We start from the raw sequence: 66,491 nt of genomic DNA, 5'->3' as shown, positions 1-66,491 counted from the left end.
TGAGTGGAAGATCTTTGTATCTTGGAGAAAATTTTGCTTCGTTTTGAAGCTTGAAGAATGCATTTTGGTTGGCTATGGAGAGCCACCCCTAGAGTGTGTTTGGATAGAGTATTTTAATGAAGTAATTCATTTTTTTGAAGAATTTAGATTTCTTTGTAATGAAATGCTTTGTTTGGATAGATAAATTAAAAAACATTTCAAATGCAAGCATTTTTTTGAAGGATTTCAATTAGCTAAATTAGTAGAAATTCAAATACCCTCAAAATAGGTGGAATTTGAAATTCTTCTCACTCAACCTCACATCTGGGTCTGCCCGTAGTTGGGTCTGCCCGACCCATCTGGGTTGTCGAGCATGTTTCCAAATTTATCATGAACTCAAAACATAATTAAGCGTAAAATAAATATTGTTAAAATTAAATTTTATCTGACAATAAATTCAATTTTTTTTCAAACAAGAAATTGAAATTTCAGGTATTTTAATTTCCTTATCCAAACAAGTTATTTAAAAAATGAATGAAATTTAATTACAAGCAATTCAAATACAAAGCATTTCAATTTCTAAGCATTGTTGAAATACTCCATCCAAACACAAGTCCAAGGTTTTATTGTTCTTGTGCTTCTAGGTGTTTCCTGGTATAATTCTAGGTCTGCAAGTGGGATATTGCAGTGTAGGGTTAAGATTATTGTGGGATTCAAGAATCTTGGTATTTTTGTTATATTCAAAAGTGTCATCTTTGAAGGATTTTCTAATTCTTTTGATATAATGTTGTATCATGCTCAAGTTGTCCTAATATACTAGATGTAGCTTAGATATTGAGTGAACCAGTATAAAAATTATTGTGTGATTCTCTCTCCCTTATCGTGTTCTTCTTTCAAATCTCAAGAAAACTCATTAAATAAATCTTTGTAAGGTTTACCTATGCTTTTATGTAACCTGGTGATATAACTAAATTTGTTATATCAATTAGAATCAATCTTGTATGGTAAAGCATGTTGTTTGAGTGAGTTTGGTGTTTTTCGTGTTTCTGCTGAATTTCCCATAATTTCAGCTGATTGTTTTATATTTAAATATGTTGAATCATATAGCATGAACAAATTAAACTATTTTTTTTTATGTTTTTCAATCGACTGAAATGTATGGTCCTGCATCAATAAACTTATGATTTGTTGGTCAATTGAATTCAAACAGAAAGAGTTTTTACAAGTTTTAATTGAGCATATTTTTAAGTACTCAACTAATTTATCCATCTTTTCTTGGTTAAGAAAGACATCTTAAACCTAAAGTAGCATGGAGGTGTGGAGGAGAGCGGAGGGAAGGGATGGAAAGGGAGTAGTGGTGTGATAGCAACGACGAAGATTTTGGTTTGGCAATTACCAGAACGAAAAAAGGGAAGGAAAGGGAAGAGAGTGGCGATAAAACGACAACACAGTATGGATGAGTGTGGAGGAAGGAGATAATATTGACAATAAAAAGGAAAGGAAGGGAGTGAGGGAGTGTCCAAAACGGTGTTCGCAGTGGCGCAACAAAGGAGTGAAAACAGTGGGACCTTCATAAAATTTTGCCTAAATTTACCCTAGGGAACCATTTAGGCTTCAATTATTTGTAAAATAAAGGCCTATATTCGAATAAGCTTTGATTATGCTAATAACCGAAGCCTAAAGGCTACTACTAAGATAAAAAAAATTTAAGTGACAATTTTGAAATTTTAACTTTTAGGTTTCGGTTCCCTAGTAGCCGAAGCATATAGACTATATAGGCTTTGGTTCCTCGATAACTAAAGCCTATATCTCTCGTTTAGATAAAACAATTGAATAATTTACTATAAGGATTATAATTAAAGATTAAAGTATCAATGTATATAACTTGACAATCAAATTAATTAAACATTCAAATTATTCAAATATTATTGATCAACATTCTAGCATTTAAAAATATGAAATTGTGAATATATATAATTAGTAGTAATAAATAAAATTATTAAAAAGCATTAAAAAAAATTGTAAAAAAATGTTGGTAGGTTAAGTTGGTCAACCCACCCTCAACCTAACTCAAACCCGTTTAACTTGGGGGTTAAGTGAGCCAAATTGAATTCAATCCACTTTTAAAAAATCTAAATTTTTCTCAACCCAACCGACTTGAACCCGTGGTGAGCCAGGTCAAGCCGGGTTAACTCATGGGTTGAAACTCATCTTAACATCTCTATTTTGCACGGAGATTAAATATCATAAACTATATTTAATTCGAATATATTTTTTTACCTTCCAAAATTTTAGCTCAAAATCTATCTATAATTTATTAAATATGTAATGTGATAATAAGAGAAACATAAGAAAACAACGAAGATTTAATATATTCGTATAGCCAAGATTATTATATTATAGCTATGAACCTATGTCTTCATCCTATCCTATGTAGAACTAGTAAATTATTGGAAAGGGGAATGCACTAATAATTATCATCATCTATATATATGTATATAAAAGGGAAAAATATATACACATTAAACATGTACAAAATTACCATTTGATCTGTTTCTTGGATTTTGTTTCGAAATAATGCGAAGGTTCGTGAGTGAAACTGTGATATTGTTCCATTGCTGTATCTCCATCCATCAAAAATTTCCTTTTAATGACTGACACGATAGCTAGAAGTACAGACAACATCACCTTCTTTTCTTTACACCACCACTCTTCCTTACCCTACTACCTTGCCTTCTCTTCTTTTTCATCTTCGCACGCAAAGGCTTTCATCACGCAAAGTGAAAACAACATAAATTTTGGAAGCCTTTCTTTTCTTCATCAACAAAAACCCTCACGTGCTCTTGTCTGACACCTCTCGTTTTTTTCCACCAACCTCAATCAGAAATTTCGAATGCCTTCAATTACTTGTCTCCTTCACTCCTTTTCTTTTAACCCCACCATGCACCCTCCTAATTAAACTCTCGCTGTTGTATTTGTTGAGGTTAGTGTTCATCTATATAATGTAAATAGAAGTGTTTTATCATACTTTGGTATCAATCAGGTTCTGTTATAGTGTTACAAAATACTTTGATGATAGAGGTAACTTCTGCTTTGCATGTGTTACGTACGTTTTAAAATTAATCTTCGTAGGAGTATGTTTATTTTACACAAATATATCTACAAAATCTTCAATCATTCAAGTATTTATATACATTGTATATAAATATCGCTTGTAAGTATTGCTTATCTAAATTGTACATAGCTTATAAGTTTTGCATATTTTGAGATTTGTTTGTAATTAACTTAATGTTATAAAGCTCGTTTAAAATGATATTTACTCGTGATTTATAATAAGTAAAAAATGTTTCACAACGTGCAACTTAATAAAAAGGTAAATTAATGTTTACCTGTGAGTTTTAAGCATAATTTAATGTTACAAAAGATAAATAAAATAAAGTTTGGATTCATTGATATTTTGTTAAGTTATCTTTATTTATAATCGATGTGAAATTTTCAACACATTATTTATACCAAGACACATATATCTTAGTGTAGAACTAAACATGAATAAATTATTCAATAACGATTCAATAATATGTGATATAATAAATTCAACAAATAATAAATATTGCTAAAATATACTTCATATAATTAAGATATTATTTGAAAAGGTAAATTATAAACTTAACTCAAATTTATAAAAATTAATTTGTAAAATAAAGTTTATACACACTTATGATAAATATATCTTATTTTAGTTGATATAGCATCTCTAATATTTCTATTAAGATATCATTTACATCTTACTTGTAGGCTATAATCTAACTATACATGAAATATTTCGAAAACAAAAAACTTCTCTTTCTATAAACTTTCTTCTATCAAAAAGTCTTGAAATTGTGTGCATCCCGTTGCTCTTTTTTGTTTGGGATCACTGTTTTCAAAGAAATGGAAAATGAAAATGATTGTATTTTATGTTTGATTTGGAAGATCGAGAAAAGAATGGATAAGATATGTCTGACGCGAAAGGCATGTTTTTCTACCTTACCACTTTCTTTTCCCTGACTTTCCTTTTCCGTCTTTCCCGTGGATTTTGAATTTCTAACCCCTAAATCTTTTCCTTCCCCCCTTTAACCCTCTTCTCTTCTTTCATCACGTTGAGACAAAAAGAGGTTTCTTGCATTTGGGATTTGGTCTTCGTCTATGGTTGCTGCTACTGTCCTTTTTCCCTTCTTGCAGATTTGCTAGGGATATGCAAATCAAACAACTTCTTTCTGCACCATGCTTTCCTTTCTTTTCTTCACTTTCCAATATACACATCTTATAATTAATATATATATATATATATAATACATAACCATAGCATAAACATTATTAGTTATTAATCCATTCTGTAAGATAAATTAAACATTAAGATTGTTGTTGGTCTTTTGTCACTGACTAATTACTAGTAAATCACCACTTTTTATTTAATTTCATATTTGACAAGTTTAACGTTTAGTGTCAAAAATATATTGAAAGCTATATCAACTAAGAATATCATTAAAATATAATATATAATAATACAAACCTAAATTATTTTACGATTAATGCATCAAAGTTGTAATAATGTCATCTTTAGATTGCATGAGGCAATATATTGTGTCCTATATTTAGAGGATCTTAATTAATATCTACGTATTTAACATATCCTCTTTGTCTCATCAAGAATTTAGTATTTTTTTTATGTATGCAATTTGCTATAATCTATATGACTATTTCAAATGCCACCAACTCCAATGAATATAACTTCTTTCCCATAATGTTCCGTGGCTATTTGAGAAAGATAACCATTTAATAAATATTTCGGATATGCATGGAAAATTAAAATATATTAGTTTTTAATAAAAATAATAATATTTTTACAGTATTTTATTCTTTAACTTTTTAGTTTATTTATTAACAGATATACTCTGCATGAATAGCTAAATTGACCAGGACAATTTCTCGCTCATTTTTTTTAAATAAAACATTCTAAAATTTAGCAATGTATTCTAACTATTTTGTTATTTCAAACATTGCTTTCTTATACTTTTATACGAGTAATTAAAAAACAAAAGAAATTGAACTGTAACTACACTGTATGAAACTATTAATCAGGTAGAATTGATCAAAATATCATGTGTTTTCGTTGACAACTTTTTTGAGGAGTTTATTTATATGATGAGTAGAAAATTGAATTGTATACTGATGTGGACAAGGCTTATATTCACATTGGAAGATGCTTTGTGGATAATCCATTTTGTCCCAGTTTATCACCAACACTAGAAAAATCAAATTGAATAATCAAACACAAGTCCATTCCAAAATGGAAAACATAACAAATAAAATTTAGTTCACACAGGAGAAGTTAGGTCACCTTTTTGTTTGCATTCATTTGTCTTGGGATATGACGAGGTCTAAAAATTCTCATTGCAGAGGATCCCAATGTACTTGAGGAATATATGCTAGGAAAACCCCCTAATCCTTTGTACGAAGCTCTAATAATGCAAATTAGAAACATTTTTAGAAGAATAGGGTATCCAGGTTTCTTCGATTCCCTCAACCGATTAAAAAATATACATAAAATAATCAAACGTTCTAATTAACCATTACTTACTATGCATGGCATTGACTTTTGTTGTATCATTCAAATTCAGTGCATTCCAACACCTTATTCGTATCTTTGAATCATGATAAACGAATCTAAGCTTGATTTTGAATTATATATACATTGCAACCATAATATAACTCAACTAAAAAACTTACCTTTTTTTCTCTTTTTCCATGGGTAAAGACAGAAATTCTTGTGCATTTTTTCTTTCTGTTATGAAATACGTTATCACACACTAAATGAGTACATTTTTCTTGGCAAAAAATTGTCATAATTCAAGACTAACTGTTGCACTGAACCTAACCTATTAATATGTGTTTAAATTATATGTTTAGAACATGTCAAAACTGTACAACGTTAGGAAAGTGAAACGAAGTTAAGGAATAAAGGAACATGATATCTTGAAGGGGATTCAAGAAAACTGGTTGGGAAAATTAATAAAGACAATTTCTTGAGGACGGTACGTTTTGATTCCCATTGACACTGCTGTCTCATGTCTAATGCGTATGGCATCTTGCAAGCGTTCTCAACTACCGAAGGAGTAAGAATTAATCTAAAAGCCAAACATAGCATAGATTTTAAAAGCAGTCCAATAATAAAGACACATCAACGTGTTTTCCTAACCCCAAAAACACTGATTCTAGAGAATAAAAAGATACCCTTCTTAATCTCTCCGTCTTATTTGAAAACAATAAACAAGAAAAATCTCGTATTATCACTTTGTCGGTCTTGTTTATATATATACACACCATGTCACAACGCAAAGTTTGTGAGCTGTTTCCCAGGTAAAGCCAACAAACACGGAGAACATAGCACAACACTTTGTAATACGTTCTAGATCTATTGATCATTCTTCTTTCACATACAGATAAATGGAAGATTCAGAGGAAGAAGAGCTTCTAAATCTCACTCTTTCGGTTGCTGCAGGTGGAGAGAGGAAAAAGAAAGGAAGGACAAAAGATGATACAAATTCTCTTGTTATTCCTATGAAGTCCAGTGAAGGGTATGAAGGGAAGATCTTTAGGCTGCTACAGATGAGGGAGCTGATGCTAAGAGAAGATCACAGAAGAAAAGGAGTGGTTGAAGATGGGAATAATAATGGTCTTCCTTTGATTCATTTGCTTCTTTCAACTGCCACTTCTATTGATGAGAGAAACTACTGTGCAACTCTAGAGAATCTGATTGAGTTATATCAAACAGTTTCCCTAATAGGTGATTCAGTTCAACGTGTGGTGGCCTATTTTGCTGATGGTTTGGCTGCAAGGCTTCTCACAAGAAAATCCCCTTTCTATGACATGGTCATGGAGGAACCAACAAGTGAGGAAGAGTTTCTTGCATTCACAGATCTCTATAGAGTCTCACCCTATTACCAATTTGCTCACTTCACAGCAAACCAGGCTATTTTGGAGGCCTATGAGGAGGAAGAAGAGAGGAACAACAAAGCACTTCATGTCATTGACTTTGATGTCTCCTATGGCTTCCAATGGCCTTCTCTCATTCAATCACTTTCTGAAAAAGCAACCAGTGGCAACAGAATATCTCTCAGGATAACAGGTTTCGGGAACAACCTTAAAGAACTGCAAGAAACTGAGGCCAGATTAGTTAGCTTCTCAAAGGGTTTCAGTAACCACCTAGTGTTTGAGTTCCAAGGGCTTCTAAGAGGCTCATCAAGGCTCATCAATCTGAGGAGGAAGAAAAATGAAACTTTGGCAGTGAACCTTGTTTCTTACTTGAACACTTTGAGTAGTTTCATGAAGGTGTCGGACACATTAGGACTTGTTCATTCTCTTAGCCCCTCCATTGTGGTGTTGGTGAAACAAGAAGGTAGCAGGAGTCTGAAGACCTTCTTGTCAAGGTTCACTGAGTCTTTGCACTATTTTGCTGCCATGTTTGATTCACTAGATGATTGCTTGCCACTTGAGAGCGCTGAGAGGTTGAGGATTGAGAAGAAGCTTTTGGGGAAAGAGATCAAAAGCATGCTGAACTATGACATGGATGGTGTGGATTGCCCAAAGTATGAGAGGATGGAAACATGGAAAACAAGAATGGAGCATCATGGTTTTGTGGGAAGAAAAATTAGCTCAAAGTGTGTGATCCAAGCGAAGCTGCTTCTGAAGATGAGAACCCATTATTATCCTCTACAGTTTGAGGAAGAGGGTGGAAGTGGGGGTTTCAGAGTTTCTGAAAGGGATGAAGGAAGAGTTATCTCTTTGGGATGGCAAAATAGGTTTCTTCTCACAGTCTCAGCATGGCAACCAATTTGACAGAATAGATACTCCTTCATTCCTAGGTTCTAACTTTCATCATTTTGGTAAAAATCTGCACTCAAGATGATGAATTTTAACTTATATTTTTCTATATATTTCTTCGGCTAAAATATGTTAACGTTGTTGACTAGAAATATATATATAAAGAGCCTTTAGTACTACTTGCTAGATTGTCTAAGTAATTATTAAAGTAAATAGATGAAATATGTCAAAGCAAGTTATGTTTCTCTGCTTCCCGAGATTGGTTCGATATGAAGAACCCTAATTTAATTTTCCTTTTTCTTTCTTCTTTTAGCTAAAAACAGAAAACCCTAGTTTGAGCCATCGACATATCTATTGCCCAGAAATATAAATGTATAAACATATATTTATTAAAGTTATATATAGCTTCTCTTGAGTACTGTAGTAGCCATAAAAAGCGCATGGCAAGTGCTCTTGCTGATGAAATAATTGTGTACCTATATAAGTAATAGAAAATGTTATTATGTTAAGATATCAGATTTGTAAAACAGAATGTACAACGTTTGGTAAGATTTCATATAAAAGTATTAGTATTATGAAACTTATTTGTTGAGATTCTTTAGTAGCATTAAAACATGCTTGTAAAGAGGTAAGTATAGTTCGCTCTCAGAGCATATAATTTATTGTTTACAAGGTAGGTGGTGGATAACGTGTATATTAAATAATGGAGGGGGAAATCTTCATTTTAGGAATACTTTATATAGTAATTACTCATTTTCGGAAATAATAAACTATTTTGTCACAAAAACGATACTAAATATAGTGATAATAGAATTTCGGATGTATATATAAAATTTGTGTAGTTCTTTTAGTAATTAGCATAACATTCATCGAAGTATCTTTTCTAAATCCAAAACAAAAGTATGAAAAAAATTATTTATATAACGAATTATGAACATAATAAATATTATTAGGAAAGGCCAGTGATATTAAAACCCAGATGACGTGTTGTTGTTGGGAAGATAACAAAACAAATAATAAAAAAAAAAACAAATTAATTCTTTCCTTATATAAATAATATGTAAAACACTATGATGCAAAAAACAAAGAGAAATCCATTAACAGAAAAAAACTTCAATAAGAAAGAAATTATTCATAGGACTTAGTCTAGTAAAAACTTTCACTAATAATAATTAATGTGTAAGCCACAAAGTTCTCATAGGACTTTCATGAATCAATTGATAACTAAACAACAAAAATAATCCAATATATGACATGTGGTATAATTCTTCTCTAAGCTAGGTTCTCTTCGTACCATTTCACATGATACATTGATTGTTCTTTTCTTTTTCATTCTTGTAACATCCCATTTAATAAATAAACTTACTTAAATGATACATCACACAATATAATATTACGAGCAAGGTTCGGAGCATAGAATCATTCCTTAAAGATGTCCAAACTTTATAAAAGGACAATTTTGAGGCACACCACGATGTCAATACAAGACAGGGTACAAAATCTAATAGTATTTAGAATTAAAGCCCAAAGACAAGAAATACGTGGGCTATAGCCCTAAAGAAAAGCCCAGCCAACATAATCCAGCTCAGACAAGCTATGCAGCGGAACCTCCATCACCCTGATGACCAAAGTGTTTCTCACATCTGCTCACATCAACAAGTTGATGATCATCGCAAAAGAGAAAAACCACACCAGACAAACATACAACAAACAAAAGGGTAAGCTAGAGTAGAAAATCATTCATCTCACAGTTGCAGGCAATTTAATAGTTCAAGATGCATATATCAACCAATCATGTTATGACTCCTCAAAAAATATACTAAGACTCAGACACGACTCATCCGGATACATATAATTAGTCAGATTCGGCAGATGCTTACACTTGTGGTGGATTTCCGCTCACCCCCGAGCTGCTCACCCTCGGGCTAAGTGTTACAATGTCTCAACCCCCACACACAAGGTTAGTCCTTAATGGGTTTCGGACCTCCTGCTACTCTCACCACAAGAGTTAGTCCGCTCTATGTGAGACTAACTGACTCCTTAGAGCGTCAGGATGCAACCTTACCTTGAATTCTTACTAAATTATATAGATGGGGCACCACCATGGACTCCCACTAACAGGGGTCATGGAATTACGTCAGAACCACTGAGGCACCACCATGAGGTCTCACCTAGAGGCTCATGGAATTACGTCCTGACCACATATCAATCACATTCAACCAACCAAGTAATACTTATCGTGCACATAAATCTCATGCCAACCATTTATAACCAATCATCATTCATATTCCATGTTGAATCCATACCAACTCATCCTTCCCAAACCATGAATATAGAATTGTATTTTGTACCAACACCATGCCACTTTAATAATCAACCATCCCATACATGCCACATGCCAAGGTCATGTTAAACTTATCAATCACAGACCATAAACCATTCTACTCATACCCATTTGATAATGTTTAATTTTTACCATTATCCAAGCTACATTTTCATAGCAAAATCATCTCTTCCAAAGCTTTTAACCTACTTAATCCTCAAATTTATCTTACTTTTGTAAATAAACACATTTTGGGTTACATTGATCTAAATATACCATTAATCCCCATTTTTTATGTCTATTTATAGATTGGAAGCTTTGTTCCAAGAGTCCAGACAAATGAGTAACCCGGAACAGCAAGGAGAAGTGCAAAAATGTCAACAGGAAGCACTTAGCGACACAAAGGCAGTGCCAGGCGACAGATACCGTCAGCGCCAGACGCCAGACTAGCGCCAACCAGGTGCCACTGTTGGTCACCGCCTAGCGGCACTTGGACGCCGACGAGCGATAGCGGGAAGATTTGACCCTTGTTTGATGGCTAGCGCCTGGCGGTGATAGGCTTCCACCAAGCGCCAGTTTTCGCTGATGTGTCAAGTGGCCCTTTTTCTTCTGTTTTCGCAATGGAAAACGGATCTTGGACATTTTGGAGCTCGAGCAACGCAATTTGGAGAGCTTGGAGGAGTGCTAGGGCTTGTGGGAACAACTCCATCTTCCTCTTTGTATCTTTTTCTCTTTCATTTCCATTGTGTAAGCTTGAGCTCTCCATGACAATGCAGAGCTAAACCTATTTTTGTTGGGGTTAGATGTAGCCACTGAACTTTCATGTATTTTTGAATGATTTGAATATATAAATGCTTCTTCCATTGATTGCTAGTATATTTGTTTATGTGCTTAAAGCTTGCTTTGTTTTGATTATTCATTGCATGATATTTGGGTCATTAGGTATTGGAAAATATCTCTTGAAACCTAGAATTGGAACAAGATACCTAATGGAACTTGTATCTAGGAATGGAACTTTACCCATTAGTTGTCTTAAACCCTAATTTGTAAAGTGAGTTTGTTTATTTAGGGATTCAAGGAATTGACTCTAAATAAGGAAACCTAGGCTCATTCAACTAAGGGATTAGAGTTTGAGTAGACTTGTGGGTTGACATTAGTAATTAATGGAGAAGAGTTTTATTGTTTAATATACATGAGAAGTGAAGTAGGTGAAGTCTAACTCCAACAATATCAATCCATTGCATTTCTAATCTTTACCATTTTCTAGAGTCTTCAAATATCCAAATTCAATTTTACTTGTTTATGAAATATTTACTTTCTTGCATACAAAAACCCAAATTATGGATTTATTCATTAGTTTAAATTAGTCATTAATTACGTAATTATTTAGTATACACAAGTCTCTTGGGAAACGATATCCCGGTCTTACCGGTTACTACTTGCGCGACTTGGTACACTTGCCAAAGTCTTAACACCATTCGCCCAATTCATGCTTTTAAAAGTAATCGAATCAATCCACAAGTTCAAGTTAAAGTAAGGAATTAAAATTCTGCAGCAATTCTCGCTTAAGCTAGACTGATATCGCTTAAGCTAGAAATTCTCGCTTAAGCTAGATTTATCTCGCTTAAGCTAGACTGATCTCGCTTAAGCTAGAAATTCTCGCTTAAGCTAGACTGATCTCGCTTAAGCTAAAATCTCTCGCTTAAGCTAAACTGACAGATTTTCACTAGTTTCAACATGTAAGAACACAAAATTCCAAACAACAAAAACTAAAGAAAGCACAAACACATTGCATAAAACGTTGGCATCATGCTTTAAAAGGGTAAAGAAATCAATCATGGGAGCATACAAGTATTTAAACAATTTTGCTGTCAATCTCGCTCAAGCTAAGGAGTTCTCGCTCAGGCGAAAGGGGTCTCTCGCTCAAGCGAAAAGCTTTCGCTTAAGCGAGTTTGAAAACAGAGAGCACTTTGAGTTCTCGCTCAAGCTAGCCCATCTCGCTCAAGCGAGAGGCCTTTGCTTAGGCGAGCACTTGAAACCAAATGTGGCGAGTTACTGCCATTCTCGCTTAGGCGAGAGCTCCTTGCTTAGGCGAGAGCTTCTCGTTTGGGGAAAAAACAGCTTTCTTAGGTGATTTGGTCTTTTACTTCAATTTCTTGAAACGGGTCGGTGATTCTTTCATTAAAATTGAAACTTTTAATATGAATGATTTGTTTTGTTGATGTGATTAATATAATCCTAATATCAATTTTTTTGACAAAAACAGGAATCAAAAGAGAAATTAAATCTAAATATTTTTATTCTTTATTATATATTAACATTAAATATTATGTTTTATAAAAGCAATAAAAAAAATACACAATTTAAGTTTCACCCATATCTAAAATATATTACCTATAATTTAATAAATTTAATAAAATTTTAATATTATATATATAATTAAAAAAATTTCAAAATTTTGGAGGGGTCATGGCCCCTCCCTGCCCCCATTAACATTCGCCCCTGAATGCAGAGAAAAGGATCAAGGATAGCATTCAAAGTGATAAGAAAAATCGGCCTTGTGACGTTCCATTTTCATCAACACCATATGCCAACATTCTTGTAGTGATTATAATAAAAATAATATTAAAAGTTGAAATTAAACATAAATTCAGAAATTTTTTAGCATTCAAAATATATGTAAAAATTGACATAAAAAATTGTATCATACTTAAATTAAAATCTTAATAATCAACAACAATAATTGAAATTTTAAATTTTTATGCGATTTTTTTTTTTCAAAATTTGTATAAAAATTTGCAACGAATGAGTTTTCTATAAAATTTAGTTCAAATGTAATTTATCCATGGATAATCAATCAAATAGAAATTTAAAATTCACAATAAATCACCTGCAAAAGAAATACATAGGAATTTTGCCTCGAACATTTTTGTCCCAAATGTAAGGCCCACTTATATTTTTGCCCTAATGTTTAAGGGATGCCCCAAATCAGTTGGTGGGTTGGCCTATAAGGAGCCAAAGACCCTAAACCAGCTAACACACTCTCATTCTCTGCACTTTCATAAACCAGTTTACCTCTCACTCTCTTAGAACAACAATTGTGCTCTGATAGGGTTTGAATCTCATTCATCGTCAAGCTAGCTCAGTCATGTTTTCTAAGTCACGTAAGTGGTTACTGTCCCTACTCTTCCTCTCTGGTTTGGTTCTTCGTGATTTTTGTTAGGGTTCCTTGTAATAATCTCGTGCTCCATCTGTATTAAGGTTTTTAGCTCTTAAATCTGCTCTAGGAGCTGTCGTGCTCATTCACTTAAGTATCAAAGTCATTTGGCTAGCTCTTTCCAAGTAAGGGAAGCTAGGGTCTCGCCTTTTTAAATAAATCTTTGCTTGTTTTTGGGTCTGTTTCGTATTTTTGAAGTGTGCATGGTATTTAAAATGATATGAACTTGAACTGTGCATTTGCTCTGGTTGAATCTTTGTGCTGGCCTGTGTGAACAGTGGAGGATCTGATATCCTCGCCCAAGCGAGTGGTGCTCGCCTAAGCGAGAGTATCAGAAACTCCTCCCAGGTACTGCACGAGCTGTCGCTCAAGCGATGAGCTTCTATTTGAGCGAGAGTTCATCTCACTCAAGCGAGGAGGTCTCGTCTAAGCGAGAGAGCGCGACAGCGCCACTGTTCCCTTTTCGAGCTCTCGCCTAGGCGAAAGGAGCTCGCCTGAGCGAGGGACCCCTCTCGCCTGAGCGAGACCCTTATGCCTGAGCGAGAAGTTGGGCGAGAATGCATTTAGTGTTGTTTTTCCCTCTATACTTGGATGTTTGCAGTATGTTTGAATTGATTGATCTGGTAAAGCACGAATTGGGTGAATGTGTATGAGTAAGATGATTTATGGTCTGTAATGGGTAAGTTTAACATGATCTTGGCATATGAAATGTATGGGAAGGTTGGTTATAAAAGTAGCATAGAATTGGCATGAGAAATGATCCTATATTGATTTGTGAAACATGATTTGTATATGGTTAGGGCGTAATTCCACGATAGTTTCGTGGTGGTGCCTCATTGGTTAGGGCGTAATTCCATGAGTCTCTAGGTGAGATCTCATGGTGGTGCCTCAGTTGGTCATGACGTAATTCTATGACCCCTGTTAGTGGGAGTTCATGGTGGTGCCTCATTTGTGTAATTTAGTAAGGATTCAAGGTAAGGATTACATCCTAACGCTATAAAGAGTTAGTTAGTCTCACATAGAGCATATTGGCTCAAGTGGTGAGAGTAGCAGGAGGCCTAGAACACTTTAAGGGCTAACCTTGTGCGTGGGGGATGAAACACTGGAACGATTAGCTCGGTAGAGCAGCTCGGTAGAGTAGTAATGGCCACCACAAGTGTAAGCATCCGCTGAATCCGACTAATTATACGTATCTGGATGAGTCGTGTCTTGTGTCTAGTGTATTGGTTGAAGGTCATAACATGATTGGATGATGTATGTATTTTGGACTGTGAAAGTGTATATAATTGTATGATAAATCCTTTCCGCTCTAGCTTACCTTTTCTGCTTGTTTATGTTATGTGTGTGGTTTTCTCTTTTTGCAATGATCATCAATTTATTGATGTGAGCAGATGCGAGAACTCCCCGTGGTCATCAGGGTGATGGAGGTTCCGCTGCATAACCATCTGGGCTAGATTCCGTTCATCGGAGTTTCTTTTAGAGCTATGGCCCATGTATCGTCTTGTCATTGGGCTTTGTTTTGAAATATTGTCGATCTATTATTATACTTTATTACTAACATCGTGGTGTGCCTTAGTTCATTTCTTGTTTTCTTTTGGACAACTGTAAGGAGTAGGGTTTATACTTCACGGCTTTGCTTCTCATATTATGTGTGACATTTTATTTAATTAAAGTCATTATTTAAATGGGGTGTTACACAAAACTTGTAATATCCTTTGTTGCGAATTATATTTGTTACGAATTTTAAATCAGAAAATAAGTTTCTTACAAATTTTAAACTCGTAAATTTTAAAACTAAATTGATGAATTATAGATAAGTTCATGTCAATTTAATTTGTAAAACAATTCGTAGAAAAATCATGTAAATTAATATTTTTAAAATAGACTTTTTTTCTTAAAAAATTAATGTGTAAATTAAAAATAAGAGTTTAAATAAATTTACGAGATAATTGTTACAAATTAGTTTAGAGTCTATTTAGACAAGTTTATTAAAAAAAAAAACACTTATAAAAGGAAAAAATATTAAACAAATATTTTTTCGTAAGTTATTTAACGTGTATACAAAGTTTATAATATAAATTTAGAGAAACTTTATATGAGAACTTATACAAATTAATTTATGCATAAATTAATTTTATTCTATGAAGAAACTTATTCACTTTTCCTTATTATTGCTCTCCTAAAAGTTACACTAGAGAAGTTTTTATAAACATTACCTTGTTCGAAAACTAATTTTAACTTATCACATATTTTTTTCTAGAAGATCTTAAAAAATCATTTCAAACATGATTTATTTTTATAAAATTAATTTTTCAAAGAGTTATCCCTTTATAAATATAATATTTTAATAAATCTCTCTAACACATGTTATTAGATATCTAGAAGTAGTTTGTTAAAAATCCTAATGGACATATAATATGCACTTGTGTTGCTCTTTAATATTTTTTCAAAGAACATTTGGTTGAATTACATATCGAGGACTCTCGAGTCATGATGGTATTTTCAAATATCAACGAATTATAATATTATTGGAAAATTTATCAACACATGATATGTATGATTATATATGCAATGCTCACGTGCTCCTTGCCTGACCGAAACAAATGTAAAAAATCAAAACTTGGAATTAGAACAAACAAATTTTTTGGCGAACCAAAAAATCACTTAAACTCTTCACTTCCCCAACCCCTCCAAAATACAAAATTCCAGACCACTTTTTCAAAAGAAAAAAAGTTATTTTGATACTATAATTCTCAAATAACTATCATTTGATATCAACTTTTTTAATAAAATATTATTATTTAAATAAAATATTAATTCATATGAATGTTAAATAGTAATATTGGTGTCAAACTACTACAGTCCTTTCTAAACTAATTAAATGTTTAGACTCTCTATTTGCCTTTTCTTTTTTTACCATTTTTACCAAACTTTTTAACCTTCGTTCACTTGCTCTTGATATAAGAAGTCGTGTTGACCTTTTTCTGCCTTTCCTTTCAAATTTGATCCATATCTTTGATTTCTGAACGCACATGAGCATTCGAGATTGAATGCTGCTTCTGGCTGCCTCTAAAATTTCTGTGACCTCTTTGATAGGATCCTGTATAACAAGAATTCATATAGTGTTTCACGTATAGCTTTTATACTAATAAACAAAAATATCCTACAAGCATGCATTATCTTTTAAATTAGCAAACAACAATTACAACACAATTATTTACTACAAAGTTGACAAACATGACACAAATGTGACATATTCAAAATTGAGATTCATGACTTGTGATGAACCAGATTAGTTTTTGCACCACTCTCTGTCTTTATCTACACTCGAACAGAAATTTTATATTTATGCTCTAATTCTTCAAGGTAAGTGAATAAAATTTTGTACCTTTCCATTTGCAGCAACTCGGTCACCATTGCATAATAAGTATCAACATAAATATGTGGTTATGAATTTTGTACCTTTCCGTTTGCAGCAACTCGGTCACCATTGTTTAACTTGATGTACTTTTTACTCCTCTGGCAGCAAAATGTTTACAAGAGATGAGATACATGACACGTTTTTTCAAAAAACTTAAATAAAATTAAAAAAAAAAAAACTGTCTTTTTTATAAATCAATCACAACCATCATCCGCGACTAGATCAAGGACAGCTGAGTACAATCTAAAAATATTGAGTATCATTAGAACCAAAACCAAACAAGAAAAAACTAAGAACACGAGAATCAATGGATTGTATAAATAAACTGAATCATACATGTTGAAAGTCATAACATAATATACAAGCAAAAAAATTAAGTATCAAAACACAGACATAATCAGCCAAAACTTTTTTGTTTCAGAAACATAACCACCATGAATATAGGATATATTGTACGATGAAGTATGTAATTCGGATAGAAACTTACTTGATTTTTTGGAATTGAACTTATATATAGTGATCTCTCATCCTTGAAACTCAGGGGCTTTCTCTTAACCACGTGCTGCTAAAACTCAACTTAACAGAATCAAAAACTAATCATCATATTTTTCTGATTTAACTATTCTAGTCTTCTTTCACTCAAATCCTAATAAAAGCATACCCAAGCAAAATAGTCCACCAAATTTTCTATCAATTTTAACCTACAAATTCTTATAAATGACACGGGGGAAACGCATTTCCTGGATGCAATAGGGAAAGAAAATTGCATATCAAACTCTGGTAGAGCAGGCAGTTTTCACAATTTTCTATCAATCATACAGTATATTCAGTGGGGTGGCATGTGAATTTCTAGTGTGATATACTTGAAAGAACGTAGTGATGTAACCACCACACAATATTTAGTATATATCTGTTCTGTACGAGTAGTCAACTACTTTCTTCCAAAGGCATAAGGCAGTACTTAATACAAAGAGAAATACAACCTGGTAAAGATCATTCACTTTAAAAGTTGAAAAATACAATGACCAAACTTAAAGAATATTCAACAACAATATAAATGAAATAAAACCTTTTCTGCCTTTTTCCATGGGAGTACTGATTTCTAATTCGATTTCCTCCTGCAATCAATATATATACATATCCCCAAGAAATTAATACCTGAAAATGAACATCTAGAATAAAATTATCGAGATTGATTCCAAATTCAAGTTTCAGCAGTAGCCACATACCTTTTCCTTATTATTCTTAGATTGTTGTTCCAGAGAGATATATTTTCTTATTATCTTTTTCATTAAAAAAGCACCCACTTGTATTTTTTACTTTATTTTTTTATCTATTTTATAAATTTATTCATAACTCCTGTTTGTCATGTAATTAAAGTCTCAATTCTTCTCTTCTTCTAAATTTTTAAATAAGTTGATTCAGACTTTCTAATTGACATGTCTACATATTTTTATACAAAATAAAAAATTATAATATATAAAACACTATAATATATCAAATACTATTAAAAAAGATAAGTATATAAAACGAATGAGTTAAAACAATAAAACCTGCTCCAGACTGTCAATAAAGTAAATTCGATAGTAGATTTGTAGTGTCTTAAAGTCTCAAGTTTTTTTTCTCTTCCTCAAGTCTTAACCTTTTTTATAAGCCTGCAGAGTTTATTTTAAGTTTAATCATTATAAAAATAATTAAAAAAAATTATTGTTTTTCTCAACTTGATAGTAAATCTTTTTTCCCTTAAATTATTTTTCTACCAAAAACTCAACTTTAAATTATGCCTCAATTAATCTATTATCTAAAAAAGACTAAACCTTAATATAATTAATAGTTTTGTAGAAAAATTTTAACTCTTTATCATGATATATGAAAAAAAAAAAAACTCTTGAGAAACTTGTAAATCTAAAAGTATTGGAAAAACAAAACTTGATAAAAGCAACTCATTTCTAATTAAAATACAAATTCAACAAACAAAATAAAAACAATAGCAATACAAATAAAAAGATAAAAGCATACTAACCATAAATAAGGATGAAAAGGTAGGTACACACAAGTAATATGAGATTCAAAAGAAGTAATATGCCACAATAATATGAGTATAAAATATAAGAAAATAAGGAGAGACAACAAAAATTAAAGAGAGATAAAAGAAAAATAAAATCAATATTGATTATAAAAAAATAAAATCATTGTCTTTTTGTAAACAAAAACATAATTTACTAAAAAAAAGATTTTAATTCATTAAATATCATTTTTAATATCGATACAAATTAATAAATATTATTAATAATGTAATTATATTTTATTCTCACATATAAACTTATAATTAATTTAATAGAGCAATAATTATAATAAAATATTACTTTTAAGGTTTTTTTATTAAATATAATTTTATAATTAATTTAATAGAGATATATTGATATTGAAAAAAAATTAAGCTTTTTTTTCTTAAATATAATATTATAATTAATTTAATAAAAAAATATCACTATAAAAAAAAATTTGAAATTTTTTTTTTGAAAGACCTAAAACAAATATTTTTACTTACTTTAGTTTTGAACCGGCCGATTGGATAAAGCACTTGACTATTACAAGTTCTAGATTAAAAATGATATTAGAACATAACATTAATTACTCCATACATCTATATTTTCTTAAAGAGTAAGCAAATATAAAACAAAGACAGGAAAATATAATACATGTGTTGTGCAAATGCAATTTAGAGCACTATATAGAACATGAAATATTAGTCTTTCAGAATTTTGAACTTTGTTTTACTATAATTGCAATATTTTCAAGTACTCTTTCATTTTATGAAATAAATTTTATTTCTCATTTGATTGGAATTTGGTCCACAATAATTATAATATATTTTAATTGCTAATGTGCTGTCAAATCAAAGTCGTTTTCCTTTTTATTTTTTAATCAGGGACTTTTGAAGTCTTCGTATTCATCTTTCCAGTTTTATAAAGTCATTGCTATTATTCTAGCCATAATATAAAGTTAGGAAAAATAGATAAAAGTGCTTTTTAAGTTAAATTTTTAGGGAAGAAATGATTTTATGTTAGCAGTTGTGTCCAACGCAAGAATTTATTCTCATATATTATAAGAGATAATTTAATGGTTAAAATACTATTAGGACATGCATGCCATTTTATACCACTTTTTTTTTTCGAAATTTTGTGTTAGAACAAGTTTATTGTTAAAGATGAAATTTTGCAAAATAAATTAAATTTATAAATTGAGTGAATTTCATTCAAAATATTATAACTGTAAGAATAATTCATGTTTATATGAAACCATATTTTGTATAAAATAAAATAAAAATTATAATTATAATGTATTTGGAACAATTTAAAAATTGTAAATATACTTGTCAATAGAACTAGGACCAACAGTGATATGCTATCTATATGTATAATATATTTACAAAGACATTAAGTTTTAAAAAGAATATTATTTATAACATACAGACATATAATTAGATATCATCATTATTAGTAACTTTACTTTTACGAGAGTGGTTTTAGAATTTATTTCCTTTTCTTTATATATTTTTGGATCTATTAATGTCTATATCTTTGATATGACAATATAAGTTTATTATAATCTAAAATTGTTTATATAATTTAAATAATTATTTATTTAAATATTATAAACAATTATGTTATGCCATGAATAGGGTAGACATATTACTTATATATCGCAAAAGTTTTGGCTGATAAAGAAAAACAACGAAAGTTTTAAAAGTTTTGTTGAAGTAGTATTCAATTTATTTACTCTTATATTAATATTAAAAGAATATAACATATTTGACATATCCAATAAAACCAAAAGAGAAGAAGAAAGAGTTATAAAATCATTATAACTAATCGAATTAATTGGGATAAAATTAATTATGTTAATATAAAATTGTTAATAAAGTATGAAAGTGTAATGTTGGATGGGTCACACCTTGAATCTCAATATCCAATCTTCCTTGTACTCAGTGTTTAAGACGTTGGATATGTTTAGATGATTTTTTTAAAATAATTTTAAAATGAGAAAGTAGAAAACAATAATAAAGTTTAAAAGTTAAAATAAGATTTTAATTTCCTAAATTTTTTAAAAGTTATTATGTTTTTTAATTTATACATAAGTTATTTTTAACATATGAAAAAAAAATTAATCTTACTTTTTATGACTCATTTTCATATTTTAAAATTGTTTGGACAGAAATTTGTTGATAAGAGACCGATTCAAAAAGAAACGTTTCACACGCTATGCAACGTGAGATATAAGCCATTAAAGTTTCTACTATTGCAATATTTTTTCAAAGTCTCTTATACATATCAAATCAAAGTTATTTTCTTTTTCATTTAGAATTGTATCCACAAAAATTATAATATGATGAGTAGAAAATGCTATCCAAACAAAACTCGTTTTCCTTACTTTTTTTTTAATCAAAGACTTTTGAAGTCGTATTATTTATCTTTTATTAGTTTTAAAACATTGTTTTGGAAAAATATTTAAAAGATTTTTGAAAATAAATTATTTTTATTGTTAGTGTCATGTCCAACTTAGAAAAGTATCTCTTTTCATAAGTTATAAAAGATATAATTTAATGGTTGTATAAATATTAGGATAAGTTCTACGCTTATTAAGAATCACATTCATGTAATTTTACTATTGAAAGAAAAAAAGAATTTCCAAAAATGTAAATTTAAAATGTGAGCGTATTCATCAAAAATTATTAAATTTAAAACTAATTTGTGCTTAGACGAAATCATATTTTGTATAAAGTGAAAATGTATAATTATGACTAGATTGATTTTTACATGTCAATTATCTATAGCGTATGTGATGGGTTGAATATAAATTTTTCCAAGTCTTATCCTCCTAAATTTTTATCACTTTATAAAGTTCCATCAGTCCTAATCCTTCAAATACTCAACTCTTACACTTGACTTGTTGCATGAATGTGTTAACATATGAACACTAAGGAGTTTCTATGGATTCGAGTGATAGATTGAATTTTTCAAACAAATTAAAAAATAAATTCAAACCAAATCTAATAAAATATATTAGATATAAACTTCAGAGTCATTTTAACTAGAAGAAGTTATATTGAAATTTTCTAATCTAATTTAAATTCAGTCATCCAATTAGATTAAATTTAGATTTTTTTTTCAAATTAAATTTAAAGGAGGAATTTTATCCCAATATTTTGACATTTTTTTTCAGGATAGTCCTATAGTTTTAAAGTTCTAAATTTTGTTCCAATTTTAATTAAAATTAGATAATGCAGTGACTTTCATTAAGATAAGATTAATGGTGTTGAGAAAATGACAATATGATAGAATATGTATATAACATCATAGATGAGAGGAATAAAAGTGTTATTGTTCTCATGTCATACGTCCATAAATCAATGGAAATTTGATGAAGGAGAAACAAATGAAGGAAAAATAGATAAGAAAAGGTAGACATTAAGGACAAATTTGTAAAAAAATGCAGACATTTATTGGTTATCAGATCACACCCGGCAATGTTTATAAGATTAATACTAATGATGCAATTTTTAATCAACTCAGCATCAGTTAAGAATTCAAATATGAGTCTAAATCTTATATTGAGTAAAAATAAAAAAATTAAGCATCGCATACAGAATGTTCTATTTACATATAGAAACATCACAAAAACGAGCAGGACCTACCATTATATCATTGATCAACAAAGACTCTTATAGAAGATTAAAAGGACACATGCAAGTGAAAAAGTCTTACATGCAACAGAAACTAGAAGAATACCATGGAAAAAAGGTAGGAACTTAAACTTATGCGAACGGAGAAATTGATTAGTCCAAATTGAAGAGCTCGCTCCGAGATCACTCATACGGTCTCAAATCTTCAATCAATTGAACAAAGAACTAAGAACTAGAACTCCTAGAAAAAAGTTAGGGAACTCTAGAAAAATAATTTCTAGAAAGATAGTCTATTTTAAAAAAAATGAAATTCATTTATAACAAAATAATTTATACTAAAACATTTTAATATTAAAATAATTAAGTTTTATTATTTTTAAACTACTATCATTACTAAAATGTCTATTTTCCAAAGTTTTACTGTATATCACAAAAAATTTAGAAGTTTTGGCTGAAAATAAAAACAACAAAGTTTTAAAATTTTTGTTGAAGTAATATTCACTTTATTTACTCTTATATTATTATTAAAAGAATATAACATATTTGGCATACCCAATAAAACAAAAAATAAGAAGAAAGAATTATAAAATCATTATAACTATCCAATTAATCGGGATAAAATAAATTATGTTAATAAAGTATGAAAGTGTAAGTAGGGGTGTCAAAACGGGCCAACCCGGCCCGTTTTGGCCCGTTTTAAATGGGCCGGGCCGGGCTGGCCCGACAAGACAAAATGGGTTGTTTTTTTGGGCCCGGTCCGTGGGGTGGCGGGCCGGCGGGCCGGCGGGCCAGCCCGCCATCCTTTTCCTGATATGTTCATTTTGTGGCCCAAAATCAGATTTTAAATCTTTTCATTTCAAATTTAGTTGACTACATGCAAATATGCTTATATTAACATACTACATATGCATTAATACAACAATAGTCCATCATCACAAAGTCCAAACAAATTGAAATGATTAAAACAAAATGTAAATGACGTCTGCCTCTTTCATAGTCATCATGAAGATCACGGTTGCAGTTCCAAAGTGCAAGCTACATAAAAAAAAAAACAGAAGCATTATTTATCACAATGAATATACAAACTATGTTATTACAGTGAATATACTAAGTATCTGTAATTTATATTAACTATGTTACTCACCTTCAATTTTCATCAATATCCAATTCAGTGCCAGGGTTATTAGATGCAGCCTTAGAAGTACTACTCTCAACTATTCCATTGTCATCATCATCATCATCTTAAAAGAATACATGGAATTATTATTGAAAATATTATTGAAAATATTTAAGTCAGAATTAAAAATTCAAAAGTTACCATATTCACGAAACCCATGCATCCAGCTGCTAGTACAAATAATTGCTTCAACATGTTTTGACAATAGACGACTTCTATACTTATTCAAGATCCTTGAACCAATGCTGAAAGCAGATTCAGATGCAACAGTAGTGATTGGAATGCTCAGCAAGTCCCTAGCCATGATTGACAAATATGAGAAACGTTGACTATTACTCTTCCACCATTCAAGAACATCCATACTTTCAGTAATATCAGCATCCAATGTTGGCTCATCCAAGTATATGTCAAGTTGGTTCTTCCCCGTATTAACAGAAGCTTGAATCTTGCGTTGTTTTAATTCCTAACATAAAAACAATAATCATAGATTAATCAATAAGTTTATGCATAGTAATTTATGTACTAGAAAGTAATATGACTTACATGAAGTGCATTGGACTTGATAGAATCAATTGAGGATGATGTTGTTGACATATGCATATCCATATGCTTACGCTTTAGGGGATTGGAAGTGTCATTCTTGGAACAATATTCAGAGAACAACTTGTACAATTTTTCTTTAATCTTCTTTAACTTTGCTTCCCAAGTTAGAGGATCTATCTTCTCAAAGCAATAGCCCAATGTTTCCAACTTCATCCTTGGGTCTAAAATTGCCCCAAATGCAAGGACAATGCTACATTCATCCCAGTATTTATCAAACTTTACCATCATCCTTTCAGCCATATCTCTGATAACTTCGTCTTCATCTTTTAAGCTTTCCAGTAAATGGGTTTGGATGGTCCACACTTGTAAAAAGTACAAGTTTGATGTAGGGTAGCATGTGGCAGAAATCATATTTGTGATCTCATAAAAAGGCACTAAGAAAACACAGATTTTTTTCACTCTTTTCCATTTCTCATCACACAGACAATACTTATAATTTTCATCAACCAAGTGGAAACTTCCAAACACTCGTTTATATTTGAGGGCACTTTCAAGCATCAAAAAAGTAGAGTTCCACCTTGTAGGAACATCTATACACAAAGCAGTTTTTGCATCAATGTCCCCTAATTTTTCAATGCATTGTTTAAACTTCATCATCCTACTTTCAGAACCCTTTACATACTTTATGCTCTCCCTAATAAGATCTAATGAATCACCAAGAGCTTTTAGTCCTTCTTGCACAATCAAGTTAAGAATGTGTGCACAACAACGAATATGCATAAACTCACCATCACATACCAAAGAATTTTGCAAAAGAAGCTCACTTTTTAAAGTTCTAATTAGAACATCATTAGTAGATGCATTATCCAAAGTCAAAGAAAATATTCTTTTCTCAATTCCCCAATCATGCAAAAATCCATTTATTTTCTTTGATAGCTTAAAGCCAGTGTGAGGTGGTGGGAAGTGGCAAAAGTTCAAAATTTTAGAGCACAATTTCCAATTTGTGTTAACATAATGTGCTGTCAGAACAATATATCCCTCACCAGTTATAGAAGTCCACAAATCGGATGTCAAACAAATCCTATTTCTGATTTTCCTGAACTCCTCCTTTAGAATTATTTTTTCTTTCATATGTATTTTCATGACATCATTCTTTATTGTATTTCTAGAAACTAAACATGCATCAGGATTGATATAGCTTATCCAAATTCTAAGAGCTTCATACTCAACAAAGTTGAAAGGTAAACCGTGTTGGATAATTAAATTGGCACACAACTGACGGCAAACCATTGGATCTATTCTTCTAGCTTTTAACTTTCCTTGCCCATCCACTATCATTTGCCTAACATCTTCAAATTTAAGTTTAGTACATTTGTCTATGTGACGCTTCAGATGAGATGTGCCACTTTGACTACCAATAACATATTTTTTGTTGCACCCATTACACTTTGCCCTCTCTTTTCCATCATCACCAGCCCCAATCCTTGTAAAATATTTCCATACATCAGAAGTTCTTGACTTTTCAGTTTTCTTACTACTAGAGGATTCTCTAAGTTTTACACTATCATCATCCATATCCTCTTCAACCGCATCAACATTCTTAGACTCATACTCATTACACACAGTTTCAGTTTCATGATCTTTACTTGGAGGAGGACTACTATTAGACTCATGCTCATCCATGATATTAAATCTGGTTCACTAAATCCTAATAACAAGATGATAAAACAAAAATGAGTATACTGACTCTTCTACAAAGTTACATCAAACTTACAGCAAAATGAGTATACTTACATCAAAATTAGAAATTCCCCCACCGTATAGCATCCAAATGGGGACTGTCTTCTTTTCAACCTTTCGCAAACGTGAAAATTAAGTGGCCAAATCCTTAAGAACCTGTAACATCAGGTCAAACACAGTTTAGTACAACTTATTTAAACAAAGGATTGGGGGAATTTCAGATATCATAACAAATCCAAATATCAGAACAAAGTTGAAAATTGAAGGATTGGGGGAAAATTGAAGGATGAACAACGAAATTGAAATTGGGGGAAAGTCACGGCGACGGGGGAATTAGGGTTTGGAAAGTACTGCGGCGGGGAGAGAAGGGGATCGGAGTCTGCCGGGGTGGATACAATCGGCGGCGAGAGTGGGTGGTGGTGGAAAAGCGACGACGGCTTCAGTATAAGAAGGAAGGAGGGTCGAGTCGAGGTAAGAGGAAGCGTCGGGGGAGTTAGGGTTTGGAAAGTACTGCGGCGGGGAGAGAAGGTGATCGGAGTCTGTCGGGGTGGAGACAATCGGCGGCGAGAGCGGGTGGTGGTGGAGAAGCGACGACGGCTTCAGTATAGGAAGGAGGGTCGAGGTAAGAGGAAGCGTCGGGGGAGTTAGGGTTTCGAAAGTACTGAGGCAGGGAGAGAAGGTGATCGGAGTCTGCCGGGGTGGTGGAGACAATCGGCGGCGAGAGCGGGTGGTGGTGGAGAAGCGACGCTCTGCCTCTGTGTGTGTGGCGCAGAGGTGAGAAGAAGAGTCGTGTTGTGGTTTGGTGGTGGGGTGGGGGGTGCGCGCAGTAGGAAAGGGTGGCACTGGCAAAGGAATAGGAAAAAATTAAGAAAAGCAGAAAAATGAATTGTGGGTAATGTGTGTGCGCAGTGTCCTGTCCTCCACCTGTTTTTGTCTTACGGGCCGCGGGCTGGCCCGTTTTGGCCCGCGGGCTGGCCCACCGGGCTGGCATGGGCTGGCGGGCTGAAATTCGTGGCCTGGCCCATACCTTTTCAGCCGGGCTGGCGGGCCGGCCCATCGGGCCGGACCCATTTTGCCATCCCTAAGTGTAAGGTTGGATTGGCCACAATGCACCTTGAATCTCAGTATGCAATCTGCCTCTTACTCTGTTTAAAACGTTGGATATGTTTATGGATGATTTTTAAATAATTTTAAAATAAGAAAGTAGAAAACAGTAATAAATGTTTTAAAAGTTAAAATTAGATTTTAATTTCTAAAATTTTATTATATAGTTTTCTCAAAAAATATACACTTTTATTTTATACATAAGTTATTTTTAACATATAAAATAGTTAATTCAACTTTTTGTAACTCATTTTCATATTTTAAAATTGTTTAGACAGAAATTTATCGAAAAGAGTTCGGTTCAAAAAGGAACGTTTCACACACTATAGAACGTGAGATGTAAGTGATTTAAAGTTTTAAACTTTTGTCTACTACACTTGCAAAGTTTTTTATGTTTTCAATTAAAACTCTGTCCACAAAAATTACAATATTTTAAAAATAAATATATGCTATCCAATCAAAAGTTGTTTTCTTTACTTATTTTTAATCAGAGACTTTTGAAGTCGTAGTATTTATCTTTTATCAGTTTTAAGTCATTGGAATTATTCAAGCCCTAATGACAAGTTAGGAAAAATATTTAAAAGAATTTTTCAAACTTCAATTTTAGAAGGTAAATTATTTTTACTATTTTTTGTATGTCCAACTTAGAAAGGGACTTCTTTTCATTATAAAAGATATAATTTAATGGTTGTATAAATATTAGGATAAGTTCTACAGTTATTAAGAATCACATACATGCCATTTTACTTAAAGTACTCATATTTTATTTAAGAAAATGAAAAAAAAAAACTACTTCGTGTACCAAGATGGGTGATAAATCATAATTTATAAAAGTTTGTAATCAATTTTAAAGTCCTTTTCTTATTTTGTTCTTTTTGTAGACTTTTGAAGTCATCTCCCTAAAATTTTGTTAATTTTAAAAATATAATTAGTTATTTTGCAGAAATATTTTTATCAACTTATGCTTTGAAATTGATGTTATTCTACCAATAATTAAGAAATACAAAATATTCTTTAAAATGTAAGGCCCATTAAAATTCTTATTCTTTTCTGCCCTAAATTAAAAGGGTTGTCCCATGTGAGTTGGGCCTAAGGGCTGGTCCAAAGGGAACCAGACCCCTAAGTCTGCCCTAACACATCATTCTCTTCTCATTTCAGAAAAATAGTCGCTTTGCCCTTTCTTTCCCTAAAACAGAACCTCTGCTAGAGTTCCACTCTTTGGCCTCTTCAAGTGAACTCCAACCAGATCTCCACTTTACGTAAGTCTGTTCCAACTCATACCTTGTTTCCATTTAGTTCCTTCTTCGTGGTTCCAACACTTCCAGGTACAGAAAGTTAGGGTTTGCGTCTTAATGCTTTATTGATAAGTTTTGTGGCCATTTTCGTGATCTTGAATGCATGATTGAAGTTTTGGTGCTGCGAATATGTACTGTGTGTTTGGTGCGATTAAAATGTTTGGTCTATGCATGCGTGAACAGTGGAGGGTCCTGCTTTTCTCGCCCAAGCGACCTGTCTCGCCTAAGCGAGATTAGAAGCACTCGCCCATTTTTGCCTGCGCAAGCTATCGCTCAGGTGATGAGCTCCAGCTTTGAGCGAGAGCATGTCTCGCTCAGGCGAGGAGGTCTCGCCCAAGCGAGAGTGCGTGACAACGCCACTGTTCCTCTTTTCGAGCCCTCGCCTAGGCGAAGGGAGCTCGCCTGAGCGAGAGACTCTCTCGCCTAAGTGAGACTCTTCTGCCTGAGCGAGGGGCTGGGCGAGAATGCACCAGGTTCTGTTTTCTCTATTGTTCTTGTATGACTACTATATTGTTGGGTGATTTGGTCTGTTTAAAAACATGAGAGGCACGATGTGTATGTATGGGATTGGTTCATGAATTTAATATGATGAGTTGGTTATGGAGTTGATATGAAATATGGAGGGATTCATGGATAATAAATGATGACCCTTGACATGGTGTTGTTATGAGCAATAATTCTATATTCATCGTTGGGAAAGATGTGTTGGTATGAATTTCACATGTGATTCAAATGAGAAGGGATTGTAAAGGTGGGCATGTGACTTATATATGCATGATAAATATTTCTGATTGATTATGATTGGTTTGTGGTCAGTGCGTAAATCCTTGAAATCTCTAGGTGAGATTTTCAGGGTCGTGCTTTAGTGGTCGGGACGTAATTTCATGGCCCCTGTTAGTGGGTGTCCATGGTGGTGCCCCATCTATATGGTCTGGTAAGGATTCAAGGTAAGGTTGCATCCTGACACTCTAAGGAGTTAGTTAGTCTCACTTAAAGCGGACTGACTCCTGTGGTAAGAGTAGCAGGAGGCCTGAAACTCATTAAGGGCTAACCTTGAGTGTGGGGGATTGATCCATGGTAACACTTGTAACACTTGTAACACATAGCTCGGGGGTGAGCAGAGGTATCCACCACAAGTGTAAGCATCTGCTGAATCCGACCAGATTATATGTATCCGGATGAGTCGAGTCGAGTCTTAGTGTATTGAATTGAGGAGTCATAACATGCTTGGATGACGTGTGTATAATTAACTTTGAAAGTATATATGATTGCATGATAAAACCATTTTTGGCTCTAGCTTACCCTTCTGTTATTTTTGTGTGTTCTGTTGTGTGGTTCTCTCTTTTGCGATGATCATCAACTTGTTGATGTGAGCAGATGCGAGGAACACCCGTGGTCAATAGGGAGGTGATGGTTCCGCTGCTTAGCCTTTGGATTGACTTCTGCTTTTGGACTTTTCAATTAGGGCTAAGGCCCATGTATTGCTTTCTCTAGGAATTTGTTTAAGTCATTATCACTCTCTTACTTTACTTTGTACCTGGCATCGTGGTGTGCCTCTTTTATTCGTCCTTTAAGTAATTGGGATATATGTAGGAGTGACGTTATACTCTATTATTCTCGCCTCTTATATTATACTGTGTGACATATCCTTTATTTAGCTTTATTAAATAAATGGGGTGTTACATAAAAGATATTATTAAATATTTTAGTGGTGACAACTTGAAAAGTTTATAGAAAGAAGAATAACTTGTACAATTTATTTTCATAACTTAATAAATTATTTTACACGTATATTAGATTAAAATCTCAATATGCAATCTGAATCTCAATATGCAATCTGCCTCTTACGTAGTGTTTAAAATGTTGGATATGTTTATAGATGATTTTTTAAATAATTTTAAAATAAGAAAGTATAAAACAGTAATAAATGTTTTAAAAGTTAAAATGAGTTTTTACACTACTAAAAAACCTCATATTTCCTGTAAATTTTGTTTTAAAAAATTTTTCGTAGGAAATACTAGGGGTGGCAATGCGGGTCGGCCTAGCCCGTTTAGGCTCAGCCCACACAACGCGGGCTGGCCCGCCCTACCCTGCATACTCCTTGGCCCGCGGGCCCGTGGGTCGGCCCGCTTTTTTTAAATTTTTTAAATTTTTTTTAAATTTTTATGATAAAACTTTCAATGTTTAAAAATTGGGAAAATTTAAGAAGTTCACAAAATTAAGTAAAGACTTTGGGGAATTAGATGATAAATTGTTAATTCAACATTTTCATCATATTCATACTATGACATACACAATGTATTCTTTAAATTTTAGCACATTAAAAATTACATAATACTTGTCTTTTCCAGTTATACAAGAATTTGAAATGTTAATGCTAGAGTCCATAAAAGAAGTAATTAATATACACAAGTGCAAGTTTTTTTTTTATGCGGGCTTGCGGGCCGGCCCGCGGGGACCGCGGGCATATGCGGACCAAGCCCGCGCAGGCCTGCGGGCTCATTATCCTGTCCCGCCCTGCGTTTTTTCTGCGGGCCGGGCCCGCGGGCCAGGCCCTAATTGCCATCCCTAGGAAATACTTACAAATTTTGTTATGAAAAAAAATTTGCAAGAAATTGCTACTATTTTTTTACAAAATATTTTGTATAAAACACTCTTCGCAAAAAATTTTGTAGGAAATACTTACGAATTTTATAATTTTGTAGGAAATAATTACCCACAAAATAATTACCCACGAAATAAATACCTACCAATTAAGATTCTAAGGAAAAATGGCAAAAAAAAGTTTTTCTTGCAAATTTTTTCAACAAATTTGCAAGAAAATTCTCCTGTAATATAAAAAATTCTAGGTTTATTATATAGTTTGCTCAAAACATATGTTTTTAATTTATACATATATTATTTTTAACATATAAAAAAAATTAAATTACTTTTTGTAACTTATTTTCATATTTTAAAAATATCCAGACACACTTAAACTCATATTTTCTGCCAATTTTATTTTGAAATTTTTTTCATAGGAAATATTTATAAATTTTCTTATGAAAAAAAATTTGCAGAAAATTGCAGCCAATTTTTTTGCAAAAATATTTTGTATAAAACACTTTTCATAACAAATTTTGTAGAAAATACTTACGAATTTAATAATTTTGTAAAAAATAATTACCCACGAAGAAATTATCTGTCAATTAAGATTCTTAAAAAAATAATAAAAAAAGTATTTTCTTACAAATCTTTTTAACAAATTTTAAAAAAAATCTTATATAATATAAAAAATTTTAATAGTGACAGAAAGTTAATGACTAAAGACCGTTCAAAAAGAAATGTTTCACAAGCTATAGTATAGATCGTGCGCTATATAGTATAGAACGTGAGATGTAAGTCATTGAAGTTTCTAAAATTGCAATATTTTTCAAAGTCTCTTATACATATCAAATCAAAGTTATTTTCATTTTCAATTATTTTTAATCAGAGACTTTTGAAGTCTTGGTGTTTATCTTTTATCAGTTTTAAATCAATGCAATTATTCAAGCCGTAATGATAAGTTAAGAAAAATATTTAAAAGAATTTTTCTAACTTAAATTTTAGAAAATAAATTACTTTTATTATTAGTTGCATGTCCAACTTAGAAAGGGACTTCTTTTCATAAATTATAAAAGATATAATTTAATGGTTGTATAAATATTAGGATAAGTTCTACATTTTATTAAGAATCGCATACATGCCATTTTACTAAAAGTAGTAGTATTTTATTTAAAAAATAAAAAATAATAAAAATTACTTTGTGTACCAAGTTGGGTGATAAATGACAATATATAAAAGTCTGTAATAAATTTTAAAGAAGTCTTTTTCGTATTTTCCTCTTTTAGTAGACTTTTGAAGTCATCTTCCAATAATTTTGTCAATTTTAAAGTTGTGGTTCATTTTATTTTTATAATTTTGATTGGTTGGTATTTTGCAGTTATATCTTTATCAAACTGCTTGGAAATTGATGTTATTTTACCAATAATGAAAAAATAAAAAAATAAAAAATATTATTAGATATTTTAGTGGTGAAAACTTAAAAGAGTTTAGAGAAAGAGAACAACTTGTACAATTTGTTTACGTAACTTAATAAACTATTTTACGCGTATTAGATGAATACTTTAGTCTTCTTTTTTCATGTTTTAGTTTTTTATACATTAAATTTCCACATTAAAAGAACTGATTGAGATATTTGTTTATTGATAAAGTTTTAAGAGTTTCAATTCAATATTTTATATTTGTAAAAACATTTTAGCCATCTTGAACTAATAAATAGATCAATAGACACAGCTACCAATAATTTTGTTAACCTATTAAACGATTATATTAAAAATATATAATGAATCCTTTTAAAATATAAAATACTAAATTAAAATTTTAAAACGTAGTATACCACAACACAGAAATACAAAAACATAAAATAGTAGTTTGTAACACTGTTTTTGTAGTTTGTGTAGGTGGGTGAATCTAGAATGGTATATATATGGCTTAATGGGAATGGTAACCTAATCAATATCATCTCTTTTGATAGATTGTGAAGAAGAATTGAGTGTTTGTGATGATAAGCATTAGAGTGTCAATGATGAAAGTGAAAATATTTATGGTGTGTTTGGTGGCATTCCAGATTGTTGGTGGTGAGAAGGAGATAAGGTGTTTAGAAAGGGAGAGGGAAGCACTCCTCCGATTCAAAGCTTCCATTGTTGATCACCATGGCATGCTGTCTTCTTGGACCACTCCTGATTGCTGCCAATGGAAAGGGATTCGCTGCAGCAACCTCACTGCTAATATCGTAAGCCTCGACCTTCATGGTGAGTATGATTATGAAACTGAATCATGGTCTTATTATATCAGCGGAAAGATCCACCAATCATTGATTGAGTTGCAACAATTAAAGTATCTCAACCTCAGTGACAATTCTTTTTCACATATCCCAGAGTTTCTTGGTTCTCTCAGGAACTTGAGATACCTTGATCTCTCATGGTGTGGTTTTGACGGAAAAATTCCAAGTCAGTTTGGGTCTCTTTCTCATTTGAAATACCTTAATCTCGCTTCGAATAATCTTGAGGGTTCTATCCCTACTCAACTCGGAAATCTCTCCAAGTTGGAGTATCTTGATCTCGCAGACAATTCTCTTGTCGGAAATATACCATCCCAACTCGGAAACCTTTCTAAGTTGGAACATCTTGATCTCACAAGAAATTTTTTTGAAGGAAATATTCCATCCGAATTTGGGAATCTGTCAAACTTACAACAGCTTTATCTTGGGGATTATTACAATGGAGTACTCCAAATCAACGATGGGGGTAAGTTCCTATCTAATCTCATTTCTTTAACCCATCTTTACTTGTGGTCCGTCAATGGTCTTAATACTTCTCATACTTTCCTGCAAAACATTGTCATGCTACCAAAACTAAGAGAGTTAGGCTTAATTGATTGTAGCCTTTCTGATCATTTTATCCTTTCATTGAGGCCTTTCGAATTCAACTTTTCTACTTCCCTTTTGGCCTTTCATCTTTCTGACAACACCTTCACGTCACCCGTGATATTCCAGTGGGTGGCAAATATCACTTGCAACCTTGTTGAGCTAGACCTTTCTTATAACAACTTGGAAGGTTCTGTATCCAATCATTTTGGCTTGGCAATGAATTCTCTTGAGCGCCTTGACCTTTCCTTTAATAATTTCAAGGGTGAGGTTTTGAAATCCTTCGTGAATATATGCACCTTACACTCTTTATACATGCGAGGAAACAATTTAACAGAAGACCTTCCATCAATTCTTCATAATATGTCTAGTGGTTGTATTAAATACTCGCTACAAGATTTGGATTTGGGAGACAATTATATTACTGGATCTTTATCGAACTTTTCAACATTTTCAACTTCGAAATCATTGCATCTTTCAAATAATCGATTAGTTGGAATGTTAAAAGAAGGTAACAAATTACCATTTCGATTGGAATTTTTATCACTCTCATCAAATCTTCTAGAAGGCGGAATTCCAAAGTCATTTGGCAGTGCATGTGCTTTGCGCTCATTGGACATAACGGATAATAACCTGAGTGATGAGCTTTCAACAATAATACATCACTTGTCTGGATGCGCTAAATACACACTAGAACATTTGAGCTTGCAAGGAAATCAAATCAATGGTACGATTCCTGACCTTTCAGCTTTTTCAGCTTTGATGTCATTGGATCTTTCAAACAATCACTTGAATGGAAAGATAAGAGAAGATAGTAATTTACCATTTCACTTGGAAACTTTATCAATCTCATCAAACTTTCTAGAAGGTGGAATTCCCAGATCATTTGGAAATGCATGCGCTTTGCACTCATTAAGAATGGAGGATAACAGATTGAGTGTAGAGTTTTCAATAATAATTCATCATTTATCTGGATGTGCTAGATATTCATTAAAAGAATTATATCTACACATGAATGAAATCAATGGCACACTAATTGACCTCTCAATATTCACATCTTTAAGAGTGTTATCTATTGGTGAAAACAAGCTAAGTGGAAAGATTTTAAGAAATATTCAATTTCCACCTCAAGTAGAAGAATTAGACATACAGTCAAATTCCTTAAATGGTGTGTTCACTGACTGCCATTTTGTTAATGTAACCAAGCTATCTTACTTGGACTTATCTAACAATCCATTAACCTTGACATTTACCCAAAATTGGGTCCCACCTTTTCAGTTGAGTTCGATAAGGTTGAAATCTTGCTTGTTAGGTACATTTCCCAAATGGTTGCGAAAGCAAAATAAATATGATGAACTTGACATTTCAAATTCTAAAATATTGGATGTGGTTCCAAGGTGGTTTTGGGCTAAATTAGCTTCTGGAAATGTGGGTTCAATAGATATTTCAAACAATAGTCTTCATGGTATAATTCCAAATATTGTTGGAAAGAACATTGTTGATTTCCTAATTCTTTCATCAAATCAATTTGAAGGTCCTATTCCACTATTTCTACGAGGTTCCATATTTCTTGATTTATCTAATAATAATTTATCAGATTCGCATTCATTTTTATGTGCTAGTGGTCCTGAAAAAATACTATATCAGTTAGACCTTTCACATAATCATCTTTCTGGACAAATTCCAGATTGTTGGAGCCATTTTAAGTCATTAGCTTATTTAGATTTGAGCCACAACAAATTTTCAGGAAACATTCCTACTTCATTAGGATTGCTTCTTGGTCTTCAAGCATTATTATTAAGAAACAACAACTTAACACATGAGATCCCTTTCTCCTTAAGACGTTGTACAAAGTTAGTGATGCTTGATATGTCAAACAACAATTTATCCAGGCAAATCCCTGCTTGGATCGGGAGCGAAATGCAAGAGTTGCAAATCTTAAGTTTGGGAAGTAATAATTTCGATGGAATTTTACCATTACAAATTTGTTATTTGAAAAGCATCCAAATATTTGATCTCTCACTAAATAACTTATCTGGAAAAATTCCTGCATGTATAAATAATTTTACATTAATGGTTAACAAGACGTTTTCAAGTTATTATGGACGCCATGGGTATTTTATCAACATTAGTGATTTCGAAACCTATCGGTCATACAATTTGAATGCATTCTTGATGTGGAAAGGTTCAGAAAAAATATTCAAGACTACTGAGTTATTACTTTTAAAAGGCATTGATCTTTCAAGTAATAACTTTTCAGCAGAAATCCCAGTGGAAATAGAGAATTTAGTTGAGTTGATTTCATTAAATTTGTCAAGAAATAATTTGATTGGAAAAATCCCTTCAAATATTGGAAATCTAAAATCACTTAAATTTCTTGATTTGTCAAGAAACCAATTTATTGGTTCAATTCCTTTAAGTCTTGCTCAAATTGATCGACTCGCTATGTTAGATTTGTCACATAATCATCTAAGTGGAGTTATTCCAACTAGCACACAACTACAAAGTTTTAATGCCTCAAGTTATGAAGATAATCTAAATCTTTGTGGACCACCACTTAAAAAGTTGTGCATCGATGATGGGCTATCTCAAGATCCAATCTTTGAAATTGATGAATATTCTCTTTTCGGTCATGAATTTTACATCAGTATGACACTGGGATTTACAATAACCTTTTGGATTACATTTGGCTCAATCTTATTCTTCTTGAAGACCTGATGAACAATTTAATTGACGACATTTATATGGTAATGGTGAAATTCTCCAATTACAAATGGTTGGTGCAAAGTGGATTAAGAGGTAATGTGTGTTGCGGTTTTCTTACACATATTTGTTTGAGCTTTTCACATTATGTTTATCTATACCTATATATATATATATATATATATATATAAATAAAAGAATATTGTATTTTGATATCTACATTTCTATTTACAATTTTATCCTTTAATAAATAACCATTTGTTTAAATTAAAACAACTGTTTTACTATTTTTATTTTTAAGTAACCTATTTGTTACTATTTCATTCATTTGATTTTTTAGAATTAATCATTTTTAAACTAAATTAAGAATGTTTAATAAAAGAAATTATCAACAAAATAAATAAAAAATTATTTATAAAAAAATTAAAAAAATATATTTACTTTTATTTTAAAAATTAAAAAAAGTAAACGTACACCATGTATTTTCACTGATTTATCCAATCAGCTTTTCGCATCATGTTTATATATATAATGGTCATAAACGTTAGTTTATGTATATATGAGAAACTTATCTCATCAAAAAAGCCCAAATAACTAATAAAAATAATTTTGTCACGAGTTAAATTTATGTAATATTGTTGTTGTAATGGTTTAATTTCTTATAAATTGTTTACAAAATACTAATAAGCAAATATTTTAATAAATAGTAGATTAAAAATTATAACTATGGAAGGTTTCAGTAGGATTTCATATATTTTTAACTATTTTAATATAATTAATTTTGATAATTATATAATCATGTAAATATTTTAAAGAGACATATAAATAAAAGATAAGTTTTATGAAAAACTGATGTGTGTCTGTTCCAGCTGAAACATAATATTTTCACACTATATTACTCTTTATCATATTAATTATTTTTATTCACTAAATAAGATTAAAAAATTAACTATTATTTAAAATATCATAAAAATTTCTTTACGATATTATTGTATATTTGTTAAAATAGTTTTTTTTTTCTTCTATTTTGAGACTTGAAATGACAAAATAGACCTGTTTGCTTTTTTTTTCTTTTTTGAAAAACGAAAATTCAATTTTAAAAAAAAATTATATTGCGAAAGTTTTTTCTTTTTTCATCACTGTTTACAAAACAACGTCTGTTTTAGAGTTTTTGTTAAAAAAAATCCAAACATCTCTAATTTTCGATTTTCTATTTTTAAGTTTTTTACATTTTTCCCACATTTATTTACATTGTGAAAGTTGGCCTTGAAAAAGTATGTTATAAAATAATTTTTGAAAAATCATAAAAACTAACATGTCATTTCTTTCATTTTAAAACATAAATATTTTCCTTTTTATTCTCTCTAGTCTACTCAGCTATTACATTACGTTTTACAAATATTTTTTTTCTCTTACAGTTTTTAGTATTATTATGTTCTTAAAATTAATAAATGTGATATCTCTAATTTATAAGGATATACATCTAAAAGTCACTTCTTCACTTGATAAGGAATTTTGATGTCAAAGATTAAAGTATAAAAAAAATAGATATTAAAATAAATAACTTTTTAAAATTCAAAATAAAATTAACCAATTATTATAGGAAATAAAAGTTATTTAAATTCTTTTATTTTCATTAAGAATATCTCTTAGACAACTTTTGAAAATTTGGATGAAAATATTAATTAGATCACTATCCTTCTCAATTTGTACTTTGAAAAATATTTAGTTTCTTTTTGTAAAACATAATATAATTCATTCATTAATTAATTGAGAATAACAATTCGTTTACACATTTGGGGTATTGACATTTTTTTGTTGTTATTTTTTCAGTATCTCAAAGATCACACATATCTCAAATGTTTGAGGTTGTAAACTTGGACGAAGCTGGAAAGTATGGTTGGTTTGGTTGTTTTAAACATGTTTTCATTTTATATGGTGTTTTTAGTTCTGTAATTTCAGTTAGAATTGTTTGATGTTGTTCTCTGTTTGAATAAACTGAGGGTGATGAAGTTTGACAAGAAAACTCATGTTTAATTCTAAGTAACAAGACAATATATTTGCCATCTATTATGATAATAATTTACTTGCATATTTTTCATGATCAAAAACTTTGTTTATTAATTTAAAGATATTCGCCTGAAGAAATTCAACATTTTATCATGTGCCTCATTGTCATTTTATTATTTATATAGAAATAAGTAAAATCTGAATTCATGAACCCATCATTTCTATTTTTGTGACACTAAAGCAAAATAATTTTACAAGTTGTTAAATTAAATCAATATTCACTTTACTTCTCAAAATATGCACAAACGTAAATATTATTTTGAAAATGAAATTAAAGTATATGTTTTGTAGCATCAAGTGGATAAAATGTGTATTTAGTCCTATAAATTTTCAATAAATTAAATACATTTTAAAAATATTGTATTTTTTTCCTTTAACTTTAAAAATATTTGTTAAATTTGTATTAATGAGAAGGATAATCGATAATTTTTATAATTTTAGCACGTAAATTATCAATTAAAAGTATAACTCATTAGCAGCAGATCTTAACCATAAGTTTTAGATGGATCAAAATAATATAATTATTTAATCATTAAATTGTTGGATCTGTAACATTCCAATTAAATAGATAAATTCAATTTAATTAAACGCCTCATACATAAATGTCCAGAGGGTACGAAGATTTGAGATATGAAGTACACAGTATCCCAAACATGTTCATAGGAAAAGAAAGAGGCTCCACTTAGCCTAAGACAAGGTTCAGAGTCTCATTAAGGAGAAACTTAAACTACTAAACTCCAAAAGTCATGGGCCCCACAGTGAGCACGACACTCGTCCAAGATTCATCAAGCTGCAGTGTCTCTACCATCATTACCACTGTCAGAGATTCTCACATCTGCTCATACCAATAAATTGATGATCATCGCAAAAGAGAAAACCACACACAACATATAGGCAAACGAAAGGGTAAGCTAGTGTAAAGAAATCTTACATCATAATAGTCAACATACAATTTCACAATCAAACACAAATAACAGACATTCACTCATAGATTTCCAATTCCTTTGAGACCCCAAGACTTGACTATCCGGATACGTAAACTGAGGCACCACCACCAAGCAGTGGAATTACGTCCTAACAATGAGGCGTCACTGCGAGGCCTTCGTGGAATTACACCCTTACAAGAGGCACCACCACGTGGCCTTCGTGGAATTACGTCTTGGCCTTGAGGCACCACCACGATACTCGCGTGGAATTACGTCCTTATGTTGAGGTACCACCATGAACTCTCACCACGAGGTCCATGGAATTAAGTCCATTAGGTGAGGTACCACCAAGGACTCCCATTAGGAAGGTCCGTGAGATTACACCCTACAGATGAGGCACCACCATGAGCTCTCACTACAAGAGTCATGGAATTACGCCCTACTCACGCTTTGTACATGATCCACCAACCAATCAGAAAGTTCCCATAATACTGAAGTCATGTATAAACAACTACTCATACAACTCATGCTTTCCAATTCATACACCATAAAGCAACATATCATTTCCACCACAACCTCATATATCAATCATGGCATCATCCCTCAAACCCTCCTAGTAAAGCATTTAGATCAGACAAGCAATCAACACATCAGTGAACCATTCAACAATAGTACAAAAACATGCCCCCAATCTCGCTCAGGCTAACAAGTCTCGCTCAGGAGAGGGAGGTCCTCTCGTTCAAGCGAGCCCCGTCTCGCCTAGGCGAGGGCTCGAACAGGGGAGTAGTGGACTCTACGAGGTCTCACTAAGGCGAGCCCCTTCTCGCCTAGGCGAGACCACTCCTCGCTCAAAAAGAATACTCGTCGCCTAAGTGACAATTCGAATAATAGATCCAGGGCAAGCCTCTATTAATCTCGCCTAGGCGAGACTAGCTCGCTTGGGCGAGAAAACCAGTGCTCGCCACTGTTCTCTCGTACAACAGCCAAACATTTAAATCAAATCATGCTTTTACATATTCCAAATCAAACACAATGGCAACCAATCCATACAAACACGAAACAAAAGCAAAGCGGCAGAAAAATCACAAGAAATCAAAAACCGTAGCTTCCCTTACCTGGTTATAGCTAGAAAAGGGATTCCGACACTTAACAACTGAGCACAGCAGCTCTAAGAGTAGATTCAAGAGCTGAAAACAAGGGAAAAAAAAGAACATAATGTTATCACGACGAATCTTTGTTGGCTCAGAAAATCAGCTTGGAAAGGCGAAGATGAGCTAAGAGAACTTACGTGGAATAGAGGAATAGAAAAGATCGATTAGCTAGCTTGGAAGGAGGAGGGAAGCCAAAACCCTAGTAGAGCGTTGTGACGAAGAGAAGAGTTGAGAGTGAGATGTTTTCCAAGTACAAGCAGAAAATGGGAACTGAAAGGGCAACTTAGGGTCCTGAAGCCTCTAAGTGGGCTGATCTTAGGCCCATTAAAAGGCCAAGCCCTAAACCTTAAGGCAGTAAGAAAAAAAGGCTTTACAATCTTCCCAACAACAAAATTTTTAACCTCGAAAATAGAAACTTACTAGGTAAACAAATGTGGATGGGACTTCCTCATATCCTCCTCCAACTCCCAAGTCGAGTCGCTTGTTCTCCGATCCCATATGACTTTGACTAGACTGACTGGTTTTCCTCCTCAACTTTGCTACCCTCTAGAGCCACTGATGGTACTTCCACAATGAGATCATCCCTGATCTGTACATCCTCTGCTTCTAGCACATGAGAGGGATCAAAGACATACTTCCTCAACTGCGACACGTGAAATACCGGGTGAAGATTTTCCAACTGAGGTGCCAAAGCTATCTCATAAGCCATTAGTCCAATCCTCCTTGAGATCTGATATGGGCCAAGGAACTTAGGAGAAAGCTTTCTTGAACGAAGAGCCCTTCCCACACCAGTGGTTCGGGTCACCCTCAAGAACATGTGATCTCTAGCCTTGAATTCCAAGGGCCACCTCATGCGGTCTGCATAAGCCTTTTGTCTGCTCTGTGAAGCCTGCATTCTATTCCTCACCAATCTCACCTTCTCGGTGGTCTACTCCAATAATTTTGGCCCAACTAACACTGTCTCCCCATCCTGATACCAACACAAGGGAGTCCTACACCTCCAACCGTAAAGAGCCTCATATGGTGCCATCCCAATGCTTGCATGGAAACTATTGTTGTAGGTGAACTTAATCAATGGTAATACTTCATCCCAAGCACCAAAGTGATCCAATATGCATGTCCGCAGTAAGTCCTCAAGTGACTGGATCGTCCTCTCAGACTGACCATCTGTTTGTGGATGATAGGCTGAACTCATCGTGAGCTTGCTTCCCAGAGCACTCTGCAAGGTTTGCCAAAACTGCGATGTGAACTGTGGATCCCTGTCTGATACAGTGCTCGAAGGTACCCCATGCAACCTCACAATCTCCTTGATGTACAATTGAGCCAGCTTAACCATAGACATCCTCAGGTTCATTGCCAAGAAATGCGCACTCTTGGTCAGTCGGTCCACTATGACCCAGATGGTGTCATGTCCTCTAAAAGTTCATGGCAAATGAGTCACAAAGTCCATCGAGATGGTATCTCACTTCCACACTGGTATCTCTAAGGGCTGCATAATCCCACCGGGTCTCTGATGCTCCACCTTTGCCTTCTGACAGGTCAGACAGGCTGACACGAACTGTGCTACTTCTTTCTTCATACCCTGCCACCAGAAATTTTTCTTGAGGTCCTGGTACATCTTAGTCATGTCCGGATGCAAGCTAAGACGACTTTTGTGTCCCTCCTAAAGGATTAGTCTTTTCACCTCAACATCATCAGGTACACACACTCTGCCTTGGAACCTGAGTATTCTATCAATACCCAAAGTAAAGTCCTTCGCTTCATCCGACCCAAGCTGTTCTCTCACCCTGTTCAAGCTGGCATCCAGCAACTGCCTCTCCCTAACTAAGTCCAAGAAATCACTAGATATAGTCAAGGTACTACACCTAATGAACTCGGATTCCATCTCTACACGCAGCTTCATTTCCCTAAATTTCTCCAATAGTTCCACCTCCTTGATCATAAGGTGTGCGGTATGTAGAGTCTTCCTACTCAAGGCATCTGCTACCACATTTGCCTTTCCCAGATAATATAACAGTTCAAAATCATAGTCCTTCAGGAATTCTATCCATCGTCTCTGCCTCATGTTTAACTCCTTCTGATCGAATAAGTACTTGAGGCTCTTGTGATCGCTGAATACTCGAAATTGAGCACCGTAGAGATAGTGCCTCCAAATCTTCAAGGCAAATACTATAACAGCCAATTCCAAGTCATGAGTGGGGTAGTTCCTCTCATGCACCTTGAGTTGTCTCGACGCATAAGCCACCGCCTTCTTTTCTTACATCAGAACGCAACCAAGTCCAAGGTGAGAGGCATCACAATAAACTTCAAAGGGTTTACGGGATAACCAATATCGGAGCACTCATCAATCGTCTCTTTAGCTTTTGAAAACTTTCCTCACACTTATCTGTCCAAGCGAAGGGTTGGTCCTATCGGGTAAGTTGGGTCAGAGGTGCCACTATCTTGGAGAATCCATCTATGAACCTCCTATAGTATCTAACTAAACCCATAAAGCTTCTTATCTCCGTCGCTAACTTGGGACTTTCCCACTTTACCACAGCCTCCACCTTTGTTGGGTCCACCGCTATCCCCTGGGCGAATATTACATGCCCCAAGAATTGCACTTCATCCATCCAGAATTCACACTTGGACAGCTTAGCATATAGTTGTTTTTTCCTCAGAATATCAAGCACTACCCTCAGGTGCTCGGCATGCTCCTCGTGAGTCTTGGAATATATAACGATGTCGTCTATGAAAACCACGACAAACTTATCCAAGAATGGTCTGAAGATCCTGTTCATGTAGTCCATAAACACCGTTGGAGCATTGGTCACACCAAAAGGCATAACCACGTACTCGTAGTGTCCATATCTGGACCTAAAAGCTGTCTTTTGCACATCATCTGTCTTTACTAGAATCTGATGGTATCCCGGCCGTAAATCTATCTTCGAGAATATCGCTGCTCCATGTAGTTGGTCCATCAAATCGTCTATCCTTGGGAGAGGATACTTGTTCTTTATAGTCATTTTGTTCAATTGTCTGTAGTCCACACACAGGCGTGAACTTCCATCCTTCTTTTTCACCAATAATATTGGTGCTCCCCAAGGTGAAGTACTAGGTCGTATGAACTTCTTTCCCAACAATTCCTCTATCTGCTTTTTGAGTTCCACCAACTCTGCCGAAGCCATACGGTATGGAGCCATCGACACTGGCCCGATTCCAGGTACCAAGTCAATCGTGAACTCCACTTCTCTATTGGGAGGTAACCTCGGTATTTCATCTGGAAACACGTCTTCAAATTCTTGCACCATTGGTATGACAAACTTCATCTCTCCTCCATCTACATCTAGATGTGTGAAGATTAGGAAACATTGAGCACCGTCATGTAGCTCCTTCATAACCCTATGAGACGATAACAACTCAGGCTCCTCTGAGTTGGGAAATAACAACTTCTTCTCTCGGCAGTCTATAAGGATATGATTGGTAGAGAGCCAATCCATTCTTAGGATCACTTCCAACTCCTATAGAGGTAGGCAAATCAGATTCACTTTGTACCTGCGTCCTTCTACCTCCATTGGACACCTAGTACACAAGGACAATGTCCTGACCAAACCCGATGCGGGAGTAGATACCACATGGTCATATTACAGTTCACAAACCAGCAGACCTAACCTTTGCACACAAGTTTCAGACACAAAAGAGTGTGTCGCTCCAAAGTCATACAATACACATGCAGATTTACCAGCAATCACACAACGACCCATGACGAGGTTACCTGAGCCTGCTGCCTCCGCTCCAGTCATGGCGTACACTCTGCTCGATGCCTGGGGCATGTTGCCTCCCCTCCTTTTCTGGTTCTAGGCTGGGGCCAGAATTGTGGTACGCGTCGTTGTCCTCGCGAGGATGGGGCAATCCCTGCCGAAGTGGCCTTCCTTGCCACAATTGTTGCACCTCTTGATGCCTGCAAGCTGGGGGCAAACATTCCTCTTGTGCGGTCCCCCACACTAGTAGCATTGAATCCTGCCCTGCTGGGAAGAAGACTCCCTAGACCCTTGAGACTAGGAAGGGGGCCTAGTATAGGGTTTTCTCCTCTCCTCGTGCCTATGCCTGGACCCAGATGGTCCTCCCACTCTTTGTTGGTGTGGGTGCTGAGTTTCCACCTCCACTTTCATCTTCTCCATGACCCTAGCCTTCTCCACCAAGGTTGCAAAGTTCTTGATGGATAGTGGGGCCACCATCAGCCGAAGATCTCCATGGAGATCGTTCTCAAATTTCCTGCACCGCCATTCTTTATCCAGCGGCATGTTGTAGAAACAACTAAGATGCTTGAATTTTTCTGCATACTCAGCCACAGATTTGCTTCCTTGAGTCAACTGCAAGAACTCCACCTCTTTAGCATATTTGACACTGCCAGGGAAGTACTCGGAGAGAAACTTTGTCCTAAAGACCTCCCAAGTAATTGGTTCTTGCCTCTCCTCCATGATGGACTTCATACTGATCCACCAGTGCTCAGCCTCACTCGTGAGCATGTACACCGCAAAGGCCAGCCTACTCTCCTCGAGGCACATCTTAGCATCAAATATTCTTTCGATGTCCTTCAACCACTAATCTGCGACATCTGGACTGGTCTTTCCATTGAACTTAGTCGGATGGTGCTTCAGAAAGTCTTCCAAATTCCATTCCCGATGGTGAGGTCTTGGTTCAGTACTGTGGACAGGGGCAGTGGTCTTGTTTTCCTCCAATTGACGGAGGGCCTCCATGTGTTGTCTGTGAGCGTCCTCAACAGCCACCCTAGCAGCCTCTATCTACTGCATTACCAGCTACTGCTGCTCAAGCGATGCCGCTTGTCACTGCATTGATGCTTCATGTTGTTGCATCATTGATGTACTCTGCTGTGTCATAGCAGCCACCATCGCTTCTATCGCCCTGATGATATCTGGTGCGTCGCCTTGAGAAGTACGCTGAGGTGCCATGTCACTAGCACACAGGAAAAACAAGAGTTAGACTTGGTTAGCTGAGAGCTTAGCTAGCAACACACAAACTACAATGGTAGCTAAGTAGGCACACTAGACCATAGATCCTAAGGAATGACCGCTCTGATACCATAAATGTAACATCCCAATTAAATAGATAAATCCAATTTAATTAAACGCCCCATACATAAATGTCCAGAGGGTACGAAGATTTGAGATATGAAGTACACAGTATCCCAAACATGTTCATAGCAAAAGAAAGAGGCTCCATTTGGCCTAAAACAAGGTTCAGAGTCTCATTAAGGAGAAACTTAAACTACTAAACTCCAAAAGTCGTGGGCCCCACAGTGAGCCCGACACTCGTTCAAGATTCATCAAGCTGCAACGTCTCTACCATCATTACCACTGCCAGAGATTCTCACATCTACTCACACCAATAAATTGATGATCATCGCAAAAGAGAAAATCACACACAACATATAGGCAAGCGAAAGGATAAGCTAGTGTAAAGAAATCTTACATCATAACAGTCAACATATAATTTCACAGTCAAACACAAATAACAGACATTCACTCATAGATTTCCAATTCCTTTGAGACCCCAAGACTTGACTATCCGGATACGTAAACTGAGGCACCACCACCAAGCAGTGGAATTACGTCCTAACAATGAGGCATCACCGCGAGGCCTTCGCGAAATTACACCCTTATGCGAGGCACCACCACATGGCCTTCGTGGAATTACATCACCACGATACTCGCATGGAATTATGTCCTTATGTTGAGGCACCACCATGAACTCTCACCACGAGGTCCATGGAATTAAGTCCACTAGGTGAGGTACCACCAGGGACTCCCATTAAGAAGGTCCGTGGGATTATGCCCTACAGATGAGGCACAACCATGAGCTCTCACTACAAGAGTCATGGAATTACGCCCTACTCACGCTTTGTACATGATCCACCAACCAATCAGAAAGTTCCCATAATACTAAAGTCATATATAAACAACTACTCATATAACTCATGCTTTCCAAATCATACACCATAAAGCAACATACCATTTCCACCTCAACTTCATATATCAATCATGGCATCATCCCTTAAACCCTCCTAGTAAAGCATTTAGATCAGACAAGCAATCAACACATCAGTGAACCATTCAACAATAGTACCAAAACCTGCCCCCAGTGTCGCTTAGGCTAACAGATCTCGCTCAGGCGAGGGAGGTCCTCTCGCTCAGGCGAGCCCCGTCTCGCCTAGGCGAGGGCTCGAACAGGGGAGCAGTGGACTCTGCGAGGTCTCGCTCAAGCGAGACCACTCCTCGCTCAAAAAGAATACTTGTCACCTAAGCGACAATTCCAATAATAGATCCTGGCGAGCCTCTGTTAATCTCGCCTAGGTGAGACTAGCTCGCTAGGGCGAGAAAACTAGTGTTCACTATTGTTCTCTCGTGCAACAACCAAACATTTAAATCAAATCATGCTTTAACATATTCCAAATCAAACACAATGGCAACAAATGCATACAAACACGAAATAAAAGCAAAGCGGCAGAAAAATCACAAGAAACTGAAAATCCTAGCTTCCCTTACCTGGTTATAGCTAGAAAAGGGATTCCGATACTTAACAGCTGAGCACAGTAGCTCTAAGAGTAGATTCAAGAGTTGAAAACAGGGGAAACAGAAGAACATAATGTTATCACGACGAATCTTTGTTGGCTCAGAAAACCAGCTTGGAAAGGCGAAGATGAGCTAAGAGAACTTACGTGGAATAGAGGAATAGAAAAGATCGATTAGCTAGCTTGGAAGGAGGAGGGAAGCCAAAACCCTAGTAGAGCTCTATAACGAAGAGAAGAGTTGAGAGCGAGTTGTTTTCCAAGTACAAGCATAAAATGGGAACTGAAAGGGCAGCTTAGGGTCCTGAAGCCTGTAAGTGGGTTGATCTTAGGCCCATTAAAAGGCCAAGCCCTAAATCTTAAGGCAGTAAGAAAAAGAGGCTTTACAGGATCATTAGTATAATGTTTCAAAAATTGCTTCCTCTAACGGTATAATTTGATCATAAGTATAATGTTGTGAAAATGTATAATCTATCTTATTTCCATCTTCATGAATAGCTTCACTTTTATCAGTTTTGAAAAAGAATCTATATTATTCTTCATCAATATATCTATTTTTCTAAATAATATTAAAAATAATTTATCATACCTTAATAAAAAATTGAGAGGCGTAAATATTAAAGGAAAAATATATTATAGTTAAGTCATAATTAAAAATCGGTTATGAAAAAATGCATCATTACAAGAAAATACTTCATTAGTAACTAATTTTAGTGACTAAAAGTTATTAGTCACTATAGTGACCGATTTTGATATCAATTTACAAAGTAAAAAATTATTGGTTACTAAAACCGTCACTATTATAAATAAAAAAATATAATTGCCACTAAATTTGTCTTTAAAATTAACTACTATGGTTTTGGCTACCAAAATTACTTAGTTTCAAAATTGTCTTTGATTAATTAATGACCAATTTAGTGACCAATTATAATTTTTTATTTATAATAGTGACTATTTTAATAACCAATGATTTTTTTATTTTTTAAATTGGTATCTAAATTTGTCACTATCGTAACCACTTTTTGTCACTAAAATTAGTTATTAATGGAGTATTTTCTTGTAGTGCATAATACATTTTTTTCTATATTCATAAAAAATGAATATACCAAAGGCTCATGAGATAAAAAAAAAAGAACAATGTTAACTACTAGATTAATATTTATCAAGTAAGATAAAAGAGAATTACTTTTTTTTCTTCAAAAAAGAAATAGGGCAAATGAGAAATGAGAGAAAAAAATAATGAGTTTATATATAACTCCCTTTTTCCTTAAAAAAAAACATATGAGAGTGAGAGACGAGTATATTTTTTGTAAAACTAACAAGACAACAAGAAAGGACATAAAAAATATCTTAATAAATATTTGGTTTAATTACTCTTTTGGTTATGGTTTTTGTTCAAAAATGTTAAGTTGGTCCTTCAAATTTTTTTACTTTCAATTTGGTTCTGAATTATAAAAACACTAATGCAATGTGATCATTTTTATTAAATTTCTTGAAACGGATCAATGCTTTTTGAAGCTGTAAATAAAAATGATTTGTTTTGTTGGTGTAATTAACATAATTTCACTGTCAATCTTGATAAAATCCTTAATCCGCTTCAACAAATTTAATGAGAATAACCAAATGGCATCAATTTTTCAAAAGTCAAGACCAAATTGAGACTCGAAAAGACCTGAGGACCAATTTGACATTTTTTAATGAAAATAATGACCAAAAGATTACTTAAACCTAAATATTATTATTCTTTATATATTTATTTTTATTTTTTATTATCTATTAATATTAATTATTATGTTTTATAAAAGGAATAGAAATACAAACAATTTAATTTTCATCCATTTATGTAATATACTACTTATAATTTAAAAATGTTTAATTTTTTTTTTAAATTTTCAAAATATATAATTTAAGAAAAATTAAAAATCCTTGGGAGGGACCATGATCTCTCCTAGCCCCTACAATGATCCGCTGTTACATTTGATAATAATTAATCTCATCCATGTAAGTTCGTCTATCGTTATTATTAGAGATGACAAATAAACATGTCCCCGTAGGTATTGCCCGAATTCGTCCCTGTGTTGACGGAAAATCCCCGTATCGACTGAGTATGGGTATGGATATGGGGAATCCCCGATTTTTCAATTGGGTATGGAGATGGGTATGGGGGTGTACATATCCCCGCCATAATATTCGTTCCCGCCATATCTCTATCTCCGTTTAAATTATTAAAATATTCATAATTAATTAAGTAACCATATATATACTTTCTACTTTTTATTTCTTCTAATTATTTGGTTTGTCATGAAACTCATTCGCAGCTCCAATATATTTTTCATCTTATCATAACCTTTATGTAATTATGTTAAAATGATGTATGTGAATTAAAAAAGTTTGATGTCTCACATTTGAATATTTTTATTATTTTTTTAATATTTTTATTTATTTTATATTTTGAGAATGTTTAATACTCTCAATTTAAGTGATTAATAGCATAAACATTTCATTTACTAGGTAATATAAAAAGAAATTACTTATTATTATTAATTTTTGTTTCATTTGAAGAACTTTTGCTTTGCTAAAACAATTTTCGTTATTTCTCAATCATTGAGTATGTATGTATGTTGATATTTGAAATTTTTTTCATAGATGTCTAAGGTATTTTTCATCTTATCATATCCTTAATTATCCATTTATTTTCCTTTATGCGATTTCTTTCAATAGTCACTCATTGTTTCTAAGACACACATTTGTTAATTTTTTAATATTTTTATTTGTTGTTTATTTTCATCATGTACATTATCAGTTCGATATATTTTATCTAACTATTTTTTATCTTTTTAACTCATTATCAATCATACCGTAATTTTTCATTATAATTGTATAAATAAATTTTATTTACTATAATATAAAAATTTAATGTAATTGTCATGAATTTTTTTTATCACCATTCAACATACATTGAAGTTCAAAAGATACAAGATCTATGTTAAAATTTTATTATTATGTTTATTATTTTTCTTTTCATCATTTTGATCAAGTGATGTATTATAACTTTTATTAGTGTATAAAAAAGATATTCATTAGAATTTTAAAAATTGAAGTAAACAAACATTTAAAATATATTTTAATTTGAATATTTGTTTTCCTTTTATATTTTTAAATTTTATCAACTAGGTTTCATTAATGTTTGTAGTTTGCAAATTTAATAAATGTTTTCGTTCTCATAAAAGTTTATTTGGTATTTTAATATAAAATGTAAACAATTACAATTTATTTAAAAAAAAATTATATCGAAGAAACAACCATCCTCTAATATTGAATATTTGATAATATAATGTTTCTTTTACCGTAATTTTTTATTATTTTATAAAAATTAATTAAAATTAATATTGGAGTAGTGAGAAAATGGGTACGGGTATGAGTACGAGATTATACTCGTTACCCGATGGGGATGGGGATGGGATAAAAATTTTATACTCGTTGGGTTTAGGGATGGGGATAGATTTTTTCTACGGGATGGGTATGGGATAGCGAAATATTAACACTGACATAACAAATATTAAATTTTGGAAGAATCTAAAAAAAGCAAGCTTAAATTTTTAAACGACAAAAAATTAATAAGAAAAATAGATATATTTTTAAAATTTTAAAATCTTTACCCACAAATTTGGGGTTTTCTTCCTGCACCCCCAATATTTCTTCTGCACCTCCAAGTTTTTTTTAAAATCCAAAATTACCCTTTGATCAGTTTGAAATTTTAAATCAATCACTTCTCTCTCTTATTTAATGAAAACTACTCCCTCACTTTCGTTTAACCTAGTAGTTGTCCTCACCCCCAAACCCTCACTATCCTCACTCTATAAACTCACCCTCAAGCCACTCCTTACTTGTTTTGTTTTTTGGTCTCTCCTCTTCCCCTCTGTCGTTTCTCTACATTAACACAGATAATGTGACACCCCGACTACTATACTAAATAATTATTATTTGATAAAAAGATGTGGAATTAATTTTTTTTCCATAAGATTATCCTTGAGAGAACATTAATAATAACATAACTTCATATTCATATATATAGTTTACATCTTTATAATTGTTCGTGAAATATTACAAAAATATATATTTGTAAAATATTAAGAGTTCTACATTAGAATAGAAGATTATCTATATTTTTAATATCTCCTAAACATATTAATAGAAATTATCCATGAGTCAATCTTTAGAAGATCCACCAACAATATCCCGAATAACTCTCACTGAGCAGGTTCATCTTCTGTTCATGCAACAGGTACATATGAAAGAAAAATATGAAAGGAGTGAGGTCTTTATAAGCCTTAAATATCAATCTTAATAAACTCAACAAACAATGCAGACACCGGGGGCCTAAATTTGGACCTATAACCACCAAACTTGATCTTGTTTTACCAGACATATGGATCCATATTCCACTTCTGATGATCCAATCTGAACATCAAAAGTTACTTTGGGAAGTGATTAGGTAGTTGAGTATTTCTCATAAAACATTGGTACAATAATAATTATTTCTTTCTCGAGAATATTAGCCATTCATCGGCTCACAAAAGAGATATATACTCACTACCTAACCTTGGCGATGCCGAGCAGGTATCGGATAGTCCCAAGTTTGGCCTATGAATATCCTAGTCCAGGGCGCTATTCTGAACTATCCAGATATTCACCTACTTGGTAAAACTTCCTTAGACCCCACCATGGTCCCTGCCTTTCATCCCGCAGTGTACCAAACTGTAACTTCCCAAATACAAACACCTTGACACTGGTTTAATCTCAACTTATTGAAATCAGACTTAACTCTTACTTAACCAACATACTCTTGGATATTTTCAAAGGTCATTAAATGTGATGACTATCAATTCATGTCATCGTATAAACTATACAAAGAATATAAAACAACGATAAAATGTACATACAATTTTCTTATATCCAAGCTCACTAAATAAAATAATATATACTTTAACTTCACATTTATTTATTTTTAATTGTAAAAATAATGATAAAATAAGAATCAAAGCAAGAACTTTAAATAAATAATTAGATAAGGGTAAGAACATTATAAATAAACAAAAATATAAATTAAACAGGAGCAGTACGTAATTGGAGATTAAATAAAATAAATAAACAGGACCAGTGCATAACTGGAGATAAATTAAATTAAATAAAATAAATAAATAGGACCAGTGCGTAACTGGAGATAAATAAAATAAACTAAATAAACAGGACCAGTGCGTAACTGGAGATAAATAAAATAAAATAAAATAAATAAACAGGACTAGTGAGTAATAAAATAAAATAAATAAATAGGACCAGTGCGTAACTGGAGATAAATAAAATAGAATCAGTGCGTAACTGGAGATAAATAAAATAAAATAAAATAAATAGGACCAATAAAATAAAATAAATAAATAGGACCAGTGCGTAACTGGAGATAAATAAAATAAAATAAACAAATAGGACCAGTGCGTAACTGGAGATAAATAAAATAAAATAAATAAATAGGACCAGTGCGTAACTGGAGATAAATAAAATAAAATAAATAAATAGGACCAGTGCGTAACTAAAAATTAAATAAAATAAATAAACAGGATCAATACATATTTGGAGATTAAATAAAATAAATAAATAAACAGGATGAGTATATAATTGGAGATTAAATAAAATAAATAAATAAACAGGATCAGTATATAATTGGAGATTAAATAAAATAAATATAAGAGGATAATAAATGAAAATAAGTTAAATGAAAGTAAAAAGAATAATATATGAGTCAAAATAAATAAAGGATTAATATAAAACCCATGAGCTTATCAAGATTAATATATAAGAGCTTAACCTCACTCCCCCTTACCTTATTGATTGAAGAGCACACTAATAATATTTGAAGAGGACTAGGATCTCTTTGAATCTTTGCTCTAAACTTTTTTTTTCTCTATTTTCTCTTTCCCTCTCTTCTTTCTCTTTCTCTTTCTCTTTCTCTCTCTTCTTTCTTTCTTTCTCTTTCTCTTTTCTTTCTCTCTCCTTTCTTTCTTTCTCACTTTTTCTCACTTCTCCCGTAACTTCTCATTTCATACATATATATAAGCTTATACATGTGCTTATCTTTCTCATCATTACCTACATTAATGAATGTTTATCTCTTAAGTTTTTTTTTTTTTTTCTTTCCTTCTTATCTTTTCTCATCTTATCTTCTTTTTTTTTTCTTCTTATCTTTTCTTCTTATCTTCTTATCTCTTCTTTTTTTTTCTATATATTTTTTTTTTCTCTTTTAAAAGATTCTTCATATATATATATATATATATATATATATATATATATATATATATATATATATATATATATATATATATATATATATATATATTATATTTGTTTAATATATATATTATATTTGTTTTGTTTTTATTGTTATTTTCAATAAGTAAAAATTACATCATAATAAAATATATTTTTAATGTTTAAACTACATAAAATATAAAACATTAGTAAACATAGAAGATTTTCTAAGTGTTTTATTTAAAATAAATAATACAGTTTATTAAAAAAAAGGGATGTTACATTTCTCCCCTCCTTTTAGGAATTTCGTCCCCGAAATTCACGTGGTTGCAAAAAGATGGGGATACATCTCTCTCATATTACTTTCTAATTCCCAAGTTGCATCACCTTCATCTTGTTGACTCCACAATACCTTTACCAAAGGTATGTCCTTTCCCCGAAGTTGTTTAATCCTTCGATCTCCAATCCTTACAGGAAGCACATCATAAGTAAGGTTTTCTCGTATTTGTACTACATCAGGTTCTATCACATGAAAAGGGTCATGAATATATTTACGAAGTTGAGACACATGAAAAATATTGTGAAGTTTTGAAAGGTTTGGAGGTAAAGCAATTTGGTATGCGACAGAACCAATTCTTTTAAGAATTTGATAAGGACCTATGAATTTGGGTGTAAGTTTTCTAGATTTGAGAGTTCTACCAACCCCAGTTACAGGTGTAACTTTCAAGAAAACATGATCTCCTTCTTCAAACTCAATGGGTTTCCTTCGTTTGTCATAGTAACTTTTCTGCCTATCTTGAGAAGTTTTCTCTTTTCCCTGATCATTTTAATCTTCTCAGTTGCTTGTTGAATTACCTCTGGACCCAAAACTAAGGAATTTCCATTCTCATACCAACACAACGGGGTTCTACACCTTCTCCCATATAGAGCCTCATATGGAGCCATTCCTATGCTTGAGTGAAAACTGTTATTATAAGTGAACTCTATAAGTGCTAGAAATTTCTCCCAACTTTCAGTTTGTTCTAAAACACAGGCTCTCAACAAGTCTTCTAAAGATTGGATAGTCCTTTCTGATTGTCCATCAGTTTGAGGGTGATAAGCTGAACTGAGCCTAACTTTTGTTCCCAAGGCTTTTTGTAAGCTATCCCAAAATCTAGATGTGAAACGAGGGTCTCTATCAGAAATTATACTAGAAGGTACTCCATGCAGCTTGATAATTTCTTTTATGTACAAATGAGCTAACTTTTCTAAGGAAAATCTAATGTTAATAGGTAGAAAGTGAGCAGATTTTGTTAATCTATCTACAATGACCCAAATTGCATCATGACCTGACACAGTCTTTGGTAAACCTGTCACAAAATCCATGGATATGCTTTCCCATTTCCATTCTGGGATATCTAAAGATTGTAGTTCCCCATAAGGCTTTCTATGTTCAACTTTTGTTTTCTGACACACTAGACAACGTGCGACGAACTCCACCACTGCTTTCTTCATCCCAGACCACCAAAACATTTTCTTCAAGTCTTGATACATCTTTGTAGCACCCGGATGAATACTTAAGCTACTCTTATGAGCTTCCTCCATTATCAACTTTCTCAACTCTTCTTTTGCAGGTATGCAAATTCTATCTCTAAACTTAATGATTCCATTTGAATCCTTGTGGAATTCAGATTCCTTTCCTTCAACTTTTGCTATCAACTTTTCTTGCAATAATTGATCTCTTTCTTGAGCTCTCTTTATTTCTTCTAAGAATTCACTTGATATTTTTAACATTCCTAAGCATATGCTATTGGGTCTAAGCTTCACAGCTAAGTTCAAGTCTCTGAATGATTCTATCAGATCCAATTCCTTCACCATCATCATGGATGCATGTATAGACTTTCGACTCAAAGCATCTGCAACAACATTTGCTTTTCCAGGGTGATATTGCAACTCAAAGTCGTAATCCTTAAGAAATTCCATCCATCTACGTTGTCTCATGTTTAGCTCTTTTTGATCAAAAAGGTATTTCAAACTTTTATGGTCACTAAAAACTTCAAACCTTGCTCCATACAAGTAATGTCTCCATATTTTCAATGCAAACACCACTGCAGCTAATTCCAAATCATGTGTAGGATAATTAAGCTCATGTTGCTTAAGCTGTCGTGAAGCATAAGCTACAACTTTTCTTTCTTGCATCAATACACATCCTAATCCTTGTCCACATGCATCACAATACACCTCAAAATTTTTTGTAAGGTCAGGAAGGATTAAAACAGGTGCAGATGTTAATTTTTTCTTCAACTCTTGAAAACTAAACTCACATGCTTCATTCCATTCGAAAGGTTGTCCCTTACGTGTTAATTTAGTCAAAGGCAATGCTAATTTAGAAAATCCTTCAATGAATTTTCTATAGTAGCCTGCCAATCCTAAGAAACTACGTATTTCTGTGATATTCTTTGGTTGTTCCCAAAGCAATACCGCTTGAACCTTTGAGGGGTCAACTGCAATGCCATTTTGTGATATCACATGACCCAAAAATTGAACTTCTCTCAACCAGAATTCACACTTTGACCATTTTCCATACAATTGTCTCTCTCTTAGAATTTGTAACACAATCCTCAAATGTCTCTCATGTTCTTCATGATTTTTGGAATAAATTAAAATGTCGTCAATGAAAACAACCACAAATTTATCCAAAAATTCATGAAAAATACGGTTCATATAATCCATGAAAATGGCAGGAGCATTGGTCACACCAAAAGGCATTACCAAGTACTCATAATGACCGTATCTTGTCCTAAATGTTGTCTTTTGAATATCTTCCGCCTTGACTCGAATCTGATGATAACTAGATTTTAAGTCAATTTTGGAATATACCACAGCACCTCTCAATTGATCCATCAAATCATCAATCCTTGGTAGAGGGTATTTGTTTTTAATGGTGATTTTGTTAAGCTGACGATAATCCACACACAACCTCATAGTGCCATCCTTTTTCTTAACTAACAATACTGGCGCACCCCAGGGAGAAACACTAGGTCTGATGAATTGTTTATCCAACAATTCTTCTATTTGTTTTTTCAACTCTGCTAACTCTAGAGGTGACATCCTATAAGGGGCTATAGACACAGGTCTTGATCCTGGTACCAAGTCTATAGTGAATTCTATTTCTCTTTGTGGAGGTAACCCAGGAACATCCTCAGGGAAAACATCAAGATACTCACAAACAACAGGAAACTTATTAATGTCTGGAATTTCCTTGACTTTTAAAGAAGTTAAGATCATGTATACTTGAGATCCTTTTGGGATTTCATTGTGGTTGGTAGTACTCTCTTTTAATTCTTTTGAGTCAAAAATTTCACCTATGTGTGATTCAAAAATTAAAGTCTTATCGTGACAGTTTAGGAGAACATGGTTGGAAGATAACCAGTCCATTCCAAGAACAATATCCAAATGAGACAAGGGTAGACATATAAGATTTACAGAAAATTTTCTATTCCCTATAGAAATATGACAATTTGTGCATGTAAGTGAAGTCGTGACTGGAACATTAGTAGGAGTAGACACAGTTAAATCATATGGTAATAAAGAGACAGGTAACTTTAAATGTTTGACACATTCATGTGATATGAAAGAATGAGTAGCACCTGAATCATATAGTACATTAACGAGGTGACCATTTATGATGCATTTACCTTGGATTAGATCTTCAGATTGAACAGCTTCAGTACCATTCATTGTGAAGACTCTCCCGGTTGTCTTTGGTCTTCCAAGTTGATTATTTCCTCTGTTGTTGCTTCCCCCACTTCCTTGCTCCTTAATTAACTCTTTGCATTCATTACGATAATGACCCAACTTCCCACAATTGAAGCAAGTTATAGTCCTTGTGGCGCAGTTTCTTGACAGATGAGGTCCTCCACAGTGAAAACATTTGATAGGGTGGGTTGCGCCTGAATTATTGGCAAGAGAGGAATGCTTTTTTTTGTCCTGAAGAATTCCAGGAAGCATGAGATGGACGTTGGTAGGGTTTCTTATTATTAAAATCATTTCTTTTATGCCTCAAAGGCCTTCCTTGTCTCCACTGAGTTTGTCTTGCCTTAGTATCATCCTCATAAATCCTACAACGATTTACAAGAGTGGGAAAAGAAGAAATCTCTAAATAACCAACTGCTTGTTTAATATCAGGTCTCAGTCCACTTTCAAACTTGGAACAACGGGAACGTTCATCAACTCTATCATGAAAGTAAGGACAAAATTTGGACAATTCGTCAAACTTTGCTGCATATTCTCCTACAGACATGACTCCCTGCCGAAGATTAAGGAATTCAACCTCCTTCCTCATTCGAAGATCCTCTGGAAAATATTTTTCCAGAAACTTTTGTTTGAAGACTTCCCAAGTAATTTGTCTCCCTTCATCCTCCAATTGTTGTTTTGTAAATCTCCACCAGTTTTCAGCTTCTTCAACGAGCATAAATGTAGCAAATGTGACTCTATTTGCATCTGCACACGTCATTGCGATGAAAATTTTCTCAATTTCTGCTATCCATGATTGAGCACCTTCAGGATTAAATCCCCCTTTAAATTTTTGTGGATTATTCCTGCGAAAGGTTTCTAATCCTTGATTTTCCATGGGTTCAACATTTTGTTTTTGGCTCATATTTTCCAGGACAATTGTCATTCTTTCCAACAACTCATTGGTAATGTTTGGTCCGTTATCCATCTTTTCCTGAAAGAATGAACAATTTCCTTAGTTTTCTTTAGATTTTTTTTTAACTATTGTTAAAACTTATCCTTACTACAAGTATTAATTGTTGTTATTACTTACTTTTATTAGTCTACTTATCTTGCATTTCTCCTTTATAAGAAAAATGTAAGAACAAACAACTTGCACCTCTACTTACTAGTAGAGACTACAAACATGGAAGACACCATACCCAAGGTCTTGACAGAAGGAACTGCTCTGATACCACTAAATGTGACACCCCGACTACTATACTAAATAATTATTATTTGATAAAAAGATGTGGAATTAATTTTTTTTTTCCATAAGATTATCCTTGAGAGAACATTAATAATAACATAACTTCATATTCATATATATAGTTTACATCTTTATAATTGTTCGTGAAATATTACAAAAATATATATTTGTAAAATATTAAGAGTTCTACATTAGAATAGAAGATTATCTATATTTTTAATATCTCCTAAACATATTAATAGAAATTATCCATGAGTCAATCTTCAGAAGATCCACCAACAATATCCCGAATAACTCTCACTGAGCAGGTTCATCTTCTGTTCATGCAACAGGTACATATGAAAGAAAAATATGAAAGGAGTGAGGTCTTTATAAGCCTTAAATATCAATCTTAATAAACTCAACAAACAATGCAGACACCGGGGGCCTAAATTTGGACCTATAACCACCAAACTTGATCTTGTTTTACCAGACATATGGATCCATATTCCACTTCTGATGATCCAATCTGAACATCAAAAGTTACTTTGGGAAGTGATTAGGTAGTTGAGTATTTCTCATAAAACATTGGTACAATAATAATTATTTCTTTCTCGAGAATATTAGCCATTCATCGGCTCACAAAAGAGATATATACTCACTACCTAACCTTGGCGATGCCGAGCAGGTATCGGATAGTCCCAAGTTTGGCCTATGAATATCCTAGTCCAGGGCGCTATTCTGAACTATCCAGATATTCACCTACTTGGTAAAACTTCCTTAGACCCCACCATGGTCCCTGCCTTTCATCCCGCAGTGTACCAAACTGTGACTTCCCAAATACAAACACTTTGACACTGGTTTAATCTCAACTTATTGAAATCAGACTTAACTCTTACTTAACCAACATACTCTTGGATATTTTCAAAGGTCATTAAATGTGATGACTATCAATTCATGTCATCGTATAAACTATACAAAGAATATAAAACAACGATAAAATGTACATACAATTTTCTTATATCCAAGCTCACTAAATAAAATAATATATAATTTAACTTCACATTTATTTATTTTTAATTGTAAAAATAATGATAAAATAAGAATCAAAGCAAGAACTTTAAATAAATAATTAGATAAGGGTAAGAACGTTATAAATAAACAAAAATATAAATTAAACAGGAGCAGTACGTAATTGGAGATTAAATAAAATAAATAAACAGGACCAGTGCATAACTGGAGATAAATTAAATTAAATAAAATAAATAAATAGGACCAGTGCGTAACTGGAGATAAATAAAATAAACTAAATAAACAGGACCAGTGCGTAACTGGAGATAAATAAAATAAAATAAAATAAATAAACAGGACCAGTGAGTAATAAAATAAAATAAATAAATAGGACCAGTGCGTAACTGGAGATAAATAAAATAGAATCAGTGCGTAACTGGAGATAAATAAAATAAAATAAAATAAATAGGACCAATAAAATAAAATAAATAAATAGGACCAGTGCGTAACTGGAGATAAATAAAATAAAATAAACAAATAGGACCAGTGCGTAACTGGAGATAAATAAAATAAAATAAACAAATAGGACCAGTGCGTAACTGGAGATAAATAAAATAAAATAAATAAATAAATAGGACCAGTGCGTAACTAAAAATTAAATAAAATAAATAAACAGGATCAATACATATTTGGAGATTAAATAAAATAAATAAATAAACAGGATCAGTATATAATTGGAGATTAAATAAAATAAATAAATAAACAGGATCAGTATATAATTGGAGATTAAATAAAATAAATATAAGAGGATAATAAATGAAAATAAGTTAAATGAAAGTAAAAAGAATAATATATGAGTCAAAATAAATAAAGGATTAATATAAAACCCATGAGCTTATCAAGATTAATATATAAGAGCTTAACCTCACTCCCCCTTACCTTATTGATTGAAGAGCACACTAATAATATTTGAAGAGGACTAGGATCTCTTTGAATCTTTGCTCTAAACTTTTTTTTTTCTCTATTTTCTCTTTCCCTCTCTTCTTTCTCTTTCTCTTTCTCTTTCTCTCTCTTCTTTCTTTCTTTCTCTTTCTCTTTTCTTTCTCTCTCCTTTCTTTCTTTCTCACTTTTTCTCACTTCTCCCGTAACTTCTCATTTCATACATATATATAAGCTTATACATGTGCTTATCTTTCTCATCATTACCTACATTAATGAATGTTTATCTCTTAGGTTTTTTTTTTTTCTTTCCTTCTTATCTTTTCTCATCTTATCTTCTTTTTTTTTTTCTTCTTATCTTTTCTTCTTATCTTCTTATCTCTTCTTTTTTTTTTCTATATATTTTTTTTTCTCTTTTAAAAGATTCTTCATATATATATATATATATATATATATATATATATATATATTATATTTGTTTAATATATATATTATATTTGTTTTGTTTTTATTGTTATTTTCAATAAGTAAAAATTACATCATAATAAAATATATTTTTAATGTTTAAACTACATAAAATATAAAACATTAGTAAACATAGAAGATTTTCTAAGTGTTTTATTTAAAATAAATAATACAGTTTATTAAAAAAAAGGGATGTTACAGATAATGATATCCCTTCGTATTTTTTCATTTTTTGTATTAATTCTGCCATGTTTGTCATGCATCTATAGGTATAAGCATAATTTAGTTGATTGAAGTATAGATCTATGAATATCTATGCTTGAAACGTAAACCACAAATCCAAAATCGACTTTCGCAAGTGATTTAATTTTGGAAGTCAACTTCCGTAAGCCATAAGATGACGGAAGTGGACTTCCGTAGACCAAGATAAATTTCGAAAGTGGACTTCCGTAGACCATTGTGAACAACATGAAAATGGCACAACCGAAAGTCGACTTTCGTAATTTAAACTGACTTTTGTAGGTGACTTCTATAGTTGAAGGTAACTTCCGTAAGAGATAAGTGATTTCCGTAAGAGATGAGTGATTTTTGTAAGAGATGAGTGACTTCCGTAAAAGAGGGGTGACTTCAGTAACTATTGTGCCCGAAAGTGGACTTCCGTAGGTGTCCGAAAAATATCACCGGAAGTCGACTTCCATAAGCACGTGGGTGAATTTCGATGAATGGAATTGGACAACATTAGTTTAACCTACCGGATGTCGACTTCCAGAAATATTCGATATCGGATGTCGACTTTCAGTTGCTTTTTTTTTCAATTTAAATTTTTTAATATTTATTATTCTATCATTGTCGTTATGTAATTTTTTAGGTTACGTTGTAATTCTTTTTACTTAATTTTAATGTAAATAAGTTTAAATATTAATTAATTATAATTTAAATTAATTATAATTTATAATAATTTTAATTATTTACTATTTGAATAATTTTAATTTTAATTAATTCTTGAGTAAATATAATTTTAATTAATTATAAGTTTAAATAATTATAATTTTGAATAAATTTATTTAAAATTAATTATAATATTAATTAAATAAAATTTTAATTAATTAAAGTTTTGATTAATTTTATTTATAATTAATTACAATTTTGAATAATAATAATAAATTATAATTTTGAATAATAATAATTTTAGTTAATTATAATTTTGAATAATAATAATTTTAATTAATTATATTTTTGAAAAATTATAATTATAATTATTTATAATTTTAATTAATTATATTGTTTGAATAACTTTAATTTTATCTAATTAGAATTTTAATATGTTTTTAAATTTGTTAATACCACTTTTTTCAGTGCCACTTTTATCAAATTAAAAATATAAAAAAATTAAAGTATTGGTGTAACAATAAAGAAATATAAAACAAAATTAATTTGGGGAATCTGGGCATTTACGGAAGTGGAGCAATTTCCGGAAGTGAAGACAATTAAAATTGGTAATATCTGGAAGTTGACTTTCGGTTAAGTGAATGTTCGGAAAACTTCCATTTTTTGGTTTTTATAATATTTTTTTAAGTAATTATATATATATATTTATTGGTTTTTATGTTACTTTTTTTTGTATTTTTATGTTTTTATTTTAAATTATAATTAATTTAATTTGTAATAATTTTAATTGTCATAATTTTAATTTGTAATTATTTTACTTTGTAATTATTTTAACTTTTAAAAATTTTATTTGTAATTATTTTAATTTATAATAATCTTACTTTGTAATTATTTTAATTTACAATAATTTTAATTTGTAATTATTGGCAATTTTGTTTTTTAGTTTTTATGTTTTTTTATTACTTTTATGTTTGATATTTTTAGAATTGGAGACAATTTTTGAAAGTGGGGACAAGTGAAATTGGTGAGTTCCGAAAGTCGACATCCAGTTAAGTGAATGTTTGGAAGTCGACTTTAAGTAATTTTTTTTATATTTATTTTTTGGTTTTTATGTTACTTTTTTTAGTATTTTTATGTTTTTATTTCAAATTATAATTAATTTTAATTTGTAATAATTTTAATTGTCATAATTTTAATTTGTATTTATTTTACTTTATAATTATTTTAATTTTTAAAAATTTTATTTGTAATTTTTAATTTATAATAATCTTAATTTGTAATAATTTAAATTTGTAGTTATTTTAATTCACAATAATTTTAATTCGTAATTGGGGCCAATATTTTTTTAGTTTTTATGTTTTTTTTATATTTTACTTTTATGTTTGATATTTTCGGAATTGATGACAATTTTTGAAAGTGGGAGCAAATGAAATTGGTGAGTTCCGGAAGTCGATTTCCGGTTAAGTCAATGTTTGGAAGTCCACTTCCAGTTTTGTTTTTTTTATACTTTTTTTAAGTAATTTTTTTACATATATTTTTTTAGTTTTTATGTTAATTTTTTTTAGTGTTTTTATGTTTTAATTTAAAATTGTAATAGATTTTAATTTTTAATAGTTGTAATTTGTAATAATTTTAATTTGTAATTATTTTACTTTGTGATTATTTTAATTTGTACTTATTTTAATTTGTAATTATTTTAATTCGTAATTAATTTGACATTTAATTAAAAAATTATGAATTACGGAAGTCGACTTCCTGTTATCTCTCTTTTTGGAAGTCGACTTCCGTAAGTGAAGACAGTTTTTTGAAGTGTTTATTTTTTTAGTTTTATGTTATTTTTTTTTTTTACTTTTTATGTTTGATATTTTCGAAAGTGGGAGTAGTTTTTGGAAGTGGGGTAGTTTTCAAAAGTTGACTTCCACTCGAAGGATAAGAGATTTAGGGTTGCAGATCATAATATAACATTTACTATCATTTAATTTGTTTGTTGAGCCAACCACCAACCTCCTCTGAAACTTCATCGATGCTTAATTATTACTCTTACCTTATTTATTTTTAATTTAATTTAATTTTTCAAAGGGCATAAATGGAACACCACAAATCTTTGGAGATACAGAAGAAATATTAGGGGTGCAGGAAGAAAACCCCACAAATTTTAGCCCTATAAAGTTGAATGATAACATTATGATCCAAAAGAATGTTTAGGGATGAGGGATGTTTGTGCAATAAAATATTTCTTACAAAGGCTATGTGACAGGAGAAGAGGGTATAATTGTAGTTTCCTTAAAGATATGGAGTGCGGGAAGAATAAAGGGAGATGCAGGAAGAAAAATTCATGAAGCGAAGGCCATATATTAAGCTGGGCATGATCAGGGCTCGATCCAATAAAAGGCCCAGAAAGAATGGTTCGAGAAAGAAAAAAAAGCAACAACATTTCAGTTTTGACGAAAGGAAAGTTCCAGCTTAAGAAAATCTCTTGCAGTGTTTTTATGAGACAAAATTTTTGATTATTTATTTATACTAATGGATGTAGTACGTAGGTTAAAGTTATTCTTTTCCCATTTTCTTATCATATGAAATTCAGTTTTAGATGTTTGAAGTACCGTTACTAGTGTTTTAAGCTATGATGGATCGATGCTTCAACTTGAATTACGTATCTATATTTGATACGTATTTGTGTTCAATATTTTAAGATATTTTATTTATATTTATTAATGGAGTATCTCATTTATAAAGTTGTAACACATAACAAAAAAAATTAAATAATGACCAATTTTAATGGCAACAAATAAGTAGTTACTATATAGTGACCATAGGGACCAACTTATAAACTAAAAATTATTGACAACTAAAATAGTTCCAAAAATTATAATTGGTCGTTAAATTGATAATTAAAATAGTTTTTATTATGAATTGATTTCTAAATTGGTCACTAACATTAGCTACCAAAGTTTTGATTATCAAAATAATTGATTTTTAAATTGGTCAATAATATTAACTACCAAGGTTTTGATTACCAAAATAATTGATTTTTAATTAGGAAATTGGTCTCTAACATGTTTCTATGTTTTTGGTTGCTAAAAGTAATCATTATTTAAGATTTTTCTTATAGTAGTACTTTTATGATGATAATAATTTATATTTTTTATGTTGACAACTTTAGTATGTATACTTTTATTTTGAATTCAACAATAACAATCACATATTTTTTATATTTTTAAGATTTATTGTAAATTTTTTAATATTTATATATCACGTATCTATTATATATCGTATTATATTATTTTCAAAATAAATATATCAATATATAAGATAAATATTGTATCCGTACATCGTAAATTTCAAGTTCAAGAAATAACTTAGAAAATCGAAAGAGGAAGTGTACTTCCCATTGTTGCATTGGACCCATACTTAGGAAAACAATTATTCACCTTTTGGCAATGGAATGGCGCATTACATATTATTTTTAACAATTAATCAAAATTATGAGTGTTTAACTTTTCTTTCACACAACTAATTCCGATTTTACATAAGAACTACTTTAAAAATAATGGCACAAGGTTAAATAAAATTTACAAATAAAGGAACCTTACCTTTTTGTCTAATTATTTTACATGAAAAAAATCCATGGAAACAAATTGTTCTTATATTTTCCTCTTTCTATGCATAAATCAGAATAATTATTTAGTTTTAATTTTTCATCTAAACAAATTTTAGAACTTTTACTGAATGAAGGTTCTTTTAGAGTTGATTTTCTTAATATTTTATGTTTTTAAAATATAATTTATATGTTTAAAAATGTTTATTTATCATAAATTATATTGCATTTTTTAAATTTATGTACTTCAAAATATTTATTTATGTGTATTTTTAAATTTATGGATAAAATATTTATTTTTAAATTATAAAACAGTTTTGGTACAGTTTTGCTGTTTTCTTTTTTTTTTCTTCTTTCATCCATATCTCAACTTCTATCACACACCAAGGAAGGGGCACTAACTTGGAGACACTCCGGTGGTGGCACGGCAACACTGAAAGTGACTCTGGTGGAGGAGAGGCGTTCACAGTGGCAGTAGAGGTGCTGAACGGCGGCGCTGAACAGAGAGGTCGCAGCGGTGGTTGCGAGTACTTCCGGTGGAGACGTTTGACGCAAGGGCGTGCACAGACAGATGTGTTGACGCCGGCGAAGCACCACTCTCGTAGCATCGTTGCCGGCGAGGAAGAACTACGAGCTTGGCGTGTTCGCGACGGCGACTCCGAGCGAATGGCGGGCAGCAGCGGCCTGATGATGAACAACGCCGTCGGAGGCGACTCTGGTGTTGGTGGCCATGCGCGTGATGAAGATGCAGATGAAACCTGGCTATTTTTTGTGAAGAAGATGACGCAATGTGTCTTGAAACACAATGAGAAGAAATGGGCTGGACCGGGTCTCTTGTGCAGCCCCATTTTCACTATACACACTTCCTCTTTTTATTATAATAATAATTTCACCCTATACATTATAATAATTACGTGGTATTTATGATTTATGAAAATGATTTTTTGACAATCAAATTTTGACTAATTTTTTTTATAATCTGAAATGTTATTTTTTAACTGGTTTTTTATTTTTTTATCTTTATATTTTAAAATCACTTAAAATATTTTATTTCAGATGATAAAAGAAAAATGTCTTTTTATTTTTTTATCTTTATATTTTAAAATCACTTAAAATATTTTATTTCAGATGAT

At 32.2% G+C, this 66,491-nt stretch overlaps 4 protein-coding genes across 4 annotated transcripts; 2 read left to right on the top strand and 2 right to left on the bottom strand.

Annotated features, from left to right (window-relative positions):
* The first annotated feature begins 6,209 nt into the window (after positions 1-6,209).
* On the top strand, positions 6,210-8,115 carry LOC114182413 (scarecrow-like protein 21). The gene has a single exon (XM_028069283.1). The coding sequence runs from the start codon at positions 6,466-6,468 to the stop codon at positions 7,855-7,857; it is 1,392 nt and encodes a 463-aa protein (XP_027925084.1). The 5' UTR covers positions 6,210-6,465; the 3' UTR covers positions 7,858-8,115.
* Positions 8,116-26,282: 18,167 nt separating this feature from the next.
* LOC114180709 (proline-rich receptor-like protein kinase PERK10) lies at positions 26,283-27,006 on the bottom strand. The gene is made up of 2 exons (XM_028067011.1): positions 26,889-27,006; positions 26,283-26,791 (listed from the first exon to the last, which is right to left on the bottom strand). The coding sequence occupies exons 1-2, from the start codon at positions 27,004-27,006 to the stop codon at positions 26,283-26,285; spliced, it is 627 nt and encodes a 208-aa protein (XP_027922812.1).
* A 5,948-nt stretch (positions 27,007-32,954) lies between these two features.
* On the top strand, positions 32,955-35,749 carry LOC114180708 (receptor-like protein EIX2). Its single transcript, XM_028067010.1, has 2 exons — positions 32,955-35,582; positions 35,687-35,749. The coding sequence occupies exons 1-2, from the start codon at positions 32,955-32,957 to the stop codon at positions 35,747-35,749; spliced, it is 2,691 nt and encodes an 896-aa protein (XP_027922811.1).
* A 5,403-nt stretch (positions 35,750-41,152) lies between these two features.
* On the bottom strand, positions 41,153-41,539 carry LOC114180707. Its single transcript, XM_028067009.1, has one exon. It carries the CDS (start codon positions 41,537-41,539, stop codon positions 41,153-41,155), a length of 387 nt encoding a protein of 128 aa, XP_027922810.1.
* Positions 41,540-66,491: the final 24,952 nt, after the last annotated feature.

The sequence above is a fragment of the Vigna unguiculata genome, chromosome 4 (genome assembly GCF_004118075.2).
Source record: "Vigna unguiculata cultivar IT97K-499-35 chromosome 4, ASM411807v1, whole genome shotgun sequence".
NCBI lineage: Eukaryota > Viridiplantae > Streptophyta > Magnoliopsida > Fabales > Fabaceae > Vigna > Vigna unguiculata.
The sequence above is the reverse complement of the archived record's forward strand: the minus strand, read 5'-3'. Positions and strand labels throughout refer to the sequence as shown.

Excerpts from the sequence above, each read along its gene's own strand:
- LOC114182413 (XM_028069283.1), top strand. The coding sequence starts at position 6,466 with ATGGAAGATTCAGAGGAAGAAGAGCTTCTAAATCTCACTCTTTCGGTT.
- LOC114180709 (XM_028067011.1), bottom strand. The coding sequence starts at position 27,006 with ATGGGCCGGCCCGCCAGCCCGGCTGAAAAGGTATGGGCCAGGCCACGA. Across the intron at positions 26,792-26,888 it reads AACGGGCCAGCCCGCGGCCC|TGCCACCCTTTCCTACTGCG; the intron begins GTAAGACAAAAA and ends TTCCTTTGCCAG.
- LOC114180708 (XM_028067010.1), top strand. The coding sequence starts at position 32,955 with ATGAAAGTGAAAATATTTATGGTGTGTTTGGTGGCATTCCAGATTGTT. Across the intron at positions 35,583-35,686 it reads GATTGCTTCTTGGTCTTCAA|GCAAATCCCTGCTTGGATCG; the intron begins GCATTATTATTA and ends CAATTTATCCAG.
- LOC114180707 (XM_028067009.1), bottom strand. The coding sequence starts at position 41,539 with ATGCAGGCTTCACAGAGCAGACAAAAGGCTTATGCAGACCGCATGAGG.